Genomic DNA, 72,089 nt, shown 5'->3' on the forward strand with positions numbered 1-72,089 from the left:
ATCTAAATTTAAACAAGGATCAGTAGGCCCCACATTATTCCGCAAGAAACTTGGGAATCATCTAATGCTTGTTCAAATTTATGTTGATGATATTATTTTTGGCTCGACTGACCCAGCATTGTCAATTGAATTTGAAAATCTAATGAAAAGTCAGTTTGAAATGAGCATATGGGAAAAATTAATAATTTTCTTGGATTGAATATAAGACAGAACAGGGATGAAATCTTAATCAATCAAGAAAAATATATGAAGAACTTGCTTGAAAAAGTTTGGAATGACCAATAGCACGAAACTAAGAGTACCAATGGCAGTAGGAACAAGACTAACTCCTTCGTTAGATGCTCCTGCTGTTGATTTAACACTTTATCGAAGCATGATAGGTTCTTTATTGTACTTAACTGCAAGTAGACCTGATATTATGTTTTCGGTTTGCAATTGTGCTAGATATCAAGCTAATCCCAGAGAACCTCATTTGACTGCAGTGAAAAATATTTTTCGCTATCTTAAGGGAACAGTTTCGTTAGGACTTTGGTATCCTTCGAAAACAGGGTTTTTCATTCAAGCTTTTTAAGATTCTGATCTAGGAGGATGTACTTTGGATAGGAAAAGTACGAGTGGTGGATGTCAACTATTGGATGGGAAGTTGGTGAGTTGGCAATCGAAGAAACAAACTTGTGTGGCTATATCAACTGCTGAGGCTGAATATATTGCTGCTGCTGCTTGCACATCGCAAATTATTTGGATTCAGAGTCAACTTCGTGACTATGCAATAAACATGAAAAAGATTCCCTTGTATTGTGATTCGCAAAGTGCAATTCGCATTTGTCATAATCCAGTACAACATTCAAAGACAAAACACATTGCTCTTCGATATCATTTTATCAAAGATCATGTGGAAGATGGGAATATTGAAATTCATTTTGTTAAATCAATTGAACAACTTGCTGATATTTTTACAAAACCTCTTGACGAAAAATCATTTTTTAGAATTTTAGCAGGGTTGGGGATGATTGATGCGAATTCAATTCCAAAAACTCAAACATGAAAGTGTCGTTCAGCAGTTATGAGTCAAAATTGTTCAGATGTTACTGTTCATTCAGAGGCTTCGCATGGCTTCGCATCCACATCTTTTCGCATTTGCGATCATAACAACTAAGGTTAGGTTTGCGATTCATTTTGTAGTTTTTAATTTAAAAAAAAAGATTTTATGTTTATTCATGTTTGTTTTTGAAAAATTAAAAATCCAAAAAGATTTTATTTCGTTATTTTTTTTTTAATTTTGAAAAATTCAAAAATCACAAAAATAGTTTTGTTTTCTTTGTTCGTTAAACATTGTGTGTTGCGAGTTTAGTACATGGCTTAATGCAAAGAGGTCATGCTTATATGTTTCTACGGGAAGGTATCAATTTTTTTTTGAAACTAGTTAGGATGTCCCTAGAAGCATGCTGCTGTATGTAGACCAAAAGCCTCAACAAGACTCGATGTGTGAAAACTGAAAGCCTTAATGAATCTTTCATACAAAGGGTTTTTCCCAATCAGGCTTAAATTCACATCAGTCAACTGAGCTACCTTACTCTTTTCATTGAAGTTAAGAGTTTTCTGTTTTGTCCATTATAATAGAGGTACACTTCGATTCTTAACCAATCTTTTTATACCAAACAATTCTTTCAATCTAAATTTTCGAAGAGATTTGTCCTTGAGGTCTTTGATCAAACCAATCAAAACCTAGACAAATCACAAGTCTGTGTTTATGATCTACATCATGAGACCGTGATGGAAGTGAAACCCAAACATCATAAACCTTAAGGAATTGACGGGGAACATCGTTCCAGATTTTAACGAATCTTTTGTTTCAGTACCAAAATTTCGAAACTCCAAATCATATTCAATTCGCATGTGTGGTCTTGATCAAATATTCGCAACCCACAATGTTTGTTACCCAACAAGATCCAGAACAAACTTTTTTATGAATATGATTTCTGTGTGAGTTTTATTCGCAAATCCTAGTCATGATAAATATTTTCAAAAGCAAACTTGTCACTGACTACACTGGTCAAACAAGTAATTTCATTTACAATTTCTCACCTTATGTTAAGGCTGATATGTAATGAAATTTGAAACCAATCCAAAATATCTTTTAAAAGAAGCCCTTCGATACTTATCTAAAAGTATTCGATTGTAATTCACGGGAAACTACACAAGTTGTTGATCATCTCTCTTGATGATTAACGAAACAACCTTTGTCTGGGGTTTAACTGCCTTCATGTCAAATTGAATTTTTGACATCACAGAATTTCAAAAAAAAATTCTCATCTTATTCTGTTGACACAATGCACACACGAAATCCTTGAGGTTCTGAGTAAAACCAACTCAGGCTGATGATTTCACAAATCTGGCATATGACTTCACTTTACATCCCAAAAGTGAAAGAGCCTTGCCTCCATGCGAAGGGTTTTAACGGTTCAAATTCTATAAAGGGAAACTTGACAGGCTGTGTACTCAAGATGGTTGGTATTCTATCCCGTTTTCAAGGAGATGTGACAGCTACTTTTTGAAGCATGGTTATCTTTTGCAGTCATGATCCGATTTTCAAGGTGCCACATCGGATAACATTAAATGTATCCCGCTTTAATTTCAAATCAATTTGGGTAAACTATAAAAGGGGGATCAATATCATTGTATATGGTTACGCGAACAGAACTCTCCCAAACCTCAAAAGATTCAAACTTGTTCAAACTTCATCTCTTTCAAACCCTAACAATGGCTGCCACTCAATCCAACACTGATGAAGTTCTTTCTCAATCCCTGATGAAAATCCAAAGCACCAATTATCAAGTTGATCCGAATGTCTCTTCTTATCCTGAAGGATTGAAGATGCTCATCGTTGCCCTGAAACGATCACCCCTGTCCACCGCCATGTTTAGTTCCTTCTCTGTTCCGATGACATGGTTATCTTTGGCAGCTTCAACGGCATCATACAACCATACTACTGATGTGATAACCTTCAACTTGATGAACAACAAACGTGTTAAACTTTCCAAGAAGATGTTTTTTGAATTCTTGCAGATTCCGAACAACCCTCCATTTTTCAAACCTGTTAATTCTCAAGTCATCCACATGTTCAATGAATTGGGCCATCAACCCACTCTAGAGAAGATCAGTGACTTCAGAAAGTCAGGGTTACCGTGTATATGGAATTTTCTGTTTGGCATTTTTCTCAGATGCTTAACAGGATGCATAGGTGGTCTAGATAGGGGGCGTATGGAGGTTTATGCCATGTTAATGGGATTATACACTACAAGAAAAAGACCCTTTTTCAACGCGCAAACCACGACACTCGTTGATTTATTTTACGCAAAAGAGAGTGACATTTAAAAAGTGTCATCTCTTCAAAAAAATTTAGAGATATAGGTCACGCATTATTGAGTGCCCTTAAATTAGTGTCTTATGTAAAAAAAAATTAAAAACATGGAGGACACTTTATCTAAAATGTGCGTCCTTTGTGTGTGTCGTTTTATATTTTTTTTAAGAAATGCACGTCTCTCTTCTTAGAGGGAAAATGAAATCCCCAAAAATTTTGAAGTCCTCTCCTTGGTCTCCGCCCCTCACCCACCTCCACTACCTCTAACCCACACCGACTCTTCAAGCATGCACAACGTAAGCCAGGGCTTTTTTTGATCGGAGACTTACTCCCCATTGTTTACTAAGACTCCTCAGGTTTACAAGCCCAAGGTCTGATTGCACTTGGTCCCTATTGTTTAACAAACCCGGAATGTAAGCTGGGGCCTTTAGCCTTTGGTACAACTTTCTTCTCCATAGACATGCAACTAGCCAAGTATGCAAGCAGAAGCAGCCAAGCACACAAACGTTGATTTGTCAGTTGGGGGATCCTTTGATTGAAATGTGTAAGAGGGTTTCAGAACTGCTGACCACAATACACTCTCTCTTCTTCACTTTCTGCTCCACTGTTGACTCTCTTAGCGCATTAAATGCACACTGATTATTAGTTCTGTGTTTCGATTAAGTACATTCACGAGAATCAGGTGATTTGTTTGTATGAAAGTACGACTTGATTTGGGTTTGATTGGGAGAAGAAAAGTATGAAGTCGTTGATTATTGGGTCTTTTACTAATAAGGTTTCCGTCCATTCTCCGCCATTACCAAATTCACCTTCTGTATTCGTATCAGCAGGTATTTCATTTGCGATTTTTACTGGATTCAATGGTTTACCAATCTGTTGACTTTGATGTACACAAATAGATCAGAAAAGGAAGGAGAGGAGCTATGCACTCCAACTGTTTGACTAAATGCCTGAAAGAGCTATCTTACCTAAATCAGACCTTATAAGGTTTCTCTTTCTCTTCGTGATGGTATGCAATTTTTGGGATATTTTTTCACTTTTTGAGTTTAAAAACTCATTTTTTTCTTTTTAAGTTTAATCAAATATACCTGAATTTTTCTATAGGAATACGTGCTCCACTGAGAGATTATGGGATCCCAGGGTCGAATATAAACAAAGTCTTTACAACTATCGGTGCTTGTGCAAGTCTTGTTTTTGCTTTCAACACAGGAATGCTTCCAGAAATACAGGTGAAAAAACCAAAAAATTTATTCTCTTTTGAAACTTTTTCACAAGGAATAAATGCTTGTTGTCTACTTTTCTTTAAAAAATATATTCTTCAAACAATTACTTTGAAATTAAAACTCTCAGCACTCCGATCCTCTTGATATACAAATCTTTGACGTTTTCTACAAGTAAACTACCTTGGGAACCAACTAGGTTTGGGCTCTTTTGTCTTTTTACCAAATAAAGCTTTGAACTTTATGATTTATATCGAATAAATATTCGTATTTTGTGATGTTTATTGAATAAAGCTTTGATCTTGTAGGCAACAGTAAAACAACCGGTTGTTGGGAACATGATGAAGGCTCTTTACTTTCAATTCACAGTAGGAGTTGTCCCATTATATGCGGTTGTTGGGAACATGATGAAGGCAGATCCTTTTCTCTGTACAGGTCTAATACATTCCCCTACAAAAGAAAAATAAATTATTATGCTTTTATTATCATCATCTTCATTACTACTTGACAGGTGAACAATCTTTTCTCTGTACCTAAAGCAAAACTGATAACACCTTCATCTCTTTGCTTGCTTATATATGATTGTCTATGTATATAGTTTATGTATCTAAATGTTTTCTTCATCATAAAGGGATTTACTTATTTTCATAACACAATAGAGGAGAGCAGGTGCATGTGATGTGAATGATGGAAGAATTGATGCCCTCACTTGACACCCCCATCCCATCTCCCTTAGTTCTAGCAGTTATCATCTCTCGATCAGATTCCACCCTGCAAAATGTTCACAAGGATCTTTTTGATCATACTTCTTCACCTGATATGGATTTTGAAAACCCTTTCAATTTTTGTGATGAAACTCGTATCATTTCTAAAACCTATCTGTTATCCATTTCTGATGATGGAAAAATATGGAACTGGCTTCTGACTACTGAAGGCCCAACAGAGAATCAAAAAGATGCATCAGATGTTCCCATTGTTGCAGAAATCAGTAAAGATAAAGATACATCTTTAGATACAAATTATGGAGTGGATTCTTCATTTGGCTCTGTGAAAGATGTAGTTAAACAAATAGATAAGGAGAATATTAGAAAGGGTCGTCGACCATCCTCCAAAAAGAACAAGGATGAGCTGTCACTAAAGGTTTGTTCTTGTTGTTACTCAATGTTGAATTTGGTTATTTATTGTTTTTTACTGATAAGATTCTTCAATCATATCAGTTTGGTTGGGCAGCTGCATCTTCTTTCTTCATCAGTGACTATATTGTCCCTTCTTTAGCTGCTACTTTTTCACGTGAGTTCTGTTATTTGAAAACAAATAATAGATTTTTTTATATTAAGTATTATATTCATTAATTAATAACATGTGAAGGAGGGTTAAACCATCCTGCAGTTGCTATTCCACTAGTTGCCTTGGGAACTCAGAGTGGTTCAGTTGACATTCTTGATGTTTCTGTAAATGTTGTTGCTGCAAGTTTTTGTATCCATGATAGTGTTGTAAGAGGATTAAGGTGGTTGGGTAATACAAGACTAGTCTCATTCTCACACACTCAGGTATGTATTATGTTTATGTAACAAAAAAACTTGTATTAAACTATTAAATAATTAATCACATGTATTGGTCTTCTCAATTTGAAATGAGTAATGACATATAACTATTACTCTGTGTACTTAGGGAAATGAGAAAACTGGTGGCTTTACAAATAGGCTTGTTGTTACCAATCTTCGAACTGGCCTTAATCGAACATTTAGGGTTTTACAAAAACCAGAACGTACTCCCATTAGAGCTTTGAGGGCTTCATCTTCTGGAAGGTTGTTCTTGAAATAGTTTTTTGTTTAATTCTTCAATCCATTTTCAACATGCATTGGTGTTTGTTACTCAATTGTGACATTTAATTTAACCCTATTGGATACATTCTTGATGCATTTTGTAGGTATCTTTTGATATTGTTTCGTGATGCTCCTGTGGAGGTTTGGACAATGACAAAGACTTCAGTCATGGTAAACCAGATTACTTATGTACCTTTTTAATCATTTAAAATTCTTTTTTCAATATTTTCTTTTCAAATAATGTTTTCTTTTTTGCAGCTTAGGTCTTTGGCTCTTCCATTTACAATATTGGAATGGACTCTTCCTAATGTTCCAAGACCAACACAGAGTGCAGCATCTCAGCAATCTGACACATCTGCCCCTCCTGAAACAGACTCTAATGAGTATAGTATAATATTAATAATATTTTCATTAGGGTTATATGCAAGAAATATCAACACACTTTCATTTATTTGTTTTATTGTTTATTATAATTCATAACATCCTACTTCTAATACAGATGGAGGTCAAGAAGAGTTTTCAGAGACTTTTGCATTTGCACTTGTAAATGGTGCACTTGGGGTGTTTGAAGTTCAAGGGCGAAGGATCCGAGACTTCAAGTATTATTCTTTCCAAAAAACCTCATTATCCAATTTATCTTTTTTCATTTAATTTATTATTTATAGCTCATTCTAATTTAGTTTTATTACTTTATTGACCAAAGTGGCATGTTTCTCACTTGTTTCTTCTGATGGACCCGTTAGAGCTATGGCCTATCGTAACCCTTTTATGTTTTATTGTTTTGAGTAAGATTTGTTGTTTGTGCAGGTTATCTCTTTAATGTGTTACCTAATGGAAAATAAAAATGATAGAGGGCTATTCTTGGTGGTTGTACCTTCCTCTGTTCTACCTGGATGGGAGTCAGAAATTTACTTTTGGGCTCCAACCATTAACAAAATTGTCTATTCATTTTTTGCAATAACTGTCTGGAGCATGATTTCATCTTCTTCATTTCAAAGCACAAATTAAAATTTCAATTTCTTTTATCATTAATGCGAACTCATTGTGGAGTTGTTGATGCTGAATGTTGTTTTGTTTTAATTCCAGGTCCATGATTTCATTCCCAATAATTTTCTTCCTAATGTGATAAGATGGGAATCTTGAGATGTTAGATCGACTACTACCCAAGCTAAAATCTACAGATCATCGGGTATAATATTATATTCCCACTGAATTTTTTCGAGTCGAGTAATTTACCTTAATTTTCCCTTTGTAATTATATTTTTGTTTATAAAATTGAAAAACTTGTAATATGTCAGTTATCTTGTAATATCAGTTATCATTTTTTGTTTAAAAGCTTTTATTGGAAGTACAAAATGCAGTTTCTTCTATTTTCAACAATGACTAGGCTGCTTGGTGTGATGGAGGATTATTTATATTTAAACAATACATGTACCTTCACCTAGATGGGCATACAAGTGGTGGTGATCGTGGGTCCTTAATTGACCAGTTTAACAAACCTGGATCTCCATTTTTCATATTCCATCTTAGTTAATCAACATTTTGGTTCTATTCTTTTTTTTTTCATTTATTTTTCCATATAGCCTTTTTTATTTCATAGTATACGTGTTGGAGGCGTTGGAGTCAATCTTCAAGCTGCTTATACAATTATCATTTTTGACACAAACTGGAACCCACAAGATATAATTAAATACATATATACTTTAAAAAAAAAGAATTCTATTTTAATAATAATTTGATTTTTCGCTTATGCTTAATGGTTTTATGTCCATGTGTGTGGTTAGGTTGATTTGCAAGCACAAGCTAGAGCTCACAGAATTGGTCAGAAGAAGAAGGTACTTGTTCTTCGGTTAGAAACAGTATGTTCACCTCACATTCACATCACTACTTAGGAATCTTTTAGGTTAACATGTCTGCTTTTAAAGTACATTTCAACTCATTAAAAATGTGTTGATGTAAGGTTAAATCGGTTGAAGAACAAGTTAGAGGTTCAGCTAAGCACAAACTTGGAGTTGCTAATCAGAGCATTACTGTTGGTTTCTTTAACAGTAACACAAGGTAGTTCATGTTACTTTTTGGTGTGTGCTATTCAAAATGACAATATATATATGCAGTTATACACACACACATGATTACATTGAATCTCCAAGCACCAAGGGTAAAACGGTCCAACTTGGACACCAAAATTGAGTAGGATGGTTGAACACCAAAGAAATCATCTCCACAGGTAAATCCGTCAATTTTGAGTAAAAACTTATTACCTCTGTAACTTGCTATGAAGATCTAGAGATTCATCACCTAATCTACTTATTTGTTGAATAATCAGGTTACTAGAGACTTCATTCTCTAATCAGATTATTTAGCGGGTTGTGTCAAATGGAATTTGTTATTAGCAATATATATGTTTTCATTACTCGCTCAGACTCCAAAACCATAGACATATATGAGTCATGTTATTGTGTTTATCTTTATGAAAAAATAGATACATATTGATGATGTTTTTCTCATATTCCAAAAGGGAGGGAAGTGGATGACAATGATTCTTTCATGTTTAATGATGTATTTACTGCTCCTCTTTATTGTATAAAGGTGAGATCAATTAATTTTTTATACAAATATATAACGTGAGGTTCATATGAAATTGGAATGGAATGACTCATTCCATTCCATTGCTTATTTCATTATTCCATTCCATTCCATGTACAAGTGAATGCTATCCAATTGAAGGAAACTGTGGAAGAAAACGCAAGCACCATAGAGAGAGTATTCCAAGATCGTCAATATCTAAAACTAGGTGTCCCCTAATAGCAATGCAGTATTAGGTTATATAGTTAGGGAAAAGCTTTTAATAACAATGTACAATTAGATCCCCTTAATATCAATGTATTACAATTTTTTGACATGATTTTATTGGATAAAATTGATTGTTTTGGTATATATTTGTTTACATATTTTTGTATTATGCATAAATGAGTATCGTAAAGACGCGTCATAAATGCATATCATAAATGGTTGTTGAAGTTTACGACACGCAAATGCGTGTCATCTTCATTTATGACAGAGGCTTCCTTGATATGCATTGCGTGTCATAAACACGCACGTCGTAAGGTTATGACACGCAAATGCGTGTCGTCTTCCTTTATGATAGGGCCTTCCTTGATACGCATTGCGTGTCATAACTGTGCGTCGTAAATGCGTGTCATAAATGCACGTTGTAAATGCGCGTCGTAAATAGACGACGCGCAAAAGCGTGTCGTCTCTCGTTATGACATGGCCTTCCTTGACACGCATTTGCGCGTCGTCTGAGCGTTTTACGACACGCATTGCGCGTCGTAAAAGGCTGTTTTTCTAGTAGTGGTATTATGACATCAGTGTAGACTATGCAACTCAGTTATGGAAGGAATTTGTTAAGAGTCTGGAAAACACAAATTCAGAAAAAGGAATATCTTGTGCAAGGTATTGGAGCTTGATTCTTGAAAAGGTATATGAAAAGGAGGGAATTTTAGTACCAGAGGATGTGGAGGTTGCAGAATTCTCTCTATATCAATTTCCAAAGGTGGTTGAAGATGATGAGGAAATATTTACCCATGTTGCTCGCATTCCAGATGTGATGCTTAACAAGGTTTCTCCAACTCACAAGGTGTTGGTGCGCTACATGAAGACTTTCGATCCAAATGTGGAGACTGGCATTTTGTTAAGCGTTGCAACCAAACCCTCAAAGAAGAAGAAGGCTATCAAGAATGATGCAACTGCTCAATCTTCCAAACAGGGTCAAGATGAGGAGATTCAGATAGTGGAAACCTCACCAAAATCAAAGAAGGATATAATACCCTCAAAATCGGGGGTATTGAAAAAGATTCGCAAGACTGAGGTGAGTAGTAAAGGGGTTACCGTTTGCAATATTACAGCTCCTGTCTCTCCAGGATCTAAGAGGCAACGTGCTCAAGATGTTGCGAAACAAATGCAACAAACATTGTTGAAAAAACGAAAGCTTATTATTCGCAATGAGTCCTCAGATGAAGAAGTGGTTCTTGACACACCACTAATCTCTACACCTGTAACTATTTCTGATCCACCTGTATCAAATTTTCAAGTTTCGCAAGTTTCCTCACAACCACTCGAAATAGTCACTACCAAATCAGTTTCAGAGGAGGTACCTATTTCAGATACGGTTGTCAACGTATCTGATATGGGGGCACCTATCACGAGTGTTGAAACCACTTTACCAATCACCTTACCCATTTCTTTACCACTTGTATCATTTCCATCTACAACACTATCCACAACCTCATCCATTTTTGATCATCCACTTCAAAACCCATTTACAACCCTTTTTCCCTCACAACCAAAAACTCCTCAACCTTCGCAACCTTTATCTGATAATGAAACTGACGGAGGAGCCTTTGGAGGAGTACTTGAAGACATTCACTTTGATTCAGAGGAGGAGGATATACCTGATCATATGCTTATGATAGGAAAGCAATTTAAAATCCTGAATCATAAATTGAATGCCATTATTCAGTCGCAAGCTGATTCTGGCAGGATGTCTTCTATCTCAGCAATGGAGGTTGATATTATGCTTAAGGGTGCTGAGAAGCGAATAATGGAGAAGGTTGATCAGTCTAATAAAAATAATGAGCTTCGCATTCAAGCTCAAGGGAGGAATTTTTCTTCGGTGGTCCAGGACTTAAAAGCTGTTGCAAAAGAACGCCATGTTCTCTTTGTACATGATTTGAAGAAAGTTTGGGAGGATGTCAACTTTAAGCTTGAAGAGTTGAAAACCAAACTTACGAAGGAGATCAGGGATATTACTTCTCAACATGTCGAAGTTCAAAAGAATATTGATGTGGTTGCTACAGAAGTGCACAAGGTTGTTGCTGCCCCTATCCTTGAAGCTAATCATAAAGAAACCCAGGAGAAGTTTGATCAGTTGATCAAGTTGGTGACTGAGCTGAAAACCGTGGTTTCGCAATCTTCATCTCATCAAATTCTCACTCCTGAGTTCTTGTCTCTAAAGGTTAATACTTTGGAACAAGCAATTCAGAAAGCTCTTGCACCAATGGCAAATTTTACCTCTTTACTACCGAAGAGTGCCCCACTTGCTTTCACAGGGGTGCAAGGGGGAGAGAAAAATCTAAGTAAAGAGGAGGATGCGAAGACAGTGGGAAAAGTTATATCTACCCAGCTTAAATATACTCTTCCAATACTTACAATGCCAATTTCCTCAACTACAATAACCACAAGACCGATTGCCAAAGGAATTTCGATTGGGGCAAAAGAAGGAAGTTCGAGTTCAAAACCTCAAATAGATGTTGTGGGAAAAGGAAAAGGAATATTGTACGAAAAAATGAAGGAGGAGAAGAAAGCTGAGGCTGAGGCTGAGGCAGAGTTATAAAGGATGAGGCAAGTGCAAAGCATTATGAGGCAAAGAGCAAGTGATCCTCCCACGATGAACAAAGGTGATCCTGCGAAGCTGTACTCTTATGAAACCATAGAGTCAAAAGTTGTGGGGAGGGAAATGTATGAATTCGAGAAGAAGCCAAAAAGAAGTTATGATATTGCGAATTCAGACAATTGTCAGCTAGATTTTCCGATCAACGAAATGCTCTTCATTACTGCTCAATACAAGATTAGCGAGAAGTTTGATAATCCTGATGATTACATACACATGAAAATCAGATTTCATGCTGTATTGGGGAAGAATCCGGATGAAGTTTGGTCTTTAATGAAGATCAAAAAGGTGTTAACAGTCAAGAAAGATACGATGTTTGAAGACATGCTTCAAAATTTCCGTTACTTTGTTATTCGAGCTGACAACAAGCAGTATGATTTCACTATAGCTGACTTTTCTCTGATGAACTGCAACGATTTGATTCAAGTGGCTCTCATTTTGAAGCATATGGAAGAGAATACACTCAAAGGATCTGAGACTGAAGTGTTCAAGATAGGCTTCGCTCATGTCAAGACATATATCGACAATTACTTCGATTGCTTAGCTCTAACTGATGAAGAAGTGGCGACTACGTTGGGAAGAGAAGTGAACGTTCCTTGGGAAGAAACCTTATCTCAATCAGCATTATCAAAATATGTTGTTGGAGAAATATGCCTGAAACCTTTCGGCATTGTGTTTTCAGGAAGAGATACGAAGGGGAAGCCCAAGAAATTCTTGTTTAAAGTCTCAGAGGTGGAAAGATATACTTCTTCGCAATATACGCACTTTATTGTTCGTATGAACAATTGCAAGAAGAATAATGAAGGAGAGAAGAAGGATCTCAAGAAGGTGATTTCCTAGTATGGAGAAGTGCGAAAGACAATTCACTCTGCTGTTCAAAAGCTTATGGATTGAATAGCTTCGACTGTTTACAAAGGGGGAGATTGTAGAAGCACAATTGTAAAAGTCGAATAGTGTGTTTGTTTTGTTTCACATCTTTATGTTATTTTACTAAGTCAATTTTGTGCGAAGTGTATTGTTTAGACTTAATATATTTTTTGTACACTCAGGTTCCCTATAAATAGGGACTGAGGATAGAAGTAGAGGATAACTATCTGAAACGCAAATATCCTTTCTGCTTATTCTGTAATCAGTCTTCATCAATATAACATCTGATTAATATTTACTCTTCGTGTTCTTACTTTTCAATCACTCAAATCATATTTGCTTTCGTAAATCTCGATAACAATTCTCTTCAGATTGTTCCTCCAAAGATAGCAAATATTTCTCTTATCTCTCTTTCACTTTTCTCTCAAGTCAAAACCTCCACAACATTCTTCGTGTTCATTTATTGTCTTTACATTTATCATACTCATAGTTTCTTCATTTAATACTTGTGTACTTTGTTGAATCTTTACTTCAAGTCTTGACTGATATTACCGGACTTGAATAGAACTTCAATTAAGAGCATGCATTAATCTTTAGATTAACTCAAGGTTTAAGTTTTCAAACCTTGTCCTTGCACATTGTTTCTAATACTCACAATTGGTATCAGAGCTTGAGTGGTTGTCCTTTGAATCAATAATAACAAATTATAGTTGATTCGAAATTACCATGGTATTTCGATCATTTCTGTGTTAAGGATAAAAGTTCTTCTATATACCGCTTCTGCTATTATATCTTAGATTCAATGGATGCTCCTAATTCTTAACAAATGTATTCAATGCAAATAGTAAATAGAGTGGGTTGCCCTTCTCGTGCCCCATTGCTAGTTATTGAAGAGTATGATCATTGGAAAGTTAGAATGGAAATGTTCTTACTTGGTAAAGGAAAAGGTGAAGCTATATGGTGATCCGGTAAAGAAGGTCCACATGTTTATGTGAGACAAACTGTGAGAGATGTTGATGCAACTCTCATGGGACAGGATGAACAGCGTTAAACACCTCAATGCTGATGACATCAAGAAATTGCATGCAAATCAAGTTGCATTTTCCGAACTGGTGTTCGGTGTTCCACCTTCTCTCTTTGAGTACATTAAGTTGTGCAAATCTGCTAAAAAGATTTAGGACACTCTCTACGACCTGTTAGAGGGATCAGAAAACATGATGTATAAGCATTTGACTTTCGTCGTCAACGAGTTCGATAGTATCACCACAACCCCTGGTGAATCAGTTGCCTCAGCCTCTAATAGATACCAAATTGTCGTCAACAACATGACAACTCATGTAATTGTCCGAACTCCTCTAGAGTACAATCTCAAGTCCATCAAGAGCCTTAGTAAATGATGGGGAAACGTGAAATCGTGTCTTTAGAGTAATGGATAACTGAAGAAGCTGAAGCTTTACCAACTGTTTGACGAGCTCCAATGTCATGAATCAAATGTTGCACAAACTTTGAGAGAACTCTCAGGAGGTCCTCTTGCTCTTGTCAGTTCTTATGATCCTCAAGTTTCGAGCCTCTTTGCTTCGGACCCTTTCAAAGTTGTTATCCCATCTATCCGACCTGTTCAACCCTCTCCACCAACTTTACGTACTCTTGCTAGTTCAAACTATCAGTTTGATGGAGACCTCGACCCTGAAGCAATTGACCCCGAACTACGTTTTCAACAAGAATTTGCCTTGCTCTCCATGAAATATAAGCATCCCTTCAATCTCACTCACAAACCATACCACAACCGTTTCCAAGCTCCTCATCAAAGTATTCCCCAACTCTATCCTAAACCTTCTGAAAATCCTCCCGCGTACAAGCCAAACATTCTGACACAAACTCACCCCTCGGAATCTCATGAGACTCCGAAGTCAGACAAACCAAAAATTGTTTGTTACAAGTGTGGTCATGCAAACCACTTTGCCAAAGATTGCTTGACCGAAGCATCACAAAAATCAAAGATTAAGGACACTGCATACTATGCACGTCGAGCCCAAGAGATGGCTGCTAATGAGAAAACATTCGTTATTACTATGTCAAGAGATGTGGAAGGATATTGGTCATCTGGAGATGAAGATGATACAAGTACTGGTAGAAACATGTGTCTTATAGTTAGACAAACCATCGAATGTGATGAAGGCTACTGGTCATCTAGATCGGAGGAAGATGATGATGATGCTGAACCAAACTACTGCTGCATGGCAACCAATGACCCACCCGGTAGAAACATCATTCAACAAGTAAAATCTATGATTTCTAATAATAATTTTGATTTATCCTTTTATGAACCATATCTAAACCATATCTAATTAGATATGAACATCATTTACAAAGCCTATGAGTGTTCCATAAAAGCTAGTGAGAAGATGGAGAGTGAATTAAACTGTCTTATATTACGTTTCGAGGATAAGAAGTTTAAAATAGTCTTTAGAACATGAACTTTGTAATGTCAAAAGATGAATATATCATTCTTAAAGACAAATGTGAAATCACTTATTCTGAAAGAAATGTTTTTGATTTCTGATAACAAACGTCTCAATACCAAAATAGATGTTTTACATAATTCCATAGACATTCTTGAAGCAAATGAAAGAATAACAATTTTCGTCATCCTTGGTCTAAAGCACCTGGTCTCGGAAGCACCTTAGCACCTTAAAAAAACAATAACCTTTCTGACCCATGAGAAGCATGAGCCTCATCACTAGTTGAACTCTTGCAAATATATATATATATATATATATATATATATATATATATATATATATATATATATATATATATATATATACCGAACTAGGTGTGAGACCCATGTATTACATGAATTTATTTAAAAAAATTAAATATGAAATTTTAACAATTTGAAAAGTTCGAATTTATAAGAAGAATGAGAAATTTTTTTGAATTATTAAAATTAAGGAAACTTTAATGTATTGAATACATTACATATATAAACCCTTTCTAATAAATACCTTACACATATATTATCTTACATATTAAATATGAAATTTTAATTTAATAAAATGAAAAATACAATAAAATGACAAATGAAAAACAAAAAATTTAAAAAATCTAAAAAATGCCATGTGTCCAAATAAATGAAAAGATAACATATGGCAAAAAAACTCTTCATTTATTATAATAGATCTTATGCTTAAAACCGTGCCAAACTCAAGCAACCGAATGAAATCAAACTGCATAAAACAACCAAATAACCGCATCGTATTAACCGTAGTATTCAATTTCTAAAATTTAGTAATTATATTTGCACCGAAAGGACGGGTGGATGTTGGATTAAGTTTCCCCGGGTAGGGTTTTATGCGTGAAATGGCATGAGCAACCTCCATCATTTTGGCTCCACAAGACAAATTAAAGACTTTTTAAGGGACAATTTCGGTAAACAACTAAAATATCCTCTTAAAGGGGAGCAGCTTATCTTGTAGGAGAAAGAATGGTCTCTAAAACCCACGTATTTACAACCACAGTGGTTTCAGTTGCAGGCCAAAGTATATGAATCTTTCTTCACACCCATCAAAATCTTGAAAATTCTACGTAATTAAACCCAAAATCTCTTAAAAATGACTAATTCTTTGTGTTTTACTCCTCTTTCTTCCTTCAAGACACGAAACAAACCAGGTATTCTTCGCTTTCTCCTTCTTTTCTAAATTCTAACACGTGTGTGTGTGTGTTTCAGTGTATTTTGTGTGTGTAATTCGTTCAAACATCTATTCAAATATGGCGTGTGAGCACTAATGAATAATGATATTGATAAATTTTTTTAGGAATAATTGGTGGGAACCCTAATTCTCGAAAGGTGATTTGGGTGACTAATCAAAATCTGAAATTTAAAAGATTTCATAGTTTGGAAGCTAAGGTGAGGCTTCTTTTGAATCAGAGCATTTTATGCACAATTTTTAACATTCTTATTCTTCTTTTTGTACCATAATCATGCTCCTATTCCTTTTCATATTCCCTTTTCAAACAAATCATTCGATGTCGTCACCCATTTACCCCTGCTAATTTAATTTAATTCAGGAAATAACAATGGGGAAATGTTAAAACTATCCAAAAATTCAATACTTTAACAAGAATCTGGTACCATAAATTGTTACATCATTCTCTTGATTGATTTATAATGTGGTCTTTGTATAGTTTTATAAATTATAATCAACAAAAAAAAAGATATTCCCTTTTCGTTTTATCATAAAAGTTTGAAACTTTATCTTAATCTTTAGATTTTCTGTTGATTTTGCAGGCTACCGATGACGCAAAAAACACCACCAAGGTGAATAGCATAGTTTGTGGTGATTGCGATGGAAATGGTAAGTTTTTCACAAATTGTTCCTTTTTCCATTTTAGGAAATGGTAAAGTTTTTATTTTACTTTTTTTTGGGTTAGTTTTTTTTTTTTTTCATAATTTAAACCCTCAATTTACAAATTTAGGTGCTATACAATGTACACAATGTGAAGGAAAAGGAGTCAACACTAAAGATCACTTCAATGGACAATTCAAAGCTGGTGGTTTGTGTTGGCTTTGCAGGTATTTGGTTATATTCTTATAGACCATATGATTTGTTTCAAGAAAATTGTTTTTTTTTTTTTTCAAAATTACATTTATACAGGGGTAAAAAGGAGATTCTTTGTGGTGGTTGTAATGGAGCCGGTTTTAGGGGTGGGTTCATGAGCTCCTTTGATGAATAAACAAACTATCCCTTTATTACGTTATAGAAATAGAAATTCAAGAAACTTTTTTTTGTTGTTTTAATGATCTTAAATCATGTATATCATAATTTTGTTCGATATGATTGGCCATTCGTTTCTTGAAATTGACACATTCAATTCAAGAAACACTTTTTTTGTTGTTGTTTTATTATAGATTTACAAATTGAAGGCGTACATTTTTTTTTGGTTATTTGAGTTATTAGAAGCGTTGATACAAGAAAAAAGATTATATACAAAGAAACATTTGGAAAGTACACTTTTTACAAGAGAATCAAAGATCAATAAAAAGCAACAAATTTTCAAAGCTTCTTTCATGATCATGCCAAGATCAAATGCAGAATATCGCCATTGAATTCGAATGATTTCTCGGTTTCTTCAAGACAATGATTCTTCTCCTCTCTTGTCCAATTCTGATGAAACCATAAGAAAATGCATTAGATCATATTAAGAACACCCTTTTGACTTTAAAGGTCAAACTAGGTAAATTTCTCATCCATTGTTTCCAAATTGAAACACTCAACATAAATTTCATTACATCCTTCAAAATTCAATTAAAAAAACGTGTATGATTTGTATAAAACTCGAAGTTAGAAAAAATTATTGAGTTTGATTTTGGAAAAATTACCTCTGCAACTCTATTCAATTTCTCCCTAACATTCTGCAATAATTGGGGAAGATCACCATCCCATTTATAGAACTCTAGTTCTTTCCCATTCAGGATCTTTGCAGCAACCTAACATTAAATTTCGAAAAGAAAGAAGAATAAATATGGGTTTAAATTCTTGGATTTTAATTTTTAAACCTGAATAAAAGTCATCCATGATCAAACCTTTCTTCCGATCATCCGACCACCGGCAGTGTGTGCGAAGTAGGTGTTATAAAAATGGCAGATGAACGCTTGTGGATCTTTCTTTGATAATTCTTCGATATAAATCGAGTAATTGATCCCAGGTGATAAAGGTTCAGGAACAATATGACCTTGTTCTTTAAACCATTCCAAATCGATCGCCAAATTTCCCGCCCTTTCGAGTCCAGTGTTCCTAAATTCAGCATCTGAATCGGAAAAAAAGCATCAAGGATCGGTAATTAATAATGAAGATAAACTTATTCGATTGAAAAACTCACATTCAGGAAAATCGGATTTATCAAGAATCTTGTCAAGAGTATCGTAAACCAGTTTACTATCCACCAAGAACTTCAAATACCCATCAATGGTGGGCTCCCATTTACGCCATGGTTTTCCTTGCGTTTCTTTTTCTCCATCTTTCGCTTGATCTTTAGTATGCAATTTCATCGCTACAGACCTCATTTCATCCACAAACTCGCCGGTGAACCTCTTCGAAGTCCTCTCCTCCGCCGCCGTCACCACCATTTTCTTGGACTTAGAAACGATCTTTTGGTTGGAATTTGAGATGGGTGTTCTGGAAATCGAAGTTTAAACGTATGATACAAATTGGGATTTCTGTGAAAGGAATTGCGGTTAAGAAATGAAAGATGATTGAGTGTAAAATTGGATAATTCCTAAATGTCGACACAACTAGAGTCTATATAAAATTTTAAAAAAATGAAAAGGTGGTTGATTTGTGAATCATTGCTTTTATAAAAGGTGATCTTGAAGATAAAAGAGAAGACTTTAAGAATAAAATAATGAAATCTTGAATCATTGTTTGGATATGGCGTTATCATCAATTGGGTATATTATTACAATTTTTAAATTATGTGAAACGAACAAAGAAAGACGGGGTCTTCAAAAAATTTATGAATAAAGAATGTGTATGGACGGGGTTTTTGCTTACCTGCATTTATTTATTTACTTTTTAATTTTATATGTATCTTTCAAATTGTTTTGTGTTTTTTTTTTTTTTTTTTTTTTGTAAACGAAATAGTATTATGTATCATATGATTTGATAATTTATACGAACAAAGAGTTACGTATAATATCATTTATTTTTAAATTGAGAGCATTGTTATGCCACTTAAGAATTACAATGTATTGTATTTGGTAATATCATTTATGAAAACACCAACATGGATACCACGTGACAGAGTTGTGCATGGTCTTAAAAAACAATGTTTGGAAGTGCTTCAAATAAACTTCTCTAACATTATGCAATAGTTGGTGTTATATTTGTATTTGTAAATCCATATGTTTAGGTCATTTACACATTATTCTCTTGTATTTTATATATTATATTATATTATATTATATTATATTATATTGTGTGTACATAATACAATTGAGTTTTATGGGAATAATAAGAGGATTCCATGGTATCAAAGCCTTTACGTATGATCGTTTAAAACCCTAATTGACTCCTGCCTTCTCATCATTCCTTCCCTCTCTTCTATGTCTGGTTTGTTTTTTCCATTAGCTTGCATACCCAATATGTGTTTCTTACCCTCATCATGTCATGAGTCCTCACTGATAAACCATCTTCCACAATTAACATAAAACATGCAGTTATGTTTGTCCTAGATCTATGAACTACGGTTGATATGTGGCGAGAACTTTTTGAAATTCACTACATTGGATATGGAGTCAATCACCATCTTAATCCGCCTATCAAAGCACCTTGGTCAGACAAAGAGAAAGACAAGGGTACTGCCAAATCTAAATATATCATGTGGATATCAACACATAAGTTTCCAACTATTTCTAATTTTAGTATTATAAGTCTATTATCTAACGATGCTAATAACAAAAGAAAAATTAGAAAATTATATTTTGATAAAAAAAAAAAGATCTAATTATGCCCACTACGCTAAATGGCATTTCTTTTTCTATCATGCAATTTATATGATTTTTCTTCCACTTTTTTATGTTACATGTAGATGTTAAGTTTGCCACATAATCAATGCACATTTGTATTAACTATTGTTATTATTACAAGCCTAATGGTCATAATGGTCGTAATGATCATCATTGTTTTGAATCTATTTTCGTTTTTAATTTAATAAATTTGTTATGTATCATTTTTGATGATATCATTATGCTTATTTTATTTTTTTCTTAATATATATGTTAAGTTACAAATATTTATACGTATAGTATAACTTACATTGTCTATATTTTTCTTAGTGTTTTCTAATTTCAGAAGAGTCAAACACTCTTATCAAACAAGTGTACATATGTTGTACATAACAATATAAATGTCAACCCAAATATATCATGTGGATATAAACATATACATTTACAATCTACTTCCGAATCTACTCTGAAAAGTCCACAATAACCCCGTCTTTTTATAATTTTTGATTCAAAGAAGTATTTGAAAATTTTGATTCATAACAACTATTTACGAAATGTCAATAATTTTTTATTAGTATAGATTCTGTTACATAGTTATTCATCTTTTCGTTTGTATTTATTTCAAAAGTTTACTTTAAAAAATATTTAATCTTCACACATTAATTCTCAACATCTTTGTTTAAAATATGTCATTAGTTTTTATTAGTATGGATTGAATTACTTAGTTATTCATTATATAGTTTGTATTTATTTAAAAGTATTTTATTTAAAAAAAATGTTTAATGTTTACACTTTGATATTAAACTTTTATTTTTAATAAACTCGTGTAGTACACGGGTCTCACACCTAGTTTATGAATAAAGAATGTGTTTGGCCGAGGTTTTTGCTTACCTGTATTTTTTTCTTTTAATTTTATATGTATCTTTCAAATTGCTTTGTGTATCTTTTGCGTAAATGGAATTGTATTATGTATCACATAATTTGATAATTTATGCGAACAAAGACATACACATAATATCATTTTTTTATTAAAATTCAGAGCATTGTCTTACATGATCATACATTATACCAATTAAGAATTACAATGTATTGTATTTGGTAATATCATTTATGAAAACACCAACAAGGATACCACGTAATAGAGTTGTACATTGTCCTAAAAAACCATGTTTGGAAGTGATTTGAATAAACTTCTCTAACATTATGCAATAGTTGGTGTTATATTTGTATTTGTATTGGTTTCTATATGTAGATCCATATGTTTAGGCCCTTTACATATTATTCTCTTGTATTTTATATATTGTGGGTACGTAATACAATTGAGTTTTATAGGAATAATAAGACGAATTCATGGTGTTAGAGCCTTTACGATCGTTCTAAACCGTAATTGACTCTTGCCTTCTCGTCGTTCATTCCTTCTCTTTTATGTCTGGTTATTTCTTCCATTAGCTTGCATACCGAATCTGTGTTTATGTACCCTCATCATGCCAACAGTCCTCACTGATAAACCATCTTCCATAATTAACATAAAACATGTAGTTCTGTTTGTCCTAGATCTGGATTAGATGAACTACGGTCGATATATTGCGAGAACTTTTTGAAATCCACTGCATTGGATACTGAGTTGGTCACCATCTCAATCTGCCTATTAAAGCACCTCATTCAAACAAAGAGAAAGACAAGGGTACCGTCGAATCTGAAGCTGCCAAAGCGTCTTGGTTACGAACGGATAAAATAGTAAGATCATGGATGTATGATACTCTTTCCACTTCTCTTCTCAACATGATCTTCAAAAAAAACATTTGCCTTTAAGTTTTGGGACAATCTTGAGGAGGTTTTTCGTGAAAATAAAGCCTTCAAAATCATTCAGCTTGATCGAGAACTTTGCAACATTAGTCTTGGTAATTTTTATAACAAAATCAAAACCCTTGTAGATCGCTTAGAGCACATGGATGCCAAAGTCCCTGAAGCAAATTTAGTTGCTTATATAAACAATGGTCTTTCTAAAAAATTCTTGTATATCGCTATCAACATCCGCCATTGGGATCCACTTGTTTCGTTCTGGGATGCACGATCAATATTAATCTGTGAGGAGCAACAAATGATTCATGATGAACAACATGGCACATCCATCACCCACACGAATCGCTCCTCTTCACCGAATGCTATCACGGTTCAATCCTCCATTCAATCCTTAAATAATAATAACAACGGTGGAGGGAGACTGGCTTACCGTGGAGGACGTGGCGGTCGTAACAATTGTGGTGGTTGGGGTGGTGGTCGTTATGGTGGCCGATTTCATAACACCAATAATGGTTCTAATTCTTCTGGTGGCACCTTCCTTGGCAATCAACAACGTGGAACAGGAGGTGCTTGGGCGTACGGATGGTTTCAAGTCCATTGGCCCACAAATGGTTCGATTCAACAAGGTATTATGTGAAGTACTAATATATCTTCCAACCCATTTGGCATTGGGCCCAGACCTAAGCTCTCTTATCAGCATCCGGCCCAACTGCAACATCAATTTTTTTTCATCTCAACAACCCAACATATCCACTCAGCAACCTCAAACATACCGGGTCCACCAGCCGAATAACGAACCCACAACGCTTCCTCAGATGTTCAACACCATGTCCTTAAATGATCAGCAGTTAGGCTGATTGGTACATAGACACCAATGCCACATCCCGCCTTCACTCCAATGTAGGTATACTCAAGTATGTTCTTGATAAAAGTAGTAATTTTTCTTCTTCTGTGTTAGTTGGTGATGGATCTTTAATACCCGTAACTAAAATGGGACACATCACTCTTCCGCTCAATAATCCTTATTGAACTTTTACTATTAAAAATGTTTTGATTACTCTATCCATTATCAAAAATCCGATCTCTGTTCTTCGTTTTGTTCGTGAAAATAATTGTTCTATTGAATTTGATACATTTGGATTTTTTTGTGAAGGATTTTCGCACCAAACATGTAACACCCAAAAACCAAAAGGCCAATTAAGGAAAGGAAATCTTCAATCAAGTAGGCAACTCGTCGAGTTCAAGGGTAAGAAATCGACGAGTAGGAATGTTGTCAAGCGTGTTTTTGGAAGACCAACTCGACGAGTTGGAGGGGACCAACTCGACGAGTTGGACGGGGTTTGGGATACCCTAGATCCGGTATTTTGCACCTTATTTAAACACTTTATGACTTAGAGGTTGGCCTCATTTCCAGCCTCCATTGCCCAAACCCTAGATTCAAAAACCCTAATGCATTTGTGAGCATGTGAGCCATTTTCGAGTGAAACATGGTGTGTTTGAAGCTTGTTAAGGAAGGAGAAGCTTGGGGATCCAAGGAGAAGATAGTAGATCCAGAAACTTCATTTCATTCTCATCATTTTTTGGTAATCAAGTCTCAAACTTGTTTAGTAGCTTCTTAGATCTCTTTATTAGCATTTATTGGGTTTTTGGTCCAAGAAGCTTGACCTTTGGGATATAGACGTTCCAAGTGAGTATACCTTTAGATCTGGAATCATGGAGGGCTTTCATGGCATAAAGGTGCAAACTTTATGCCCATTGGATCCCCATGCAAGCCATAGGATGTTATTTTGGCGTTTTAAGCTCCAAAAGGCCATGCATGTAGAGAAAAGGTGGAAGCTTTACGTGTTTATGTAGTGTCTAGAGTCCAGATCTCAGTTTGTATGCTTTAGCTTTGAGTGTTGATGACTTGTTGACCAAGATCTAGGTCCTAAAGAGTTAGGGTTTGAGCTAAACCCATTAAGTAAGGGTATTAATGGGTAAAGCTGGAAACTTTACCCTCAAAAGGACATTTTCAGTATGTATATGAAGTATGAAGCTCAGATATGAAGATTAGGGGATTAATCCATTGAGATGAAGCAACAGACTAAAGAACCCAACGAGTCCATAAAGGGACTCAATGAATTAGAACGATTTGTCCTGATTTTGTAAAGGGTAGAACTCGACGAGTCTGAGGAAGGACTCGATGAGTTGACTCGTTTTATCATGAATACGAGTAGCAGGGGAACTCGGTGAGTCAGGGGGATAACTCGACAGGTTGAGTCAACTCGGAGTGTTGACTTTGACTGGGCGTTGACTTTGACTTGGACCAAGGTTGACCCAGAGGGTTATGAAGTACGGAAACAGTTCAAAAGGGTTGAGTAGAGTCCATATTTGGACAAGAGTATGTAGTGGGTGGAATGGTCTTCTACCCAAGTGAGGACTTATGGTTAAGTTATAATAATCCCAGACTTATATAAATTGTATGATGATCAATAGCTCGGGGAGTCGAGAGATCGGCGGTTCGGGGATCTGCCAGCTAGCAACGAGAGATTTATTCGCGAGATTCTGCAATCAGCTTGTGAGGTGAGTTTTCTCCTGTAGGAACGGGTCGAAGGCACTAATTCCAACCCGTTTATGTATGTTAGTATGTTCCAGACTAACGCCCTGATGGGTTTTGAGTACTACAACATTCCTATGGTGTACATGCAACCCTAATGCTTTGGATCTAAGTTTTTCTCAAGTTATACATGCAAATAATCATCCAAAGCATAAACCCTATGACTATCATACACAGTTTCGAAATTCACATGTAAATTAGGGTTTAGTCATTACCTCACTTGTTATATTGTAATAACAAGAACAATCCTTGCTTGATCTTGACTTCTGAAAGCCTAGTGCCCCAAGTGTTGCACCTCTAATGGAGTCACAAACACTCAATGCAAATAATGACTTAGGATAGAGGTGAAAATCGGTTACTCTAGGGTTTAATAACGCTTAGGCTGAAAATCCCATAGTGAAGGGTCCCTTATATAGCTGTGTGGGCTGCTAGGGTTTCTGTAGGAAACCCTAATTCATGCTTAAGGCTTAAGCATCCCATGGACCTCCACTTCAAAGCTCTTGGACAAAATCTATAGGGCCTCCCTATAGGATTTCGTTCACTCCACTCTATGGAGTCCATCAACCCAGTTTTGCAACTATCAAAGATTTGCAAAACAAGTCCATCAATTATTAATCAGATCCTTTAATCCCAAAATTAATATCAAATTAATTTCTAATTAATCACTAATTAATAATATGATTTCCAAATAATATATTAATCTTATAATATATTAATAAAATCATTTTGAGTACCAATTTATTATTCATATAATAAATTCTACTATCTGTCTCCACTAGTCATCCTATCAAGTTGCATGAGTGAAGGCAACCCAAAAGGACCATGTTCATAATCAAATAAAGTACATACCAAATATAGTTATGGGCTTAGACACCTAATCTAACAGTCTCCCACTTGGATAAGTCTAATAACTATTATTGCAAGTATGACTTCAGAATCTGATTAGCAATCGTAGCTTTCAAAAGCAGTTGTTGAACTATGATCTTATCAGTAACGCGTCCTTTAGATAAGTGATCAAATATTCCTCCATTATACAAGATATCGTATGGAAATGAGACATGGATTATAATCATTCTCTCTGTCCAAGGTTTGTTTCTCGACTTTCCGATTTACGACGACTAACTCAGACTACAATTGAACACATCAACTTAGTCCAAGCTTGACCAAGTGCTTAGGGTGTCAACACTAAATCATCGAGGGGCACATAAATATCGCTTTTATCCCTTCTAGGGTAAAAGGAACAAATAAATTCGACTCATATGATTGTACTATTTACTCATCAAATCACACATAACAATATGTTTTATAACATCAAGTTACTGATGCGTTTACGTATTATCAATGCGCAACCGAATTGTAAACAACAACTATATGTCTCCGTTTCAAGAATATAAGATATTATCGTCTCATAATCACTCGTGATAAAATCCATGAAGTGATTCAAATGAGTGTGGGTTTAATCCAATACTCAAATTCTTATTTTAGGAGAAGTCACGAACACTGTAGCAAACATTTGCTATGTCTAAACACTTACACAATCTATAATCGGATTCATGACAGTCTTACCTTATTACTTACTTCCAAAGTATGATTGACTGTGGATGTTTGAATAATCTTATTATTCGGGAGGTAAAACATGCGAGGTGAAGCACAAGAATAATCTAATTCAGTATGGTCTCAAAACTTTTAAATATAAATAAAACACTTATTAGTTAATCACCATATTAACTAGACCGTATTCATTGTATAATTTTTCAACTAATCAACTCAATACTTGAATTAAAACAATAGCCATTCCATGCTCCAGGCATGCAAACTATGTTTATCTATGGTCCTTTCTTTGTGAAATAGATCAATTGAACATATTTCCAATGATGCTTATTTTACAATTTCCTAATCCTTACAAGTGTAAGAATACACAATTCTTTCCACCAATAGAATGTGCTAGAGTCTAACCTTTTATGCAATGAATCTTTTGTAATGTCGAGGCTCCAAAGTCATAGAGACTTGGTCAACGATATTACAAAGCATTCCATTGGAGATTGTTACAAGACAATTCCCTAGATATGAAGTCTCACATTCAAAGAAAACTCCATTGAACATGCTTCTTGCATTAAAGGTTCTAACTTACACATAGATTCTTAATATCCAACTCCCATTATGGAAACATTTCTGTAATTGCCATATGACTATCCATTCTAAACAAAATCCTATCTATTCATAATTATATCAATATGGTCCCTACATTTCTATACTTCCAACTGTCCCAAGCAAGCAATTTTTGGCAAACCTTGGATTTTCCTTGACAGTCGTTTAACAACTTTAGTCATATCTGGTTCCGATCCCTTTTTCCCTCTAAATGCGCTAGGCATTTAGAAAAATCAGAACAGGTGAATATTATATCATATGTAATCGATCCAATACCCAAAACATATGGGATATGATTCATAATGTCTTACATAAAGACATGATACTTGACCAGTCTCTTGTTAAAATATTCTCATATATAGAATTTCCTATGGTGAAACATTTGACCATGACATTCATATATTCTCATGACTAAGTTCCATTAAAATTTCAATCTAAGCTATTAGATTCGAAATGAAGTATAAATGCTCTCTCGCTTAAGCATTATTATAGCGAAACTATTTCCAAATTCTACAACTTTGCAAATTTAGAACTTTGTTTCCTATAAATAGTATTGCTAACTTGCAACACTTAACATAATAATTACAATCCCACTAGCATAATAATTATGTTCTTATTAGCATAACAATTATGCTTCCACTAGCTTTGACATGTACCATGATAGTTTCATTTTATTTACTTCTTTTTATAGTTTATTTTAGCATATTTCATCCATAATCTAGTTAATTTCCATGCATATTTTCCTTTTTGTTATTTATGACTATTTTGGGTACTTTCTAGTTTCGTGAGCTTTATTGCAGATTTCATGGAGACTAGTGATGCGGGAATGTTCGGGACATATGGAAAGCGATGGGAATTGGTGGACAACAAGTATCTTAGGCTTAATAGATGGTGGAAATGATGCATGGATCGACCTTGATGACTATTTGAAGGCTTGGAGAAAATGAACTTTAAAATTGCAAGATGCGGGAGAATATTCGAGAATGTGGAGATTGATGATTGGGTTTAAATTGAAGAAAACTTGAAGAAAAATGGGCTAGGATCTTATTGGACTCGAACTGGGCCAAGTGGGCTAAGCTATGGAGGCCCAAACCTCAAAGATGCTACATCAAGGGGCCACCCACGCAACAACACGCGGGTCGCGCAACCCCCTGCAGGGGTAATTCTGATGTAACATCCTGGAATATCAAGAGTAAAGTTGAAGGGCTAAAAGAGTAAATTGGGAAGGAGAAACTCGGCGAGTCCATGGGTGGACTCGGCGAGTAGGGTCGTGACTTTGGTCGCGTGTTAAGTGGCCGACTCGGCGAGTCAGCGGATGGACTCGGCGAGTAGGCGCTGAGTGGAGAAAACCCTAAATCCGGAGGATGAGCCCTATATAAAGAACATTATACCCTCTCCCCAGTCTCTTTACCCTCTGTTGAAGTCCAAATAGCCCTAAGACGTGATTGTGAGGGATTAGAGTGCAATTGGAGCTTGGAGAAGTGGTTGTTAAAGAAATCTTGAAGGAGAAGAGACTTGGATCAAAGGGCTTTGCAAGGATCCGGATTAAACTTCTCTTGGAGCTTCCTTTTGAGGTATTATTTCATTGTATGAGCTGCTATTATCTAGATTCATCATTTTTGGAGGTGTTAGAGATCATATCCTTTGGTGTATTGGAGTTTAGAGGTTAGATCTGAGGTTGCTACCTCAGATCTGGAATGGAGAAGGGTTAGAATGCATAAAAGTCCCTGTTTTTGAGTGATTGAAGGAGCTATCTTGTCCCAAACCCAAACCCTAGAGTGAAAATGCCTAGATCTCCTTGGATTCACGTAAAGTTTGCGACTTTACGTGATGGATGGCCTTAGGAAGGGTAGATCTATGGTTTGGATCATCTGCATGGCTTGGAAAGCCTCGGTATGGATTCAGACCCGGTGGTACTCGGCGAGTCACATGGGTGGACTCGGCGAGTTGCTTGAAGATAGGCTGGAACTCGGCGAGTTGGATGAAGATGGCCTGGAACTCGGCGAGTTGGAAGTACAACTCGGCGAGTAGGTTGAAGATAGCCTTAGACTCGACGAGTCTGTTCTTGGACTCGGTGAGTCTTGTCAATGAGTCCCAATCTTTTCTGGTTGAGCCGAGAATCGGTGAGTCAAGGGATGACTCGGTGAGTTGTGTGCGAGTGGACTTAGAATTGTTGGACTCGACGAGTCTCGGGGTGACTCGGCGAGTTGGGTCACAGATTGAAGGAAATGATGGGCATGGGGACTCGGCGAGTCATCGGGTTGACTCGGCGAGTAGAGTCAGTCAAGGGTTGACTTTGACTTTGACCAAGGGTTGAACTGTTGTCTTCCAGGGATATTTTGGTAATTATTGGTAATTATTGAGTTCAGTGCTTTGGTGTTGTTTAGTGGAGGAGTTCGTGTTTGGAGCATCGGGATCTTATCTTTTCAGCCGGCAGTTTCGAGGTGAGTTATCCTCACTATATCAACAGGGTCTAAGGCACCAAGGCCGGCCCTTTATCGGATTGAGATCCGGGTATTTGTTGTATTTTATTGCTTTGATATGTTGCATCCTGGTAGCTAGGATGGTATATGTTAGAGACCTGGTTGAGGTCGATATCCTGAGATGTAGGGTGATGCTATGCTAGTGACCGATTAGGTCGGTACCCTGGTTAGGATGATGATATGTTATGTGATCTGTTTGATCGGTTTGTTGACTGTGAATTGTTATATGATTGTATGCTTATGTGCACATGGTTGTTAGGATTAGAGTTGGGTTGAGGCGGGACCTGCTTTGTGCTGTAGGCCAAGATACCCAGGGCGGACCGGTTGTCCCGAAGGCCCAGCGAGCGGTCCGGATAGGCTTTAGGCCCCAAGAGGGCGTACCAGACGTGCCGAGGCTTGGAGAGTGGACCAGGCCGACTGAAGGCCCGGCGTGGGCGGACCAGTCATACTGTAGACTCAGAGAGTGGACCGGGTGGATTGAAGGCCCGGTGCGGGCGGACCCATCACACTGTAGACTCGATGTATATGGCTAGACTCTGAGGGTGGACCAGGTGGACTGTTTGCCGGTGCGGCGGACCAGTCATACAGTAGACCCCAAGTGCATGGCTGTTCTGTGATCGGATATGATATGACATGTTATGCGTGTATGGTATATGTGGTTGGTATTTTGGGGATATCTCACTAAGCTTTCGGGCTTACAGTTGTGGTTTTATGTTTTTCAGGTTCTTCAGGAGACCGTGGCAAGGCAAAGGCGTGATCGTACCGCTCCTCATGTTTATGTTGTGATGAGATTCTGGAAATACTTTAATTTAACTGTAATGAAAACCTTTTTGTAATAAATTAAGGAAATCGGGGTGTTTTTGAAAAGTTTAAATTGGTTGGAATTTTTCGGTCGTTACAAGTTGGTATCAGAGCCTTGGTTTGAGTGAATTGGAGGAACACTCGTGTGACTCCAGTCTCAAATCGAGGAGAGTTTTCAAAAGAGAATTTAAAATGTTTTCAAAATGAGTAAAGGAGGACGCGGAGGTACGATAAGCCGAAGCCAGTAAGTAACCCCAAAATACCATACATGATATTTGTTTTTGAGCTTTGATAGAACAGCATGCTAGTGCTAGGCTAGGGATCTTCAGGATTTCATGATAATGCTGCCTGATTTGTGATGCCTGTAGCCTAGGGTTTCCTTGTGGGAGATTTCCAGTGTTCCTCTAGTGGTGAGGGTTGAGCGCTTGTTTGTATGTTTTCTCTAGGGCGTGGTGGTAGTACTTCATACAAAGATGGGTAGGTGTGGAAGGTAGTATGGGCCCGTACTATTGAAAGCACAGAACCCATACGCGTATCAGGGAAACCATGACCTCTAGAGTTGGTTCCCGGGTTAGTGGGAAGTGTCTGAGATTTTGTGGTGTTATTTCAGTATGGAGATTCCGAGACATGCTGGGAGTGGATCCGGATCTGGATCGGGAGCAGGAGAGGGAGTTCCGGGCGGGTCAGTAACGCCTGAGGTTATTGGTCAGATGAGCACGTGCGAGTTGGATGCGAGGATTCGTGAGATCCTGCATGATGAGGTTGCTGCGTTGTTCCGGGCCGAGTTTTCGGAACTATTTGGGTCGATCAAGACCGCCATGGTTGAGTATTTTGATGAGCGCTATGCAGCTCTCACAGAGACGGCTACCGCGGCGGCTACAACCGCTGTAGCAGCGGCAGGGGGAGGAGCTGGTCGGAGCTTTCAGTATCGGGACTTCGATAATACGAAGCCTCCCACCTTTGATGGAGTTCAGGACCCGATTGTTGCTATGAGATGGTTATCGGATGTGGAGGGGTGTTTCTTCACGTGTTCATGCCCTGCTGATCAGAGGGTGAGGTGTGCTCATAACCTGTTGAGGCTCGGGGCGAAGGATTGGTGGAGATTGACCACGGGCTCATATTCGGATACACAGAGGGCTGCGGTTTCGTGGGATCAGTTCAGGGAGATGTTCAGCACTCGTTATGTTCTGCGAGTTGAGAGAGAGAGAGATTGGCTAAGGAGTTCTTTGAGTTGAAGCAGGGTTCGGAGTCGGTGACTGAGATCACCAGGATGTTCACTGAGAGGGCGATGTTCTGCCCTGAGTTCGCTTCGGAGCAGGCTCAGATGTCTCGATATCTGAGCATGCTCAAGAGGGATATCAGACAGTTTGTGTCTACGCAGAGGTGCGAGATTTTGTTGGAGTTGCAGGAGGCCGCCAGGCGGCGTGAGTTAGAGACTGATTTGCAGTTGCGTGAGCTGAGGCAGGCTCCGGTGCAGTCGCAACCGGCGCCAAAACGGTCCAAGACCGTTGATTCTAGAGTGGGAGACCTTAGTAGCCACACTTGTGGGAAGTGTGGGAGGAGCCACACCGGAGTTTGTAGGTCCAGTGGTGCATGCCGCAAGTTCGGAAAGGAGGGGCACTATGCGAGGGATTGTCGGCAGTCAGCGCCGGTTCAGGATTTGAGGATTTGTTATCATTGTCATCAGGTTGGACATTTGAGGGTCAAATGTCCACAGCTCGCTGCAGGACCGGTGCAGGCTCCAGCACTGGCCACTTTGAGGATCACGGGTGGAGGTCAGGGTGGAGCGGAGCCCCCAAGGGCTTAGGGTCGTGCTTTTCAGCTTACAGCAAAGGAGGTCAGAGCAGTGCCGGATGTAACTGCGGGTATGTTTCTTTCTTGATGTCTTGTTTATCTTATGGTTATTGTGGAGTATCGTTTGTCTGCTAGTCTCATTGCGTGGTTTTTGGTGTGGTATTTGTTGTTTTTGAGGGTTATGGTTTGGTTATGGGTTATTGTTTGAGAATTTCGTTGGTTATCATTCATGAGGGTTATTAGTGGAAATCTGGCGTTGGTCTGAATGTCGGGTAGCATCTGCTTTCTGAAGAGTGATTAGCTGCAGATTGAGTTTCTTTTCGAACGAGATGATCAGTGTGGAAATGGGATTTTTGTTAAGGTTGTTAGTGCTAGTGGGAATCAGTCCGCGTGTAAGTGTTGGTTTTGTGCGGGTTTGTTTTGGGAGGTCGGTGATAGCGACCGGTGGTTGATAGTCAGTGCCCTAAGCGGGGGAGAATTAGAGAATTCTCCGGAGGATTGATGAGCATGTAAGGTTGTTTAGCTGTTGGGATTCAGTAGTGTTCTGTCAGCCAAGAGCATAGGCTAGTATGAGTAAATGTCAGACGTGCGGGTTGAGATACAGACCTAGGGCATTTGATTGTGGAAGGCCTGGGATCGGGTCGGGATCGAGTATGTATGATGGAGATAGAGTTCGTAACCCCTAGAGGGCTAGAACATTATGCATGGGAGGATTTCCCAGAGAGATAGCTTGGAATGATGAATGTTAGTTGAGCGGTCCGGATAGACTGAAGGCCGGTAGGCATACCAGTCAGGCCAAAGGCTCGGAGAACGGTCCAGCCAGACTGAAGGCACTGGAGGGCGGTCCAGATTGGCTGAAGGTTCTGAGAGTGGTCCTGATTGGCTGAAGGCCTGTTAAGGTGGTCCAGTCATGCTGAAGACTCTGCAGGTATTGTTAGATCGGTTCGAGGATATGGATTGTGTATGTTGCGGTGTGATAGCATTAGAAGGTTTGGCCCCGGGTATTGATTTTGATCAGTGAAGATAGTGCATGGACTCGAGAGTCCTGGTGAGCAGATTCAGAGCATGTGTGTTGCATGGATAGCGGTTCTGCTATAAAGGAGGGGTGTAGCGTGGGGCGAACACCGTGGCACTTGTCATAGTGACAAGGCGGCCAAGTGGATTTCCCTGGTAAAGGAAAGAGAGAGGAATGTAACTCCGAGAGGGAGTGCAAATTCATGGAAGTGAAAGCGGCAGAGCAGAGTTATGATTAGAGTGATCCAATTATGGTCTTTGAGCAGCATGATTGCGGCAGTGGCATGGAATCACATCCGGATGGGATGTCTGCTGAGGTCGTGGAAGGGATTCCGCGGGTGTAGAGCCAAGAGACTCGGAAGGGATGAAGGGATGGAGTCTTGGACTTCCAGCTTGTTTCTGATCAAGGAGTTGTGTATGTAATAGTGGTTCATCCTGGGGGGGATGTTTGGAGGTGTCGTCAGTGTGTCGGGTTTTCCCAACCGAGAGTAGTAGGGCTAGTTCAGCATGTGCATGCGATTGCAAGGGGAGAACTCATGGGAGTTGCTCCGAGGCTAAAGAATGTGTCATTCTGTCAGCAGGGTGTGGATAAAGTTTGACTTGGATCAGGAACCCGGTGGTTTAGGGTTATATCTAGTTCGAAAGAGTCAAGTGATTGTGGTGATCAGGATCGAGAAAAGTACCATGGAGTGGTACTCGGTTGATAAGTGTGGAGCCTGATTATGTGTGGTTATCGGAGGGTAAAGTCAGTGGCCGGCTTGAGACGGCGGTCAGGACACCGTCAGAAAAGAGAAAGTGAGTTTCGAGTTTCGATGGTTGTCCCTTGAGGAACCTGGTCTGGTAAATGTCAGGTGGTGCATTGCGGGAGTGGCTCAAAAGTCGAGTTGCTGCAGGCTTCGAGGACGAAGACTAATTTAAGTGGGGGAGAATTGTAACATCCTGGAATATCAAGAGTAAAGTTGAAGGGCTAAAAGAGTAAATTGGGAAGGGGAAACTCGGCGAGTCCATGGGTGGACTCGGTGAGTAGGGTCGCGACTTTGGTCGCGTGTTAAGTGGCCGACTCGGCGAGTCAGCGGATGGACTCGGCGAGTAGGCGCTGAGTGGAGAAAACCCTAAATCCGGAGGATGAGCCCTATATAAAGAACATTATACCCTCTCCCCAATCTCTTTACCCTCTGTTGAAGTCCAAATAGCCCTAAGACGTGATTGTGAGGGATTAGAGTGCAATTGGAGCTTGGAGAAGTGGTTATTGAAGAAATCTTGAAGGAGAAGAGACTTGGATCAAAGGGCTTTGCAAGGATCCGGATTAAACTTCTCTTGGAGCTTCCTTTTGAGGTATTATTTCATTGTATGAGCTGCTATTATCTAGATTCATCATTTTTGGAGGTGTTAGAGATCATATCCTTTGGTGTATTGGAGTTTAGAGGTTAGATCTGAGGTTGCTACCTCAGATCTGGAATGGAGAAGGGTTAGAATGCATAAAAGTCCCTGTTTTTGAGTGATTGAAGGAGCTATCTTGTCCCAAACCCAAACCCTAGAGTGAAAATGCCTAGATCTCCTTGGATTCACGTAAAGTTTGCGACTTTACGTGATGGATGGCCTTAGGAAGGGTAGATCTATGGTTTGGATCATCTGCATGGCTTGGAAAGCCTCGGTATGGATTCAGACCCGGTGGTACTCGGCGAGTCACATGGGTGGACTCGGCGAGTTGCTTGAAGATAGGCTGGAACTCGGCGAGTTGGAAGAACAACTCGACGAGTTGGATGAACATGGCCTGGAACTCGGCGAGTTAGAAGAACAACTCGGCGAGTAGGTTGAAGATAGCCTTAGACTCGACGAGTCTGTTCTTGGACTCGGTGAGTCTTGTCGAAGAGTCCCAATCTTTTCTGGTTGAGCCGAGAATCGGTGAGTCAAGGGATGACTCGGTGAGTTATGTGCGAGTGGACTCAGAATTGTTGGACTCGGTGAGTCTCGGGGTGACTCGGCGAGTTGGGTCGCGGATTGAAGGAAATGTTGGGCATGGGGACTCGACGAGTCATCGGGTTGACTCGGCGAGTAGAGTCAGTCAAGGGTTGACTTTGACTTTGACCAAGGGTTGAACTGTTGTCTTCCAGGGATATTTTGGTAATTATTGGTAATTATTGAGTTCAATGCTTTGGTGTTGTTCAGTGGAGGAGTTCGTGTTTGGAGCAGCGGGATCTTATCTTTTCAGCCGACAGTTTCGAGGTGAGTTATCCTCACTATATCAACAGGGTCTAAGGCACCAAGGCCGGCCCTTTATCGGATTGAGATCCGGGTATTTGTTGTATGTTATTTCTTTGATATGTTGCATCCTGGTAGCTAGGATGGTATATGTTAGGGACCTGGTTGAGGTCGGTATCCTGAGATGTAGGGTGATGTTATGCTAGTGACCGGTTAGGTCGGTACCCTGGTTAGGATGATGATATGTTATGTGATTTGTTTGATCGGTTTGTTGACTGTGAATTGTTATATGATTGTATGCTTATGTGCACATGGTTGTTTAGATTGGAGTTGGGTTGAGGCGGGTCCTGCTTTGTGCTGTAGGCCAAGATACCCAGGGCGGACCGGTTGTCCTGAAGGCCCAGCGAGCGGTCCGGATAGGCTGTAGGCCCCAAGAGGGCGGACCAGACATGCCGAGGCTCAGAGAGTGGACCAAGCCAACTGAAGGCCCGGCGCGGGCGGACCAGTCATACTGTAGACTCAGAGAGTGGATCGGGTGGATTGAAGGCCCGGTGCGGGCGGACCAATCACACTGTAGACTCAATGTATATGGCTAGACTCGGAGGGTGGACCAGGTGGACTGTTGGCCGGTGCGGCGGACCAGTCATACAGTAGACCCGAAGTGCATGGCTGTTCTATGATCGGGTATGATATGACATGTTATGCGTGTATGGTATATGTGGTTGGTATTTTGGGGATATCTCACTAAGCTTTCGGGCTTACAGTTGTGGTTTTATGTTTTTCAGGTTCTTTAGGAGACCGTGACAAGGCAAAGGCGTGATCGTACCGCTCCTCAAGTTTATGTTGTGATGAGATTCTGGGAATACTTTAATTTAACTGTAATGAAAACCTTTTGTAATAAATTAATGAAATCGGGGTGTTTTTGAAAAGTTTAAATTGGTTGGAATTTTTCGGTCGTTACATCTGAAAATTCTTCTTTTAAGCTATATGGGGAAGGTTGGTGTGCCACTTTTCGAAACTCTTAGACATCTGATTTTTGAGCATTCTCTCTGTAGTTTTGAAGATTTGTGAAGGCCAAGAACACCTCAAGAACATCATCTTTTCACCTCTTGATTCTTGTTTAATGTTTGGTACATTCTTCTCTATCTTTGTTTCTTTGAGTTTAGTCATGCTTGGCTAAACTAATCTTGGTTGACTTTTGTTGAATCCTTTGAGCTTTTGTTGAATGTTGAAGAATCCATGAACATGTTCGTAAATCTTTATGGGAATGTTTTTTATTTTAACATCTTATCACTACTTGTATGTTTTAGTTCATGAGTTTAAATGTGTTTGTGGTGATTAGTCGGCTAATTTCTTGATTAAGTAAAGGATCCTCAAAGTAGCAAGCAACAAATGATTTTTGTGTCGTTTTTGCTTCACACAATCTTAAAAACATTTCCTCCAACATGGTGGTGAAAGCATTTGACCCCTCTTGGATTTGGTGACTTTTTGGTTCTTAATGCTAGTTGACTTTCACTAATTACATGCTTAATGGAAATTGTGACTTTGACTAAGGAAATTGTTATGAGCTTCTCTAACCATTTTAACAACTAAGAAAAGTCTAGGTAATCTCAAGCTTCTTGGATTACTATAGACAAATTAAGGATTTAAGTCAAATATTGCACCATTGGATTCTAATGATATGTTCATCAAAAAGTCAAAGTGAGGAAACCTTAAGTCAACCATCTTTCCCTTATTGATTTTACATGAAAATCTTGTTTTTGTTAAATTTTCCATTTAAATCTTAGTTTAGTTTTAGTTTGTTTCAAGTATTTCAAAAGACCCAAACCCCCCATTTTTATTTTTATTGGTATTTAACAAGTATTTTTACCAAGAGATTTCTCATAGAGTTATAAAATTGGACCAATCTCCGTAGATACAATTCCTTTACCACTATACACTATTTTAGTGTGTAATATTTAGGGTATTAATTTTGTTGGCCTCGACAACCACCATACCCATAAATCAGTTGGACTTCTAGAAATCAATACTTATTGACTTTCTTACCAAAGTTTAGATTTCTGATATGTGGTGCTTTGACAAGTCTTATCCTAGACTTCTCAAGCCCATAAACATTTCAATAGATAGCTTATGTGTGTGTCTAAACTTTTTTGAGAACTTATAGCGATAAGTCCCAAATGTTCAAACTAATTTCCATTTCCCATAATTCGAACTATGAAAAGGGATGACATAATCATACTCGAATTAGAGAGCGTAATTACTACAACTACTTACTCTAACGATATCCTTTAAAATCTACTAGTGAAAGCGTTTCCTCAATCATTTTCATAAAGTAGAGAGAAACCTCTTACCACTCAGATTTTATGGTGTATGTGTTCTTATCCATGTGAGTTTGTCATTTCCAACCACTATGATAAGACAAGGTTCATGACAAATTCAAACTTATATGGACTGAACTTACTTATTCTTAATTTCTTGCCATCCGGCAGCACACGGGCCTACCAGTGCTTCCAGGTCATTGAGCAGCTCACCCATATAAATCAATGTACTTTCATCAGTCAGGTGTTATGTTTTATGCAATAAAATGAGAACTCATAGAACTCACACGCATAGTCAACTTAACTAGAATTAATGACACAAAAATAAGAATATGTCAAGACGATAGGTTGTCACCCTCAAGTCGTGTGCAGGTGATTACCAACAAGTTCATTCTTGATCGATTCTTGAAACTTTTCAAGACCATTAAAACTCCCACTGACTTCTTGACATATAAGATTCTCAGTCACGAAACATTACTTAACAACTAAATATTCAAGAATTAGTGCAGGTTCTTATCAAGAACAACACTTCATATAATTGGTCTTAGTTGGTCTTTGTTTTATCCAAAACATCACAACTACCAATTTGAAATGTGCAAGAGTAAGAAACATTTCTACTCCATATTTCATGAGGTGTTATAAACCTACTTCGAACATGTTACTCAAGGTTGTTTCTAGAGTATGACTCTAAAACTTGACTTTGGAACGAAGTATGACTCATCTTCTTGAATTATCCATTTCAACAATTCCCGATTCCTCTCCTTAGCCATACAAATGCACTAAGGTGTGTTTTGTGGATCAGTTATGATATGGTTCCATATTCATTAGGATGATCATAAAACATTAAACTAAAGTAATATCCTTTGAGTACTCTACTTTAAGCTGCTACTTGCAGAAACTATTATCTTTCTACCTAAATGATTCTTTTTATTCGTTATGCTATACTTTGAAACTTTTCAAGGTATTCGAATTATACTTAATCTTATAAGCATAACCATATTTACTAAATTAGTAGTAAATCATGATGAATAGCCTTTATCTTCCTTTGTGGTGGATCTGACCAGTCCACATCAGTATGTACTAGATCCCTTAGTCTTTCACTTGACTCACATATACATGTGAACAAGGAGTTAACCTTAATTTACCAAAGATCTAGATTCTCATACATCACACAATTCAGTAATTCATGATTCCAAGTTTCTATCCAATTAAAACTTGGGCGATGAGAATCTTTTCTCATTCGGTAAATTATGACACCGTAACATCCCAAAGATACAGGCCAAAAATTTCATTTTTAAATACGTCATTATAAAACCAACAGTGTAATAAAACATCCGTAATATCATGTCATGTCAAAACCAAAGTAGAAATAATCAAATGTGTTATCATAAAATAATATCAGAGTGTAATCCCAAAGATCTCATGTGCGGAAAACCATAGTGTGATGCGCTGCGATCAAGCCGGCTCCTTTCCTTTAAACACGAAGTACCTGAAACCAAAACTGAAAACCGTAAGCACGAAGCTTAGTGAGTTCCCCCCAACATACTGTTGGATTAGTGTCTAAGTCCATAAATATTTTGGTATGTACTTGACCCGATGGTGCATGGTCCTTTTGGGTTGCCTTCACCAAAGCAACTTGATAGGATGAATTATGGAGAGAAATGATTAAATATGATTTATTAATATATTATGAGAATAATATATTAAAGGAGAAATCATATTGTTTAATTAATATTAGTCAATAATTAATTGGTAATTAGTTTTGTGACTAAAAGAGATTAATTAAACTTAAGGGACTGTAATTGTAATTATAAGATAATTGCAATTTGGGCCATGGATTGCCTTATATTAAGGGGTGGAAGAATTCTATGGGGAAGCCCATAAGAAATCGTCCAAGGCCTTAAGGAAAGGGATCCATGGGTTGCTTAGGGCTTAAGCATCCAAATTAGGGTTTCCTTGTTAGATAACCCTAATAGCCTCCTATATATAGATCCCTATTGACCCAAAAACGTGGCTAAGCATCCTTCTAGGGTTTCACACGTTTTAGGGCAGCCTCCATCCTCTCTCCTCTTCATCCTTTTGCTCTTGGTGTTTGTGAACCATTAGAGGAGTGACATTTGTGACTCTAAGCTTTCTAAAGTCAATACAAGGAGGAATTGGATTGTTATTGCTACATAACAATCAAGGTAATATCTTAAACCCATTCTTATGTTAATATGATTACTTGTATGCTAGTATTGGGGTTTATAGTCTTGGATAACTTGCATGTACAATAGAGAAACCTAGATCCAAGCATTAGGGTTTGAATGAGCACATAGGATGTACTTAGGACCAAAACCCATCAGTGGTATCAGAGCCTAGATTGGTTTCTATTGTATTGATGCCTTGTATGTTGAAAAAATTCGTTTTTTGTGGTTTTGTTTGCTGAACTCGCCGAGTTTCTAGATGAACTCGCCGAGTCCATGCTAACTCGACAAGTCCATGCCTGACTCGACGAGTCGGCTGGTCAGAATGAGGGAAAACCGGGATTTCTTGCTGTTTTTGCTTGAGGATACTTACCTTATCATATTAGATCAATATAAATCCGATTTTTTGATATATATATGACTATATTCTTGATCTAATTGAAGATATTTATCAATTAATAAAATATTTGTTTCCTTATGTGATAATTGATTAATTATTTTGATTAAATTGGTAAATTGTTTTGCAAGAAATCATTAAATAAATCAAATATGGATAATTATGTGATTAAATGTTAATTTAGATTATTTGTTATTTTATTCTTGTGTTATGAAATGTTTCATATTTTCCCCATTAGGTTTTATAGTTTAAATTTGACCTCAAAAGTTTTGTTGTTTTGAAATTTAAATAGTTGAAACCCTATTGTTTTGAAAAAGGTTTCAAAACTTGCCATCAAGTTTTGGAATTTAAATTTTGATTAATTGTTTAATTTTGATGTGTATTTAAATTCTAAACCCTAATGTTTTGAAATGTTTCAAAACTTGCCCTCAAGTTTTGGAATTTAAAAGTTGATTAAAGGTTTAATTTAGGAATGTTAAATTCTAAAACCCTAGTATTGTTTTTGAAAAGTTCAAATCACACCCTTATGGTTTTATTAATTAATTAAGGTGTATAATTAAAAGAGGTTTAATAAATCCATAAAGTTTTGGTTTAAAATTTAATTGAATTAAAGATATAATTATTAAATTTGACCACCTAGAATTTTGAAAGTGTAAAATACACCCTATACTATATATAACATTAAAAGTCTAACATTATATATATGTATGAGTAAAAGTCAGTCTTACCGTTAGTAGGCCTCATTCACGAAGCTGTCTATAAGGTGTGTTTAAGGAAATTGCCTTTAAAATGGCGATTGAATGGGTATCCACTCTTACCCACCGCGCTCTTGACTAGTGGAGGGTCGTTAGCCGAACGAGTAGGATAGGAGGAAACCTTCCATTATAAGTATAATGAATTACAAAAGTAACTAAATGTTTTACAAATTCCCAATCTTAGTTACTTAGGCAAAAGTGAATTGATGCAATTCCATGAAATTACACTTTGTGCCCTTGCGAAGACGTTAGTGGAGCGTGTGTGGTTTACCGGCACACTAAAAAGCAAAGGTAGCAAAGGGTGACTCAATGTTTGTCATAGTTCGGTGGAGCGTGTGTGGTTTACCGGCACATCGAATAGGTGACTGTAACATGTGGGGGCACCATGTAGTTTGCATGGTTATTCACACCCGCTTTGTGATCCTCGGCATCCCAGTCACAAACTAGAGGGGCATATCGAGATTTAAACATGCCATTGAAATGTTTAATGAATCTCATAGGATCTAGGAGTTTTCATAGATTTAAAACATAAATTTCTTTTTCATTTTTCATGGTGGAAATTAGTGAATCGTCATTCACTTACCTTCAAATGTTCTGCAATTTGGGTTACGACATCCCTCTCCCGAGTTGTAGAATATTGTGTTGGGTCCTAGCCTTAGTATCTCATTTGGGTGATTTACTAAGGACTCAATCAATCAACTAACTTGAATTTGTTTCTCCCGTTTTGTAGATGTCAAATTTCGACAACTATGGTCTTCCCAAATCCCATGGAACAAGCTTTCCACATGAAGATGATATTTCACGATTCGATCGAGGAACAAGAAATCATGCTTCACTTCCTCCACCTCCTCCAATTATTCTCCCTAACCCAGAAGTTCAAAGGCTTGAAAAGTTCAAGATCACTCAAGCCCTTTTGGCAAGTAAACAAAAGAAGGAATGTCGGTGTGTGCACACTTCCTAGGGATGAAGTCACACATTGATAGGTTAAGAATGTTGGGATCCGTTGTCTGTGAGGAAATGGTTGTTGATTGGGTTCTTCAGTCACTGCCTAACTCATATAGTGAGTTCGTAAGAGAGTACTATATGATGAACTGCGACGTGACCCTTATAGATCTCACCTATATGCTTATTGCTGCTTAATCAGTAATGGTTTGGTGCAATAAGCAAAGTTGATTGGTGAATCTGCCTTCAAGACCTCTATGGATATAGACAATGGCAACGAAGGACATGCTATAATCGAAAAGTTTGATCATAAGAGAAAGGCAATGTCTGAAGTTGTGACAACCCGAAATTTCCATTTTGTACGAACATTATCAATTCAATAGAAGCTAGACCAGTTACAGTGAATTTCTGACTTTTCCGAGTAAGTTTGAGTATTTTAGGGTTGACATTTAAGGAGATATCAAGAGAGTGGATTCACTAGGGTTTTGTGCAACACTGTTATTCCAACGCTCTGTTACATTAGAAATCATTTCGAGAATAAAAATATTTTCTGCCAAAAATATCTCAGGACTATAAATAGAATTTTGAACCAAATTCATTCATTATTCGCATTTCCAACTAGAGAAAAGCCACTTTCTCTCTCATGGATCTTCGGGTTTTCGTCCCAAATCGTGAGTACACTTCTCTAGTTGTTTTATAATGCTTATTATATTCTTAATAACATAGATTACATAACAAATCTGTGAGATTCGGGAGTTTACCGCCCAAGAACGTTCTTGGAGAGTAAACTCCAAAATGAGGCTTAAATGTTACCTAGTACCATTTCCTTGTTAAGTAACTAGCTTAGGCTTGTATGTATGTATATTTGAGACTAGAAAACAATCAAAAACACCAAGCTTTGGGTGTTCACGGCCCAAGAACTTCTTGGACCGTGAACTCCAAATTCAAGGGCCAAAAGGTGCCCTAATCACTCCTAAGGCCTTGGACATTAACCCCCATTTAATCCTAGCTAATTTGTGGACTTTAAAACATCAAAGACACCTTCAAAAGGGAGTTTACGGCCCTATTATTGTGCTTGGGCTATGAACATAAATCAAGGGCACAAAAGTGTGCCTAGGACCTTCATTAGCTTAAAACAATTACCTAGAACATATCCTGTGTGAGTGAGAAACTTGAAAGCACAAAAATACCCATCTCATGAGAGTTTACGGTTGTAAACTCCAAAAGAAATGGTCTTTGGGCCGAAAACTCCTAAAAGGAGTGTATTAATGCCCTAAAGTACCCAAAGGATTAAACCACCAAGTAAGACTTATTCTAGAAATCAAATAACACTTCAAAACACCAAGTACCACCAAGTTGGGAGTTCATGGCCGTAAACTCAAGGGTTTACGACCGTAAGCTCCTTGTGTGGAGTTTATTGAGTGGTAAACACATATATAAGACCCTTTGGAACTTTAAACCCCTTTAGCCTTGTCCCACAACAACTTAGATGCAACCATTAGGACTTGTAACACTTATACAAAGTGTTTACATGTTCTAGAGTGTCCCAACTAAATTTATTAGTTATTATTTGGCTAATTAGTTATATATATGCTCATTATATGATAACTAGGCTCGTGCGTGTAAACAAGTCTCCGTTTGCCACCAAGCAAAGTATCCGACACTTCAATCCAATCCACTCACCGCAAGTGAGTTCATACCCCTTTAATTAACCTTTGAAATACTTTTAAATGTTTTAAATGCTTTTAGGGGGGGGGGAATACAAGTTGAATATTTATAGTTATTACATCAATCACATGTGATTAATAACTATAAAACCAATGATTTTAATACTGTTCACACTGTTTATCAAACTATTTTACTTCAAACTGTTTTACAAACTCTTTTACGTATCAAATACTTTTACTTAAACTTTGTTACACTTATTATAAACTGCATGCCTGTATATGTATAGTTATATAAGTAATGTTTAAAAGACTTAGGAAGGCTATCCACCTTGTTTCCTTTTCCTCGATTTGGATGTGGTCTGATAGGATATCGGGTACTCGTCCGAAGGTCGTTTAAATATTGATTATATATCATGTGTACATATATAGACATAAAACTGCTTCCATATTCATTCGTACTAGTTACATCATTAATAGGCTACCATCGGGGTAGCATAGAATCATACTTATATTATTGCTAGATCAATGAGTCAGTTCATTCATGAGTCAATACTTATTACTATGAGAACATATACATTACATTACTATGAGAACATATACAACTATACTAGATAGAGAACATATACAACTATACTAGAGAAAGAACATATACAACTATACTAGACAGAGAACATATACAACTATACTAGAGAAAGAACATATACAACTATACTAGAACAATTCATTACATTACATATACAAGAATACGTTAATTATTGTGATATGAATCGGAGCATGACTTAAATGCCATGGCCCGAGTTGTAGCCAGAGTCTCTTGAAGGGAGAGCGTGAGTTTGCGTATAGATCTATACTGGATTGACTATCCTACACCTTGCTGCTAGCTACAGCCAGACCTGCAGGTCTGCGGGTGCCAAACGTCATTCCATTTTACGACCATTCATTTGTCGTTGTTTATCCAGTCGATAGTATGGTGCAATTAATCACACGACACCTTAATATAAATCCGATTTAAGGTAGTTAGTACAGTAGTAGTTCCTATAATACAACACTACAGTACTACAATAATTTACCCATTTCATATATTTAGTGATTATTTCACTTAAACATTAAGGTAGAAACTATATTTTGTTAATGATAGTTACACTTGGGAAATTACACACTTTTACAACAAACGAACATACAAAATAGTTAAGCCTTGGTAGAAGGCTACTTTAATAGAAAATATAGGTTTTTCTGAGAGATTCAAACTTTTACAAACACTTACAAACATTTACATACATTTTACAAACTTACAATTGCGACATGTTCAAACGTTTTGATAACAAACATTGACACTAAAATACTTATGAACTCACCAGCTTAATGCTGATAAACTCTTTCAAAATAACTTGTATTCTCAGGTCATCAGTAGACAGGTACCGAGGCCAGCTTTTGAGAAGATGGAGCGCATCCAATACTCATCTTATTATTTTGATTTACATTATTTTTGGTGTTTATAACTGTTCAGAACACGTTTGTATTAAAATTATATATTTAATGCAATGGATGATGTTGTATGCTTGTTTACTTTTACTGTGTTGTGATACTTTACATGACGTCCTCCGCCCCAGAACGTTTCCGCCGTTCTTGGTTTTGGGGTGTGACAGAAGTAGTTCCATGTCATGTTCCAAAAGAGTCAATTTGCTTTTATTGCCAAGAGAAAGGGCATTGGAGACAAAGCTGCCCCATTTACCTAAGAGATGGGAGAGTCGAAACGTATGGCTCTAATATAGGTAAAATCCATTAACTAACTCTTTTAATCTTCTATTCTAGATTCTTAATACATAATGTGATAAGATTATAATTGATGTTTTGTAGGATCAAAGAAAAGAAAGGAAGCTTAAGGGAAGAAGTGAGCAGAATCTAACCGTGAAGGAATGGATTTCGATCGCATTTCTCAAAGATTAGATTCTTGAGCTACTACATAGAGTTAGAATTAGATTGCTAAGAAAGATGTATTTGCATAGTTTTTCAATGAATTGCATTGTAAGGACAAAATTTTTCCGCAATAAAATAAATTTTGATTTTATATTATTTATTTATCCTTGCAATGGCGTATATGAAAAATTGATGTTTGAATGTTTCTATTATTAGCAATAATGGATTTGGTTCTTATTATGTTATTTGTGGAAATGTCGAAGAATTTACCGAATAAGGAAAGTTTCTCATCACCCAAGTTTCAATTGGATAGAAACTTGGAATCATGCAACTTGGTTGCACGATGAATGAAAATTTCATATTTGGAAATTAGACTAATTCATTGACAAAGTGTCAAGTGAAGGACTAGGAGATCGAGTACACAAAGTTGTGTGTTGGTCAAAGTCCACCATAAGAGTAACAAGATATTCGTCATGATTTACTAAAAGTTTAGTAAATATGATTACACTTATAAGATTAAGTGTAATTGTGAATCGATTAAAAAGGTTTAAATCAATAGCAAAACGAATAAGAAGAATCAAGTAGGCAGAAAGATAAAAGTTTCTCAATTCTAAGAAGAAGGGAGAGTAGCTTTTATGCTTTATGATAGGTCTTAATGATTAATAACCATATCTCAATTAATCCTTTAAGTGAGTCTTAGTACAATTGTATGTTTAAGAAGAGGAATCAAGGATTGAAGAAATGGTTAAATCAAGAAGCCAATCATAGTTCGTTCCAAAACAAGTCTTAAAGTTAAGATTGTGACATTGAGTGAAAAGTATTAAGAAGGTTTGTAACATTCATCAAATGTGGAAAGTTGTGATGTCTTGGATAAAACAAAGACCAACTAGGACCAATTTATGAAGAGTTTTGATAAAAGCTACACTAACTCTTGAATATTTGTTTGTCAAGAAATGTTTTGACAAGAGAATCTTATATGTCAAGGAGTCAGTGGGAGTCTTAATGGTCTTGAAAGGTTTCAAGAAAAAATCAAATAAACCTTATCAATCATCACTAGCACACGAGTTGAGGTTTACAACCTATCGTGTTGACATTATTTTGTTTCTGTGTTGTTCCAATTGAGTTAATTATGCATGTGAGTCCTATGAGTTCTCATTTGAATGTATAAAAGGCAAGGACCTTGATCAATGAAAGGTACATTGATAGGAAAAGGTGAGCTGCTTAAATACTTGGAAGACATGGTGGGCAGTTGTGCTACCATAAGGCAAGAAATCAAGATTAAGAAAGTTCGGTCCATATGAGTTTGAATTTGTCGTAAACTTTGGTTTTGACAAATTCACATGGATAGGAACAAATACAACGTTTAAATCTAAGTGTCATAAGATTTCCTCCTTCATGAAAATGATTGTGAGGAAATACTTTCACTACGAAAGATTTTAAGAAGATAGTGATTGTAAAATTGCATTCTCGAATTCGATTATGGTTATGGTATCCCTTTCCATAATTTGAATTGTGAGGTTTGGCAATTGTTTAGACACACATATGAACTATCTAAGGCAAAGGTGTATAAGTTCAAGAAGCCTTGATAAAAGATTATCAAAGCACTAAGTATTAGAAACATAAACTTAAGAAATTCAATAAGCATTGTTTTTCTGAAAGTTAAGCTGTTTCTGAATACATGTCAAAGCTAGTGGGAGCATAAGTGTTATGTTTATAATAATCATCATGATAGTGGGAGCATAAATGTTATGATTGTATGATTATTAAGGAAAGTATTGCAAGTTGGCAATATTAATTATAGAAAAAAAGAGTCATTCTTTGCAAAGTTGTAAGGATGGAATAGTTGTTTTGCTATAATTAAGGGAGAGAATATTATGCTTCATTTCAAATCTAAAGGCTTATGTTGTAGAATGTTAATAAATTTAGTCAAAGGTATATAGTGTGTTCTTAAAATTTCGATTATGATTACGACATTCCTCTTCACAATTCGAATTTTTGAGAACATAGCAAATAAAACATTATGGCAGAAGATTGATGAAGTATCAAATCTTTATGTAAGACATTTTGCGTACGCTTCGGGTATTGGATCGATTGCAAATGCTATAATATTTGACCATTCTAAAATTTTCCAAATGTCTAGCGCATTTAGGGGGAAAAGGAAAAGAATTGGTTTTGACTAAAATAATTAAACAACTATTAAAGGACAATCCAAAGTTCGCCGATGATTGGTCGCTTGTGAGTAGTTAGAAGTATAGTATTGGAAAATATGGAAATGTTTCCATATTGGATAGACCATATCAACATTATTATGAATAGATAAGATTCTATTAAGAATGAGTTGTCATATGGAAAACATGGAAATGTGTCCATATTGGGAATTGAATATTGAAAATCTATGTCTAGATTAGAAACTTTTATGCAAAAGGATGTTCAAAGGAATGTTCTTTGAGTGAGAGACATCATATCTAAGGAATTGTATTGTAACAATCTCCGATAGAGGACTTTGTAATTTCATTGGCAATAGTCTTTGTGACTTTGGTACAGTGATATTACAAATGGATCGTTGCATAAAATGTTAGAATCTAGCATATTCTATAAGTGGCAAGAATTTGATATTCTTACACTTATGAAAAGGATTAGGAGTTGTGAAATGAGTATGATTGGAAATGTGTTCATTGGATCTATTTCACAAAGTAAGAACCATAGGTAAACATTGTGTGCATGCTAAGAGCATGGAACAAGTGTAATAATTCAAGTAAGAATTTGATTACCCGAAACGACAAATAATGAGTAATCGATATGGTGATAAATAAAAGGTGTTTTATTTATACTCAAAGGTTTGAGGCCATATGGGATTAGTATTATTCTTGTGTTTCACTTTGCATGTTTTGACTTCCTGAATAATTTAATTGGTTTAGAATAATCGAATTATTCAAACGGACCACAGTTAGTCATACGTTGGAAGTAAGTATGAATGAAGACTGTCATGAATTGGTTTGTAGATTGTCTAGAGCGTATTAGACATAGCAAAGGTTTGTTGCAATGTTCGTGAGTGCTTATGAATATGATTTGAGCATTGGATTAAACCCACGCTCACTTGGATCACTCCATGGATTGTATCACGAGTGATTGGTGAGACGATAACATCTTATATTCTTAAAACCGAGATGTGTGAGTTGTATCTTGCAAATCGGTTGCACATTGACAATATGTAAACGCACTAGTAACTTGGTGTCATAAAACATATTGTTGTGTGTGATTCGGTGAGTAAGTGCATGCGTGCATTGAGTCCAAGTTTATCCGTTCCTTTTATCCAAAGTAGGATAAAAGCGATATCTTTGGGCCCCTCGATGATTTAGTGATGACAAACGTAAAGGCTCGGTCGGGCTAGGGCTAATTTGATTTGTTCAATTAGTCAGTCGTCATAAATCGGAAATCGAGAAATAGTACAAAGAGAATGATTAGAAATCATATCTTACGATATCTAGAATGGAGGAATATATGATCCCTTATCTTAAGGACACACGTATCTGATAGGATCAGAGTTGACAGCGGCTTTGGAAAGCTACGGTTGCAGATCAGGATCTGAAGCCATACGCATAATAGTTATTAGACTTATCCAAGTGGGAGACTGTTGGATTAGTGTCTAAGTCCATAACTATTTTGGTATGTACTTGACCCGATGGTGCATGGTCCTTTTGGGTTGCCTTCACCCAAGCAACTTGATTGGATGAATTATGGAGAGAAATGATTAAATATGATTTATTAATATATTATGAGAATAATATATTAAAGGAGAAATCATATTGTTTAATTAATATTAGTCAATAATTAATTGGTAATTAGTTTTGTGACTAAAAGAGATTAATTAAACTTAAGGGACTGCAATTGTAATTATAAGATAATTGCAATTTGGGCCATGGATTGCCTTATATTAAGGGGTGGAAGAATTCTATGGGGAAGCCCATAAGAAATCGTCCAAGGCCTTAAGGAAAGGGATCCATGGGTTGCTTAGGGATTAAGCATCCAAATTAGGGTTTCCTTGTTAGATAACCCTAATAGCCTCCTATATATAGATCCCTATTGACCCAAAATTGTGGCTAAGCATCCTTCTAGGGTTTCACACGTTTTAGGGTAGCCTCCATCCTCTCTCCTCTTCATCCTTTTGCTCTTGGTGTTTGTGAACCATTAGAGGAGTGACATTTGTGACTCTAAGCTTTCTAAAGTCAATACAAGGAGGAATTGGATTGTTATTGCTACATAACAATCAAGGTAATATCTTAAACCCATTCTTATGTTAATATGATTACTTGTATGCTAGTATTGGGGTTTATAGTCTTGGATAACTTGCATGTACAATAGAGAAACCTAGATCCAAGCATTAGGGTTTGAATGAGCACATAGGATGTTCTTAGGACCAAAACCCATCACATACCACATACCATACAATCACATAACATACAAATATTGTCAGGCATATCTGGGTGCCCGACGTACCCCTTCAGTCCTCTCGACCGGATACTGACCAGTATATCTGGGAGCTTGCCTCCCCTTCGGTCCTCTCGACCGGACACTGACTAGCATATCTGGGTGCTGGTCTCCCCTTCGGTCCTCTCGACCGGATACTGACCAGTATATCTGGGAGCTTGCCTCCCCTTCGGTCCTCTCGACCGGATACTGACTAGCATATCTGGGTGCTGGTCTCCCATTCGGTCCTCTCGACCGGATACTGGGGACTATATCACCCCCTACCACTACGACATAACACATATATCTCATAAACTATCTAGCATGGCTGGGCATAACCGCCCCTTCGGCCCTATCGACCAGTGTTCTGGGGGACTATTTCCCCCTACTGTCACTAGCACATAGCATCATATCATACTAGCACAATAACATATCACAGGTAGTAGCAAACCTAGATGAATATCACAGAGACAAACCTCTATCACACAATCCTACTGGTGGGCCGATATTGTGGCCGTAGACCCACCGCTACTGGAAGGTAACTCACCTCACACTGCTGAAGTCCCGAAGACACAAACCCATACTAGCTGAAGTCCCGCAGACTCGACCCCAGCTGCTGGCTGACAGATTCCCGAACTGTCAACACCAAAATAACACCCAATTAATAATTGGGTCCCAATACATAACCATAAGTACATTCTTTGGGTAATTACTACATTACCCCTAGCTTGGCTTATTCAAGCCCAAGGCCCAATCCATAGGCCCAAAGTCGACTAGGTATCAAAGCCCAACACATGGCCCAATTTTCCAAATTAGGCCTAGGCCTATACATGGTCTCATTCTAAGGCCCAACATCATATAGTAATTAAGGCCCAAACCTTGGCCCATCTATGGCCTAATTTTCCAAATTGGGCCCAAGCCCCTTACCTGGGACTTACCCTAGGTCCATTAAATTACTCTAGACCATTTTCTTGATCTTGTATAGTCCATTTAATAACCCAAATCATAAAGGCCCAATAGAAAGGCCCAACAATAAACCCAAGTGAAATTAGGGTTTCACATAAAATGATGATTAGGGTTCAGTTTCCTACTTTACCCATTAAGGACTTAATCCATTAAGTCCATTATTGCTTAGACTAATCTTTGCCAAAGTTTATTATTTAATATCTCAAGTTATTAAATAATTCTCGTGTGTCTCGATTAATTCCCCAAAATTAGGGTTTTGATGGCATTAGGGTTTTCCAAACCCTAATTAGGGTTTCCAACCCAATACTAGCCCATTTATTAATTTGTTAGGCTTTTAGATCAATTAGGGCTTTATTGGGCCTATTAAGCCCACTAAATTTTATTAAACCCATTAGGGTTTTATTAGGTCCATTGGAGTCCATTAGGGCTTACAAGGCCCATTAGGGTTTACAAGCACCCTAAACGAATCAAACTCACAAAGCAAGCACACCGCCACCCGACAAGGCGGCCGGTGGCGGCAGGAGGCGGCAGCTACCACCCTAAGGTGGTGGTTTTGATTTTACTTTCATTATTCCAGTTTTGAATTACATTTACAAGGCTAAATCTCAAATGTACACACACACCTACTAACACATACACAAAAACGGTGGTTCATGGTGGCGGTGGCCCTTTTCTTGCTTTTCCGGATATACAAATCAGACCCAACACACATACTTCCACAAAAAGCATTCCCATGTATATGCCTTGCCCGGAACAGGAGCATCTCCATTCTCTTGGCGGCGCTTGGCGGCGGCAGGGGTGGTTTTACGAGGATAGCCTCCACCTCACGGTGGTGGTGGTGGTTCCTTTGGGTTCCCAGCTGAGCAAACACATACATCCACTTCGTAGATATGAGAACGGTAGCAGCAACGACTAAAGGCAGAGGAAAACGATGACGGCGAAGGGGTGGCAGCGGTGGTTTTAAGCTTGTTCGGCGGTCTTTCTCGATGGCCCTAGATGTCGCCAGTAGCGGGAACTCAGCGTGGTGGTGGCTCCGACAGCAACAAAATGGCGACAACGTCTACGGCAGCTGATATCGACTAGGTGGAGACGGTGGCAGCTTCGTTCGTTCACTCCTCACGGCCCCGTCGCTAAGATCTCGACTCGTTGAACCCTCCTTCACCGGCAGCCACATGGTGGAAGTCTAGTGTCTCCGTCTTTGCTCGCTAAACGGAAACCGAAGTGAAGGGGGGTGATGGTGCCGATGATGGGAGACATAAGGTGGCGGCGTGTCACGATCAAGATTCTAGACTCTTCCGGAGTACTCAAGAAAATGGGAGAACTTACAAGTATAACACATTAGAGCCTGGAACGTCCTAGATTTCTCTAGGACATGAAAGAATGATTTAGAACATTTCATGAAGACTTGTAAATATATGTAACTTGGTAGAATATTCTAGATTAGTCGAGAATATAAGACTAATGTAGTAATATCTAGAAACTTCCCAAGAGGGGGAAGGACAAGTATAAATAGGGAGGAGCTCATTTGCTCCAAACCATTGGAAGTTCTCTTGTATTCTCTTGTGCTCTCTAATAGAAGTCTTCTTTCGTTTGTAGAAACTTCGAAGCCTTTATTCTCTTGCTTACTTAGTCGTATATACATCCAAAGGAAGCGTCGTAGCCTGACTTAGTCGAAGTTACACTAATTATAGAATCCCGTGACACGTGATATCAGAGCCGGAGTTTGTACAAGCAAGAGATCATGACTATAGAAGCAGGAAGTAGCGAAGTAGCAAACCTACCCCCTGTTGTCGAAGAAAGAGGAAGAAAGTCCAAGAAGAGGGACCAATTGATAGATGCCTTGGCAAGCTTAGAAACCAAGCTTACAAGGACGAAGATCAACGTTGGGGAGATCCTTGAATGGAAGGATACCGTTGATCAGTTCGTTGCGGAGATAAGTGACACAAGCGATGGATTGAAGGAGACCATCGGTGTCATCAAGGAAGAAGTCCTTGGACTTGTCAACACCTTGTGGAACGAGTTTCGTAAAAAGATAAGCTCTTTAGAAGATGAAGTGAAGCTATGCAAAGCAGCAATAGCCGGAGGATCTGTCACGAAGATGACGCCACACACAGAAGCACCTAAGCCCTCGAAATATGGAGATAAGCGTGATCCTAACCTACTCGAAGAATTTTTCTGGTCCCTAGAATGTTATTTCAATGTCGTCAGAGTAAAGGAAGACAAGTACAAAATAGACACGGCTGTTCTATACTTGAGTGAAAATACGGCACTATGGTGGAGGCGGAAGCATGGTGACATTGAAAAGGGCTTGTATGTCATAGACACGTGGGACAAGTTTAAGAGACAACTCAAGAAACAATTATGTCCCCATAATGCTGAAGACGTGGCCATGAAGAAGCTACGAGGATTGAAACATGTCGAGTCTATTAAAGATTACATGGCAGAATTTACCGCCTTGATGTTGGAGTTGCCCGATTTACAAGAAAAAGATAAGTTATTTTATTTCCAAGACGGACTACAATCTTGGGCTTATAACGAGCTCAAGAGGAGAAACGTCCAAGACGTGGATGAAGCTATAGCAGTAGCGAAAGACCTTATGGACTTCCGAAGAGATACCCAGGCTAGGAAACCTAGTGGGGGATAAAGACCAACGACAAGGCCATTACAAAAGGATGATAAACACCCGCTGCAAGATCGGAAACCTTCAAAGGGAAGGCGATTGAAGTAGGTCCTCGAAAGGAAGTCAAGTGCTATTTATGTGACGGCCCTCATCTAATCAGAGATTGTCCCAAAAAGAAAAATTTCAACGCGATGGTTTTCGAAGAAGAAAAGGAAGGAAGAGACGAGGCACAACTAGGCTCCATGCGACTCCTTAATTCGATGGCAAAAGAAGACGACCGCACGATGAAAGAAAAAGGACTCATGTTTGTGAAAGTTGACATAAACAACCAAGTCACTAAAGCCCTAATAGACACAGGTGCGTCCCATAATTTCCTTTCTAAAAATGAAGCTGAAAAGATGAACGTTCAATACACAAAAGAAATAGGCTGGTTAAAAGCTGTCAACTCTCCTTCCGAACCTATCCTTGGAGTTGCTTATGGAGTAACTGTCGAGATCGGAGGATGGAAGGGCCCTATCGATCTAACTGTAGTTCCCATGGATGATTATCACATGGTTTTGGGGATGGAGTTCTTTGACCAGGTACGTCCTTTCTCGTTCGAAAATCAAACCATGCGTATCACCAAAGATTCAATGATACACATCGTACCCGTGGAAAGAAGCAAAACAGAGTCCTGGATCTTATCAGCCATACAACTCAACAAGGGACTAAACAAGAAAGAGGTGACATACTTAGATACATTAAAAGAAGAAACTGAACTCTCCAAGTCAGAAGTTCCTAAAGAAATCAAGAAGGTACTAGAAGAATTCAAAGACGTAATGCCACCAGAGTTGCCAAAGAAGTTACCACCAAGAAGGGAGGTAGATCACGAAATAGAGCTTGAACCCAGAGCCAAGCCACCAACAATGTGTCCGTATAGAATGGCTCCACCGGAGTTGGAAGAACTAAGGCGACAGTTGAAAGAGTTACTGGACGCTGGGTTCATTAGACCTTCCAAAGCCCCGTTTGGTGCACCAGTACTATTCCAAAAGAAACACGATGGTAGCTTGAGAATGTGCATCGACTATCGAGCACTAAATAAAGTGACGGTGAAGAACAAGTACCCCATACCCTTGGTCGCTGATCTGTTTGATCGACTAGTAAAGGCACGATGGTTTTCAAAGCTGGATTTGCGATCGGGATATTGGCAAGTGCGTATAGCAGCAGGAGACGAACCAAAGACAACGTGCATAACGAGGTATGGCTCTTTTGAGTTTTTAGTAATGCCCTTTGGGTTAACCAACGCACCTGCCACATTTTGCACCTTGATGAATAAAATATTCCACCCGTTCTTGGACAAATTTGTGGTGGTATATTTGGACGATATCGTAGTGTACTCAGAGTCACTCGAAGAATACGTCGAACACCTACGATCGGTTTTCAAAGTACTTAAAGAAAACCAACTATATGTGAAAGCAGAGAAGTGTTCCTTTGCCCAAATTGAAGTATCTTTTCTAGGGCATAAAATTATGGGTGGAAAGATCCATATGGACAAAGACAAAGTACGTGCTATCAAAGAATGGGAGGCACCAAGAACGTGTCAGAACTACGCTCGTTCCTAGGCTTAATTAATAATTATCGAAGGTTCATACCCAGCTACTCGGCCAGAGCTACACCACTGACAGAGCTCCTAAAGAAAAAAGAGACTTGGTAGTGGACGGAAAAGTGCCAAAAGACCTTCGATGACCTGAAGAACGTTGTCATAGAAGAACCAATCTTGAAGCTACCAGATTATTCCAAACAATTCCAGGTACAAACTGATGCTTCTGACTTTGCCATTGGAGGAGTATTAATACAGGACGACCACCCTGTGGCCTATGAAAGTCGAAAACTAAATGAGACAGAACGAAGATACCCGGTACACGACAAAGAAATGACAGCAATCGTACATTGCCTTCGAGTATGGAGACACTATATGCTTGGGAGCCGGTTCGTTATCCAAACCGACAATGTGGCGACTAGTTACTTCCAAAATCAGAAGAAGATAAGTCCTAAGCAAGCTCGTTGGCAAGAATTCTTAGCAGAATTCGATTATATCATGGAATATAAGCCGGGAAAAACCAATGTAATTGCGGATGCCCTAAGTCGAAAGGCCGAACTAGCAACCCTCTCTCGAGTAACATGTGATTTTGCTAACTGGATCAAGGAAGGGCTAAATCACGATCCGTTAACGAAGAACTTAATGGAAATGGCAAGAGAAGGCAAGACCAAAAAATTTTGGGTCGAAGGCATATTATTATTCACGGTCGGCAATCGAATATATGTCCCAAGATGGAACAACTTGAGAAGAGAAATCCTAAAGGAATGTCATGATTCCAAATGGGCTGGACATCCAGGTACTCATCGTACCAAAACAATTATAGAACGATCCTATTATTGGCCCAATATGCGAAGTGACATAGACGCCTATGTGAGGACTTGCCTTATTTGTCAACAAGATAAGGTCGAACAGGCCAAACCGGTGGGATTATTGGAACCACTACCGATCCCCGAAAGACCATGGGAAAGCATATCGATGGATTTTATTTCAGCATTACCGACGTCCGAAGGGTGCGGATCAATAATGGTGATTGTAGATCGATTCTCCAAATATGGAACGTTTATTCCAGCCCCTCGGGATTGCACAACTGAAGAAGTAGGGCGACTATTCTTCAAGCATGTCGTGAAGTATTGGGGACTTCCTCGAAGCATTATAAGTGATAGAGATCCCCGCTTTATAGGGAAGTTTTGGAGGGAGCTATTTAAGCTAATGGGATCAGAACTCCACTTCTCGACTAGTTTCCACCCTCAAACCGATGGCCAAACTGAAAGGGTGAATCACTTGCTCGAGATTTATTTGAGGCACTTTGTCAGTGCAAACCAACGGGATTGGGCCAAGCTAATTGATGTGGCCCAATTTTCATATAACTTACAACAGAGTGAGGTTACGGGGAAGAGTCCTTTTGAGATTGTAACAGGACAACAACCATTGACGCCCCAAGAGCTAACAAACGGTTACAAAGGATCAAGCCCACCTGCGTACAAGTTCGTCAAAGGATGGGATGAGGAACTCGACATAGCAAAGTCTTACTTACACAAGGCAGCCAAGAGAGTTCATAGTAGGGGACGAGGTGATGGTAAAACTCCCACAAAGGATGTTCAAATCCACCCGAAAGGTACACAAAGGCTTAACACGAAGATACGAGGGGCCATACAAAGTTCTCGAAAAGGTTGGGACCCGATCATACAAGCTTGAATTACCATCCTACTTAAAGATCCATCCCGTATTCCATGTAAGTCTTCTCAAAACTTACAACCGTGATGAAGAAGATCCATCGAGGAGCAAATCACATCGAGCCCCAGTAGCGAACGTGGTCTCATATGACAAGGAGGTGGATGAAATCCTAGCAGATAGAACAGTTCGTAAATGAGGCTTACCCAATTGGACAGAATATTATGTTCGATGGAAGGGACTACCCGATAGCGAGTCTAGTTGGGAACGAGAACAAGATCTGTGGCAGTTTCGAAGCAAGATCGAGGAGTACATATCTAAGACTTGACGAGGTCGTCAAGAACTTAAGTGGGGGAGGGTGTCACGATCAAGATTCTAGACTCTTTCGGAGTACTCAAGAAAATGGGAGAACTTACAAGTATAGCACATTAGAGCCTGGAACGTCCTAGATTTCTCTAGGACATGAAAGAATGATTTAGAACATTTCATGAAGACTTGTAAATATATGTAACTTGGTAGAATATTCTAGATTAGTCAAGAATATAAGACTAATGTAGTAATATCTAGAAACTTCCCAAGAGGGGGAAGGACAAGTATAAATAGGGAGGAGCTCATTTGCTCCAAACCATTGGAAGTTCTCTTGTATTCTCTTGTGCTCTCTAATAGAAGTCTTCTTTCGTTTGTAGAAACTTCGAAGCCTTTATTCTCTTGCTTACTTAGTCGTATATACATCCAAAGGAAGCATCGTAGCCTGACTTAGTCGAAGTTACACTAAGTGGCACACGGTGATTGTGTGAATTGCAGAATCCCATGACAGGCGGGTGTTATCCTTAAGGGTTAGGGTTAGTGTTACCCTTATATATGGAGGTTGCATGAGAGGTTGACTGGATTACCCGTGCTCCCTCAAACTTCTATTTATTTTACCAATGTTGGCCCCTCCTCAACAGATCTTTTCCCATTTAACCCAAAACTTACCCTTTTAGCCCCTGATTTCATAAAATCCTTTTATCCTAGGTACAATATTTACCAATTATACCCTTGCTTCCATATTTCCACTCAAATTCGATCCCTAATTTAACAAATAGCCCCTTAGCCCCAAAAATTCTTCAAATGAAGTCCCCAAAGTTACCATTTAGTCCCCGCCTTCATAAAATTTACAAAACTAATTCAGAACTGACACTTTTAACCCCCAACTTCTAAAATTATGACAATTAGCTCTTCGTCGTTTATATATAATTATTTATTTTAGGACTACAAGGCATGCATTAATTAATTAATTAATTTAATAAATAAACGGGGTTTTACAACTCTCCCCCACTTAAATTAGATTTCATCCTCGAAATCATTCCTTACCAATCCTTACATACCAAGTCACTCTAGTAACATAGTCATCTTCCCGGGCACATCCTAGCCTTCCCAGGGTAGCCGTGACCAATCTTCGCAACGCCCTACAATCCGTTGGTGAATAAATTCCTTGCAACAAGACCACATGTAATGTATCCAAAATCTGCTATCTCGAGATGGTCTGAATCCCTGACAGACCGCTCATACTAAATCATAATCGTTGAATCTAGTATGTTTATCCCTCAACTAACTACTCAACTTCTGATAACCAGGGATCCCACTAGAAAAACAGAATCACAGTTCCACTTATCCATGTGGTTCACTTATACTCGGCCAAAACTCAGATAATCCCGTTGTAAGTGACTTACCACTTCCTAATCAACCAGCTATTTCGTCTGTATTTGCAACATGAAATGCAAATACTAATGATGCCCAAACGCTGAAATTGCCCGAAAACTGAACTGCCTGAAGCAGTATGTTGCCACATGGCTGTTTCCCAAAATCTAACAAGACCTCCCTGATCTCTATACGTTCACCAATCATCTAAAATACCGGGTTCCGGCCCGACTGCGGAGCCAAAGGACTCCCACTTAGTCGCCTCACACGACTTCTGAACGAAATCCTTCTCTGGAACTAGTCGCCACTAGTTATCATGCCACTGTGGCTCAAACATCCTTCCGATCTAACCGATCGCGTCCATGCGTCGAATCCTGTCATCTTCAAATCCAAGACTAAAAGTGATTGCTACCTGACCGATGGTAGCCTTATCTCACATGCAATCTTATACACTCCATTGCTTTCCTGATCCCAAATTGTAGTGGCGTTCCTACAGTCTTATCACTGGCTCAACCAGATCTAATCCATCTGGGTAATTCTGAAATCCAATCCGTGGATTTCCTTATCCTTACTGCTACACCCGAACTGGTGGGTACTATTGTTCCTTCTGCGTCCTAACAACGCGCTCACACTTATCTACTAACCTAGTGAATGCTGCGCCTACACCCGCAGTCTCACAACACTCTATCACTATCTGACCGCTAGTGAATGCTACGGCGACACCCGCAGTCTTACAACACTTCCCATGCTAACTGACCACTAGTGAATGCTACGGCTACCCTTGTAGTCTTACAACACTTCCATACTATCTGATCGCTAGTGAATGCTACGGCTACCCCCGTAGTCCTACAACACCTTCCATACTGGTCGAACACGCACTCGACCTAACACACAACTGAGCTTGAATCCTAACTGGAACTCAAACCTGGTTCCCAAAACCTGCTATCATGTGACCCCATTGTATCAGTACCGTAACCATGCCCGTGATCAAAGCGTCACCATAAACCACAAAATCATCTACACCCTCTGGCAGGGTGAGAATTGGTGCCTCGTACAACTGCTGTCTGAGAGCCTCGAAGGCTGCCTGCTGCCCAGGCCCCCAACGAAAGGCCATCGATTTCTTGGTCGGTCGGGTCAAAGGAACCGCAATCTTGGAGAAGTCCCGTATAAATCTTCGGTAGTAGCCCGCTACACCCAGGGAATTCTGAATCTCAGATGGAGACCTCGGAATCTCCCACTGCATCACGACCTCTATCTTGGCCGAATCAACTAGAACACCCTTCTGGTTGACAAGGTGGCCAAGAGATTGCACCTTGCGCAACCAGAACTCACAGTTGGAGAACTTTGTAAAAAAATCTCTCCCCCACTTAGACTCGACTAAGTCTTCACATTACATGAGAATTGAAGGATTCCCAATCCGTCTCGCTTTCTAATATCCCACCGATGAAAAAAAAATGTGCTTACCAATGCTAGCGTTTAATCACCGATTAAACCTTAAGATTGCCCATCCTCTGAAATCTTGAAGAGTACTCTTGAAATCTGTTCCATTTTGACACTTCAATTCATCTCCCAGGTTGACCACTGAAGACCTTAATCTTCACTCTGGCTGATGAATCCTCGTTCTCATTTCCAATCTTGCAGTACCACTGAACTCTGACCGAACACAGCCCATGCGAAAATACAATTCTCTTGAACACGCTATGACCAACCATTTTTGCATCTAACACTCGCGACTAACATTATCCTTTTCATGTCATCAGCACTGTCCTAGCAACGGTAGTGCCTTGAACTCCAAAGTTCATCCATAGACAATTACCAACCATACATGAACAATGATAGAACCTCTGAACGCTGACTTCACTGGAGAACTATCACTCTAACCCTGAACAAGGATCTTCCAAACAATACTCCTGTACAAATCTTGACAAAGATCCAAAATGATAATGGTACGCGTCGAACCCACTCCGCAAGATACGTCCCTCTGCAGGTTCATCAAGGACCTTTCAGCATGCAAAATGGCATATACGGTCCTTGATAACCAAACACAAGCAGAAGACCAACTCGAGATCCGACTTATCCAAACTCGCTCACAATTCCAAAGCGATACGTATTCCCAACATGAATCGGGTAGCAATAAAAGATGACATACCCGCAACACCTGGAGGAACCTTAGTCACCTCCAGCTGACATGATCAACCCTGCTACACCTGTAGTAGCCTAAGCCCTTGGAGTGACAAACTCCCTCGTGTACTCTCTCGTACGCATTGTACTGACTCTGGCCCTACTGGCCCTCCACCCGATGATCAGAAGTCATGGGTCTCTCTTCCCGGGATCCTCTACTATACCCGCCTAGCACAACCCTCTCTTTCTAGGGTGCTCCAAATCGATCTCGCATCTACAACCTCTTGGAAATCATATCCTTTAGGGTCTGACACCCTGTCACGCTCGCTAGCTCTCTTGCCAATGACTAAGCTGCAATAACTCGGACATCCTCTGTCCCCAAACTGGGTCACGGACTCTCCCCTGAAGCTTCTTAGATTCTCCAAGACTCTCACTGATTCGAGTATGGATCCTGTGCTTTCAGTAGTACGGGCCCAATACTACCTTCCACACCTATCCATACTTTCCTCAGCAATCCTCTCGGATCCTCCAAGTCACTTCCTCAATTTGATACACCCAAGTCTCACTAGACGTTGCTACTAACCCACTGAAACGTATCCTAGGCTTTCCTAGGTTCCCGAACTCACCTAGTCTTCAGCTGCTGAAAGATTCCCAATAATGTCAACTAGCTACCTCATGAATATAGCCACATGCAACAGAAATAATCCTTCGAGTAAAAGACCCATCCCTAGAACGGTTGGACTCAGACAAGAGCTGTGCAATAGGGTCAAGTCTCTCACTTTGAGATTATCCGGCCTGTGTCCCATGTGACCTAGCACATTCACTTAATAGTTAGCTCACATTACTAAGAGTTCCACAAAGCACAGAGCAAACAACATTCAGACAATGAAAAACCTAACCATCATATACCAATCAAATCATTCTATCTTCTAATCATAAATCTGTACATGAAATTCAAAGGCTCATACAATCAGGCATAACCTAAACAGGCTATCCTATCAGTGACTAATCAGTACTAACATGCAAGTCTACAAGCACATACAATAGGCATATAAGGCATCCTCCTAGATCCTTAGCCTTAATCTAGCATGCAATTCTCATAATCATATCATAGCATACCATAACACAACATGTATGGGTATCTTGGGGAAAACTTACTTGAGCTCGGCTCACACACTTTGTTCTTCTCAAAGTTCCTTTCTCTTTTCTGATTCTTTTCAAACTCTTTTTTATAAAATGGTTTTACTTTTGAAAATTTTCATACCAAGCCCTTAGTTTGAGTTCAGACATACCCGAGAGTATGTCCGAATCCCTCAAACCAAGGCTCTGATACCAACTTGTAACATCCCAAAAATACAGGCCAAAAATTTCATTTTTAAATACGTCATTATAAAACCAACAGTGTAGTAAAACATCTGTAATATCATGTCATTTCAAAACCAAAGTAGAAATAATCAAATGTGTTATCATAAAATAATATCAGAGTGTAATCCCAAAGATCTCATGTGCGGAAAACCATAGTGTGATGCGCTACGATCAAGCCGACTCCTTTCCTTTAAACACGAAGTACCTGAAACCAAAACTGAAAACCGTAAGCACGAAGCTTAGTGAGTTCCACCCCCCCCCCCAAACATACCACATACCATACAATCACATAACATACAAATATTGTTAGGCATATCTGGGTGCCTGACCTACCCCTTCGGTCCTCTCGACCGGATACTGACCAGTATATCTGGGAGCTTGCCTCCCCTCCGGTCCTCTCGACCAGACACTGACTAGCATATCTGGGTGCTGGTCTCCCCTTCGGTCCTCTCGACCGGATACTGACCAGTATATCTGGGAGCTTACCTCCCCTTCGGTCCTCTCGACCAGATACTGACTAGCATATCTGGGTGCTAGTCTCCCATTCGGTCCTCTCGACCGGATACTGGGGACTATTTTACCCCTACCACTACCACATAACACATATATCTCATAAACTATCTAGCATGGTTGGGCATAACCGCCCCTTCGGCCCTATCGACCGGTGTTCTGGAGGACTATCTCCCCCTACTGTCACTAGCACATAGCAACATATCATACTAACACAATAACATATCACAGGTAGTAGCAAACCTAGATGAATATCACAGAGACAAACATTTATCACACAATCCTACTGGTGGGCCGGCATTGTGGCCGTAGACCCACCGCTACTGGAAGGTAGCTCACCGCACACTGCTGAAGTCCCGAAGACACAAACCCATACTTGCTGAAGTCCCGCAGACTCGACCCCAGCTACTGGCTGACAGATTCCCGAACTGTCAACACCAAAATAACACCCAATTAATAATTGGATCCGAATACATAACCATAAGTACATTCTTTGGGTAATTACTACATTACCCCTAGCTTGGCTTATTCAAGCCCAAGGCCCAATCCATAGGCCCAAAGTCGACTAGGAATCAAAGCCCAACACATGGCCTAATTTTCCAAATTAGGCCTAGGCCTATACATGGTCTCATTCTAAGGCCCAACATCATATAGTAATTAAGGCCCAAACCTTGGCCCATCTATGGCCCAATTTTCCAATTTGGGCCCAAGCCCCTTACCTGGGACTTACCCTAGGTCCATTAAATTACTCTAGACCATTTGCTTGATCTTGGATAGTCCATTTAATAACCCAAATCATCAAGGCCCAATAGAAAGGCCCAACAATAAACCCAAGTGAAATTAGGGTTTCACATAAAATTATGATTAGGGTTCAGTTTCCTACTTAACCCATTAAGGACTTAATCCATTAAGTCCATTATCGCTTAGACTAATCTTTGCCAAAGTTTATTATTTAATATCTCAAGTTATTAAATAATTCTCGTGTGTCTCGATTAATTCCCCAAAATTAGGGTTTTGATGGCATTAGGGTTTTCCAAACCCTAATTGGGGTTTCCAACCCAATACTAGCCCATTTATTAATTTGTTGGGCTTTTAGATAAATTAGGGCTTTATTGGGCCTATTAAGCCCACTAGAATATTATTAAGCCCATTAGGGTTTTATTAGGTCCATTAGAGTCCATTAGGGCTTACAAGGCCCATTAGGGTTTACAAGCACCCTAAACGAATCAAACTCACAAAGCAAGCACACCGCCACTCGACACGGCGACCGGTGGTGGCAGGAGGTGGCAGCCACCACCCTAAGGTGGTGGTTTTGATTTTACTTTCATTATTCCAATTTTGAATTACATTTACAAGGCTAAATCTCAAATGTACACACACACCTACTAACACATACACAAAAACGGTGGTTCGTGGTGGCGGTGGCCCTTTTCTTGCATTTCCGGATATACAAATCAAACCCAACACACACACTTCCACAGAAAGCATTCCCATGTATATGCCTTGCCCGGAACAGGAGCATCTCCACTCTCTTGGCGGCGTTTGGCGGCGGCAGGGGTGGTTTTACGAGGACAGCCTCCACCTCGCGGTGGTGGCGGTGGTTCCTTTGGGTTCCCAGCTGGGCAAACACATACACCCACTTCGTAGATATGAGCATGGTAGCAGCAACGACTAAAGGCGGAGGAAAACGATGACGGCGGAGGGGTGGCAGCGGTGGTTTTAAGCTTGTTCGGCGGTCTTTCTCGGTGGCCCTAGATGTCGCTAGTAGCGGGAAATCAGCGCGGTTGTGACTCCGACAACAACAGAATGGAGACAACGTCTATGGCAGCCGACATCGACTAGGCGGAGACGGCGACAACTTCGTTCGTTCACTCCTCACGGCCCCGTCGCCAAGATCTCGACTCGTTGAACCCTCCTTCGCCGGCAGCCACATGGTGGAAGTCTAGTGTCTCCGTCTTTGCTCACTAAACGGAAACGGAAGTGAAGGGGGGGGGGGGGGGGGGGAGGGGGTGATGGTGCCGATGATGGGAGACATAAGGTGGCGGCGGGTGTTATCCTTAAGGGTTAGGGTTAGTGTTACCCTTATATATGGAGGCTGCATGAGAGGTTGACTGGATTACCCGTGCTCCCTCAAACTTCTATTTATTTTACCAATGTTGGCCCCTCCTCAACGGATCTTTTCCAATTTAACCCAAAACTTACCCTTTTAGCCTCTGATTTCATAAAATCCTTTCATCCTAGGTACAATATTTACCAATTATACCCTTGCTTCCATATTTCCACTCAAATCCGATCCCTAATTTAACAAATAGCCCCTTAGCCCCAAAAATTCTTCAAATGAAGTCCCTAAAGTTACCATTTAGTCCCCGCCTTCATAAAATTTACCAAAACTAATTCGGAATTGACACTTTTAACCCCCAACTTCTAAAATTATGACAATTAGCTCTTCGCCGTTTATATATAATTATTTATTTTAGGACTACAAGGCATTAATTAATTAATTAATTAATTTAATAAATAAACGGGGTTTTATAGACACTACCACAATCAATATAACTAAGAATCAAATCCATTCTCAGTATTGCTAACAATAGAAATATAAACACCAATTTTCATAAATGCCATTGCAAGGAAACGTAAAATAAGATAAAATCAAATTTTACTTTATTTAAAAATTGTGGAAAAATTTGTCTTTACAACACAAATACAAATGAAAACTATGTTTCCAAATATTCCTAAGCAATCTATTGTAACTCTAAGTAGCAGCTTAAAAATCCAATCATAGAACCATGTGATTAAAATACATCTCTTCACGATCAGAGTCAACTTACTCTTCTTTTAAGCTTCCTTTCTTTTCTTCGATCCTACAAAACATCAAAATGCAATATTATTGCATCATGTTTTAAGAATCAATAAATAGGAACTTAACAAAGTTAGATAGTGGATGTACCTGAAGTAGAGTCATAGAGTTTAACTTTACTATCCTTGCGGTCTTTCAGGTAGGTACAACAATTTCACATCCATTGCCCCTTCTCTTGGCAATAGAAACATATGTACTCTTTGGGAATGACACATGGGACTATATCAAAATTTTCCTTTCTCTTACGATCAAACTTTTTGACCATGGCCGATTTCTCTCCTTTAGGAGGAGAAACCATTTTCCGACTATCACCTTTGCCATCGCCAATGCTCATGGAACTTGACAGGTGTGCCAAAGCATTGTTGCTTCAGCAACAATTAGCATATAAGTCAGGTCAATAGGGGTCATATCATGATCTGTCATATAGTAGTCTTTAAAAAACTGACCATATGACTCGGGAAGCGACTGAAGAACCAAGTCAACAACCAACTCCCTTGGGAAAACGACACCTAACATTCCAAGTCTGTTAAGGTGCGACTTCATGTTTAGAACATGTGCACATACAGAGTTTCCATCTTTATGTTTGCATGCCAATAGGGTTTGATTAATCTTGAACTTTTCAAATTGACAAAAACGTGGGTCAGGGAGAATTACTGGAGGAGGTGGAGGAAGAGAAGCATGCTTTCTGGTTCCACCAATGCACGAAGAAGGGATTAATCCATCACCTTGATCAAAACATGGAATATCATCTTCATGAGGAAAGCCTTTTCCATTGGATTGAGGAAGACCATAGTTGTCAGAACAAGACATCTACAAAAGGGAGAAATTCAAGTTAGTTGATTTAATCCTTAATATAACACCCAAATGTAATATTAAGGCTAGGACCCAACATAATAATTCATAATTCGAAAGAGGGATGCCGTAATCCAATTGCAAATTATTTGAAGGTAGGTAAATGACCATTTACCAATTGCACCACGAAAACAAAATTTTAAAAGAATTAGGTTTTAGATGAAATTCCTAGATCTTTTGAGATTCATTGAACTTTTCAATGACATGTTTAATCTTGATTATGCCCTTCAATTTTGTGACTGGGATACCGAGGATCACAAACAAGTGTAAATAACCATGCAAATTAGCTTGGTACTCTCGATGTCATTTATCACCTAATCAATGTGCCGGTTAACCACACACGCTCCATCGATCTATGGAAATTTATGATCTACCCATTACCATCCTTCATTAGTCCACATTAGTGTGTTAATTAACCACACACATTTTGGATTAGGTGTCTAAGCCTATAACTATAATTGGTATGTACTTGACCCGAGAGTAGCATGGTCTATTTGGGTTGCCTTCACCAGAGCAATTTGATAGGATGGACTTTTGAGAAGAGGTTATTTATGATTTATTATATTATAAGTTCTAATATATTAATATGAAATCATGTTATTTAATTATTATTGATCAAGAATTAATTTGGAATTAATTTAGTGATCAAAAGAGACTAATTAAATTAACAGGGACTGATTATGTAAATCAGTGATATATATATATATATATATATATATATATATATATATATATATATATATATATATATATATATATATATATATAGTTTGGGCTATTGATCCATGATGGGCTAAGTTTATGTAAGTATCCATGAAGAGTTAGCCCACATGAAATATGGATCATAACCCAAGTGTATGGATTAGGGTTTACCCATGACTCTTGGATTCCTACACTATATATATGAAACCCATTTGGCCTAAAATTTGTTGAACATGTATTCTTGGAGAAGCATAGACGAATTTTAGTGCTCCATACTCTCTCTCAAAAGTCCTCCTTTGTTCATGGTGTTTGTGAACCATTTGACGCATCACATTTGAGGTGTTAAGTTCTTAAAGGCCAAAACTACAAGCTACAACAAAGATGTAATTCTATAACCCACTTTTATGTTGTTTATGTCAATTGTATGCTAGTTGTAGGCTTTATGCTTTGGAAACAATATTGCATGTATACTTAGAGAAAACATAGATCCAAAGCATTTAGGGTTGTATACGCACCATAGGAAGTTGTAGTATACAAAACCCAACAGTGGTATCAGAGCCTAGGGTTGTTTTATGTTATATTTGATGCTTGTTAATTTTCAAAGTTAGAAAAAATCAATTTGCTGGCCTCTGACTGATGAACTCACCGAGTGCATTGACTGACTCGACGAGTCCACTCAGTAAAAGGGCAACTCAACGAGTCATGATCATGCACTCGTCGAGTTGATGGTTCTAGTCGCAGAAAATCGAGTTTTTGGCCAAAATTAGACTAGGAACATTATTACAAACTGTTTTGTAATCATAAAAATGTATTTTCTGATTTGGTAATATTAATCCTCTTCCAATTAAAAGATAATTGTAAAAGTTTTAATGCAAATTGTTGATATGAGTTATCTTGCCTTATGAGTTTAATTAGATCAATCGTAGATTATATGACAATTTTGCTTGGTAAATTTGATCTTAAATGTTTTTTAAAGTCCTCCATAACTTGTCCTCAAGTTATGGAACATGAAAAGTTTTTTCATAAAAACCAAATTAACTCATAAGTTATGGAAACTAAAAGTTTTCAAGAGTTACAAGACTTGTCCTCAAGTTTTGGTATTTGAAAAGTCTCAAATCATGAAACATTGATTTCTAAAACTCTTTGTAATTAAAAAGGTGTAACTCTTGGGTTAATAAATTAAAAAAATTAATTAAATAGTTTTAATTGTGAATTTTTTATTTAGAACCTTGATGTTTTTAATAGTTCAAATTACACCTTATGGACTTTATTAAATTAATTAAAGTGTTTAATCAAAAGAGATTAATAATTCCATAATGACATGGTTTAAGTTTAATTAAATTAAGAGCATAATTTATTAATAGATTAAACCATCTAGTATTTTAAAAGTTAAAAATACACCCTTATACTATATAAAATTAAAAGTTTAATATATTATATGTATAAGACAAGTCAATCTTACCATTAGTAGGTCTTATTCATGAAGCCGGTCTATAAGGGGGGAGGTATAATGTTACTGCTTATAAAATGGTGGTTTAATGGGTATACACTCTCACCCACCGTTTCCTTGATTAGTGGAGGGTCGTTAGCCGAACGGGTAGGATAGGACGTTAATTCTCATTAAAAGTATAATGAAAATACCAAGTAACTAAAGACTTATAAATTCCCAATCTTAGCTACTTTAGGAAAATGTGAATATGGTGCCAACCCATGAAATTGCACTTTGCACCTTGTTAAGTCGTTAGTGGAGCGTGTGTGGTTAACCGACACACTAATCTGGGACTGACAATGTGTGGAAAAGGGTAGCTTGATGTTAATCATAGATCAATGGAGCGTGTGTGGTTAACCGACACATTGATTAGGTGATCTACAACATTAAGAGTACCAAGAACATTTGCATGGTTATTCACACCTTTTTTGTGATCCTCGGCATCCCATTCACAAACTTGAAGGGCACAATCGATATTTAAACATGCCATTGAAAAGTTTAAAGGATCTCAAAGGATCTAGGAATTTCAATTCATTTAAAACTTAATAATTAATTTCGTTTTTCATGGTGGAAATTGGTAAATCGTCATTTGCCTACCTTCAAATATTTTGCAATTGGATTACGACATCCCTCTTCCGAATTGTAAAATATTGTGTTGGGTCCCAGCCTTAATATTTCATTTGGGTGTTATATTAAGGACTAAAATCAACCAACTTGAATTTCTCCCTTGTAGATTTCTAGTTCTGAAAATTATGGTTTTCCCGAATCTTTTGAATATAAATTTCCTTATAAAGATGATATTCCACAAGACGATTGAGGTGAAAGATTAATCCCTTATTCATGTTGTAGTGGAACTTATCTTCCTCCACCTCCTCCAATAATTCTCCTTGACTCATAAGTTCAAAGACTTGAAAAGTTCAAGATCACTCAAGCTCTATTAGCTAGCAAACACCAAGATGGAAGGTCTGTGTGTACACATGTCTTGGAGATGAAGTCACACATTGACAAGCTGGGAATGTTAGGAGTCGATGTCTCAAGGAAGCTGGTTATTGAGTTGGTTCTTCAGTCACTCCATGAGTTGTATAGTGAGTTCATTAAGGGATACTATATGATAGATCACGACATGCCCCTTATCGATCTTGCCTATTTGCTTGTTGTTGCTGAATCAAAAATGACTTGGTGCACTGGTAAATCAAATTTGATTGGAAGATCTACTCCATAAACTTCCATGGACATTGACAATGGTAACATCGGAAGTCCAGAAGTTTTCTCTTCCCAATGGAAAGGGATCAGTCATAGTCAAGTCAATTGATCAAATGGTAAAGAGAAAGGCTTAGTCTAAGATAGTCATGTGTACCATTCCCAAAGAGTCCATATGTTTCTATTGCCAAGAGAAGGGGCACTGGTTGCGAAGCTGCCATATTTACTTGAAAGATCACAAAGATGGTAAAGTCAAAAAGTTTGACTCTACTTCAGGTAAAATTCACTATCTAACTCTATTAAGTTCCTAATTGGAGATTCTTAATACATAATGTAATGTAATTACATTTTGATGTTTTGTAGAATCGAAGAAACGAAAGGAAACTTAAAGGAAGAGTAAGCTGATTCTGATCGTGAAGAGATGGAATTCAATCACATGGTTCAATGATCAGAATTTTGAGCTGCTGCTTAAGAGTTATGATAGATTGCTTAGGAATAGATAACAACATAGTTTTCATATGTATTTTCATTGTAAGGACAAGTTTTCCGCACTTTTATAAATAAAGAAAAGTTTTTTTTATCTTATTTTAAGTTTCCTTACAATGGTATTTGTGAAAATTGACGCTTCTTTGTTTCCATTGATAGCAATATTGGAAAATGGATTTGATTCTTTTGTTTGTGGTAGTGTCATAATTTACCAAATAAGGTAAGATTCTCATCAACCAAGTTTTAGTTGGATAGAAACGTGGAATCATGCAACTTGTATTGTATGATGAATGAGAACTTCATCTTTGGGAAATTAAGACTAATTCCTTGTTCACATGTATATGTGAGTCAAGTAAAGGACTAGGAGATCGGGTACCCATTTCATCATAACCTTCATTTAATGCACCCCTTAACTGCATTTAATGTTGGTCATTTCTGGATAAATACTTTTTATTAAAATAATCCAAACGGTAGAAACCCTTGGGTTTTTACAGTTGTTAAAAAATTTCTCGTTTGGATTTCATTTTCAAATTCAGAGGTATAAAAACCCTTATTTCCTTCCAAGAAAGCTTTCCGCTTTCTGAACCTAAATTGGCGATCATCTTCTTCCTCATCTTGTTAAAACATTTTTGCAAGTTCTTCAAACCTTTTTCAAATCAGTCATGGTAAAATCTGGAGTCTCAAAGAAGCAATCAAATCCAACTGGTTCAACCTCAACTGCTAAGAACACCATCAAGAAATCTTCAACGATCATGATCTCTATGATGCTGTAATCGAGTTGATGATCCGTTACTTGCCTAAAAACCCATTGTTTGGATCCTTTGATGCCTTCACTGAGGTTGTTCCTCAATCTGTGCTCTTCAACTATGCCTTCTCAGCATTTCGTCCTTTGAACAAACTCGATGAAGAACATATAAAGCTTGCTAATGAATCCATGACGATCCTCACCAAACCAAAATTTCTCGAAGCCATCAACCTCAGAGTTCCTCCTTCAACCACCTTCAAGAACCCTAGAAATTCTAACATTTTCACTACTCTTTACAAGACAAGTTATCAAGCCAAACTCAAAGGAATTGCATAATTCAAAAAGAGGAAATTTCCAGCTGTTTGGCAATACGTTTGTCACTATGTTATCAGAAACACAGATAATAAGCACATATACCATGTATTAAATACTTCATATCTATGTGTAAGATGAAAGTAACTATGCACTCACTTCTTAAAGTGATGACTGGGCAACGCTTCGCTGCTAACAAATTTCTTTTCCTTCAACGAAACCTAGTATCATTATTACTAGATTTTAGTCTAATATTTATTGCGACTAATTATTAGTTTAGATTCATCATTAACTCAAAGTCTACTTTCATGATCTATCAAGTAAGGAACAACCAGGAAGGATAATATTAGAGGTAGGGTCCGTTTGGTATACGAAGTATACTGTTTGGAAATCTCACTTTAAACACCTTACTAAATCGCAGCCTAGACATCATATCCATAAGTAGATCAATCAGTATAACGACTTGGAATCACTGATAAATCTTGTTTATAGGTTCATAATAACGATAATGAACTTAAACATAAGTTATACTTTAAGTAGGGTAAGCATAACTCACTTACAAGGGAGTTTAGCGAGGAACCAGGCTCTACGCAGGCAGAACTTCTGAGCCGAAAGCTCTTCTTCTCGGGGCCTTCTGGTGCTTCAGGACTCGCTTCTAGCACTTAAGAAGTACTATGGAAAAGGGAAGAGGGTTTGGGGTTATTTGGGAGAGAAGTGTGAGAAAGATGTGAAGAAAAATGAGGAAAACGCCTCATATTTATAGGTTGGAAGTTGCGCGTACGCGGTGCGAACTAAACACGTACAATGGGCGTACTTCTTGTTACACTGGGCATAACCCTGGCAAGTTTCAGCATCGTGTGTGAAGCCGGGGGGGGGGGGGGGGGGGGGGGGGAGGTAGGGCTGAGATGGTGCCACGTGGCACACCGAGGTTAAACCCAAAAATTATTTATCTTCTAAATTTTGTAGCTTTCGCATACGAGTTCTATTTTTGACTTTCTTTATATCCACACGTAGGTAGCACCGTGATCTATTTTGTTTAGAGTCCGTCGGCTAATTTTGACTTTATTTTAAAGTTATATTTTAACAGGCTTAGACAGTTAAAGTCCGTTAAAAATTCATAACTTTGTCATCTGACGTCCGTTTTCGTTTGTCTTTACATCCTTGAGCTCCTATTAATGAGATCTTCAATTCTCATTTAGGTTGTGTCG

The 72,089-nt window shown here is 38.2% G+C and overlaps 3 protein-coding genes across 4 annotated transcripts; 2 read left to right on the top strand and 1 right to left on the bottom strand.

The window, feature by feature from the left end:
* Window positions 1-16,169: 16,169 nt before the first annotated feature.
* On the top strand, window positions 16,170-17,674 carry LOC111887401 (protein BUNDLE SHEATH DEFECTIVE 2, chloroplastic). 2 transcript variants are annotated; one of them, XM_023883571.3, is made up of 5 exons: window positions 16,170-16,398; window positions 16,545-16,636; window positions 17,018-17,084; window positions 17,206-17,302; window positions 17,345-17,674. In XM_023883571.3, exons 1-5 carry the CDS (start codon window positions 16,341-16,343, stop codon window positions 17,388-17,390), a joined length of 360 nt encoding a protein of 119 aa, XP_023739339.1. In that variant the 5' UTR covers window positions 16,170-16,340; the 3' UTR covers window positions 17,391-17,674. The 2 variants fall into 2 exon arrangements, with proteins under 2 accessions (XP_023739339.1, XP_023739338.1); XM_023883570.3 differs by having other exon boundaries at window positions 16,176-16,398; window positions 17,385-17,674.
* A 22-nt stretch (window positions 17,675-17,696) lies between these two features.
* LOC111887400 (heme oxygenase 1, chloroplastic) lies at window positions 17,697-19,059 on the bottom strand. The gene is made up of 4 exons (XM_023883569.3): window positions 18,610-19,059; window positions 18,314-18,537; window positions 18,110-18,217; window positions 17,697-17,894 (listed from the first exon to the last, which is right to left on the bottom strand). Exons 1-4 carry the CDS (start codon window positions 18,854-18,856, stop codon window positions 17,802-17,804), a joined length of 672 nt encoding a protein of 223 aa, XP_023739337.1. The 5' UTR covers window positions 18,857-19,059; the 3' UTR covers window positions 17,697-17,801.
* Window positions 19,060-22,181: 3,122 nt separating this feature from the next.
* On the top strand, window positions 22,182-22,673 carry LOC111887392 (glycine-rich RNA-binding, abscisic acid-inducible protein-like). The gene has a single exon (XM_023883559.1). The coding sequence runs from the start codon at window positions 22,182-22,184 to the stop codon at window positions 22,671-22,673; it is 492 nt and encodes a 163-aa protein (XP_023739327.1).
* The last annotated feature ends 49,416 nt before the right edge of the window (window positions 22,674-72,089 follow it).

This window comes from Lactuca sativa, chromosome 8, assembly GCF_002870075.4.
Source record: "Lactuca sativa cultivar Salinas chromosome 8, Lsat_Salinas_v11, whole genome shotgun sequence".
In the NCBI taxonomy this organism is placed as follows: Eukaryota; Viridiplantae; Streptophyta; class Magnoliopsida; order Asterales; family Asteraceae; genus Lactuca; species Lactuca sativa.

Coding starts and splice junctions, on each gene's coding strand:
- LOC111887392 (XM_023883559.1), top strand. CDS start 22,182: ATGGATGCCAAAGTCCCTGAAGCAAATTTAGTTGCTTATATAAACAAT.
- LOC111887400 (XM_023883569.3), bottom strand. CDS start 18,856: ATGGTGGTGACGGCGGCGGAGGAGAGGACTTCGAAGAGGTTCACCGGC. Junction 18,538..18,609: donor TAAATCCGATTTTCCTGAAT/GTGAGTTTTTCA, acceptor TTTCCGATTCAG/ATGCTGAATTTAGGAACACT. Junction 18,218..18,313: donor GTCGGATGATCGGAAGAAAG/GTTTGATCATGG, acceptor ATTTAATGTTAG/GTTGCTGCAAAGATCCTGAA.
- LOC111887401 (XM_023883570.3), top strand. CDS start 16,341: ATGACTAATTCTTTGTGTTTTACTCCTCTTTCTTCCTTCAAGACACGA. Junction 16,399..16,544: donor CAAGACACGAAACAAACCAG/GTATTCTTCGCT, acceptor AAATTTTTTTAG/GAATAATTGGTGGGAACCCT. Junction 17,085..17,205: donor TGGTGATTGCGATGGAAATG/GTAAGTTTTTCA, acceptor TTACAAATTTAG/GTGCTATACAATGTACACAA.